This window comes from Clupea harengus, chromosome 6 (assembly GCF_900700415.2).
Source record: "Clupea harengus chromosome 6, Ch_v2.0.2, whole genome shotgun sequence".
Lineage (NCBI taxonomy): Eukaryota > Metazoa > Chordata > Actinopteri > Clupeiformes > Clupeidae > Clupea > Clupea harengus.
The window spans coordinates 29,137,345-29,198,292 of record NC_045157.1 but is presented as its reverse complement, the minus strand read 5'-3'; the positions used below and the strand labels follow the sequence as shown (position 1 = coordinate 29,198,292).

The 60,948-nt window shown below is 40.9% G+C and overlaps 6 protein-coding genes across 10 annotated transcripts; 3 read left to right on the top strand and 3 right to left on the bottom strand.

Annotated features, from left to right (window-relative positions):
- Window positions 1-1,917: 1,917 nt before the first annotated feature.
- Window positions 1,918-11,900, bottom strand: LOC105889072 (low-density lipoprotein receptor class A domain-containing protein 3-like). The gene is made up of 6 exons (XM_012814831.3): window positions 10,329-11,900; window positions 8,572-8,721; window positions 7,339-7,464; window positions 6,800-6,937; window positions 3,391-3,727; window positions 1,918-3,085 (listed from the first exon to the last, which is right to left on the bottom strand). Exons 1-6 carry the CDS (start codon window positions 10,378-10,380, stop codon window positions 2,914-2,916), a joined length of 975 nt encoding a protein of 324 aa, XP_012670285.2. The 5' UTR covers window positions 10,381-11,900; the 3' UTR covers window positions 1,918-2,913.
- Window positions 11,901-16,658: 4,758 nt separating this feature from the next.
- Window positions 16,659-18,902, bottom strand: fjx1 (four-jointed box kinase 1). Its single transcript, XM_031569685.1, has one exon. The coding sequence runs from the start codon at window positions 18,108-18,110 to the stop codon at window positions 16,923-16,925; it is 1,188 nt and encodes a 395-aa protein (XP_031425545.1). The 5' UTR covers window positions 18,111-18,902; the 3' UTR covers window positions 16,659-16,922.
- Window positions 17,966-27,579, top strand: pamr1a (peptidase domain containing associated with muscle regeneration 1a). 3 transcript variants are annotated; one of them, XM_012814781.3, is made up of 12 exons: window positions 17,966-18,051; window positions 21,595-21,757; window positions 22,082-22,207; window positions 22,561-22,675; window positions 23,105-23,322; window positions 23,659-23,766; window positions 24,000-24,197; window positions 24,364-24,549; window positions 24,648-24,714; window positions 24,905-25,137; window positions 25,479-25,825; window positions 26,227-27,579. In XM_012814781.3, exons 2-12 carry the CDS (start codon window positions 21,628-21,630, stop codon window positions 26,806-26,808), a joined length of 2,310 nt encoding a protein of 769 aa, XP_012670235.2. In that variant the 5' UTR covers window positions 17,966-18,051; window positions 21,595-21,627; the 3' UTR covers window positions 26,809-27,579. The 3 variants fall into 3 exon arrangements, with proteins under 3 accessions (XP_012670235.2, XP_031425544.1, XP_031425543.1); XM_031569684.2 differs by having other exon boundaries at window positions 17,968-18,051; window positions 21,581-21,757; XM_031569683.2 differs by lacking the exon at window positions 17,966-18,051 and adding an exon at window positions 20,331-20,544 and having other exon boundaries at window positions 21,581-21,757.
- A 4,349-nt stretch (window positions 27,580-31,928) lies between these two features.
- On the top strand, window positions 31,929-45,988 carry slc1a2a (solute carrier family 1 member 2a). Of its 2 annotated transcripts, none has more exons than XM_012814810.3 (11): window positions 31,929-32,292; window positions 34,662-34,801; window positions 37,830-37,982; window positions 38,140-38,390; window positions 39,393-39,525; window positions 39,781-39,907; window positions 40,199-40,432; window positions 41,031-41,225; window positions 41,402-41,536; window positions 41,921-42,140; window positions 43,276-45,988. In XM_012814810.3, the coding sequence occupies exons 2-11, from the start codon at window positions 34,672-34,674 to the stop codon at window positions 43,339-43,341; spliced, it is 1,644 nt and encodes a 547-aa protein (XP_012670264.1). In that variant the 5' UTR covers window positions 31,929-32,292; window positions 34,662-34,671; the 3' UTR covers window positions 43,342-45,988. The 2 variants fall into 2 exon arrangements, with proteins under 2 accessions (XP_012670264.1, XP_031425541.1); XM_031569681.2 differs by having other exon boundaries at window positions 42,558-45,988.
- Window positions 45,989-47,158: 1,170 nt separating this feature from the next.
- Window positions 47,159-51,642, bottom strand: cd44a (CD44 molecule (Indian blood group) a). Of its 2 annotated transcripts, none has more exons than XM_031569679.2 (8): window positions 51,421-51,642; window positions 50,108-50,273; window positions 49,802-49,941; window positions 49,612-49,704; window positions 48,313-49,080; window positions 47,802-47,894; window positions 47,560-47,638; window positions 47,159-47,453 (listed from the first exon to the last, which is right to left on the bottom strand). In XM_031569679.2, the coding sequence occupies exons 1-8, from the start codon at window positions 51,485-51,487 to the stop codon at window positions 47,246-47,248; spliced, it is 1,614 nt and encodes a 537-aa protein (XP_031425539.1). In that variant the 5' UTR covers window positions 51,488-51,642; the 3' UTR covers window positions 47,159-47,245. The 2 variants fall into 2 exon arrangements, with proteins under 2 accessions (XP_031425539.1, XP_031425540.1); XM_031569680.2 differs by having other exon boundaries at window positions 47,560-47,578.
- A 2,649-nt stretch (window positions 51,643-54,291) lies between these two features.
- On the top strand, window positions 54,292-58,331 carry LOC105889170 (APAF1 interacting protein). Its single transcript, XM_012814968.3, has 7 exons — window positions 54,292-54,532; window positions 54,648-54,748; window positions 54,977-55,025; window positions 55,186-55,303; window positions 56,305-56,440; window positions 56,630-56,797; window positions 57,956-58,331. Exons 1-7 carry the CDS (start codon window positions 54,461-54,463, stop codon window positions 58,044-58,046), a joined length of 735 nt encoding a protein of 244 aa, XP_012670422.1. The 5' UTR covers window positions 54,292-54,460; the 3' UTR covers window positions 58,047-58,331.
- The last annotated feature ends 2,617 nt before the right edge of the window (window positions 58,332-60,948 follow it).

Here is a 60,948-nt window from a genome sequence, read left to right as displayed (position 1 = left end):
TTAAGACAACTATATCAAAATAAGATGGGCTTGGATTATGTAAACACAAACAAATTGATATGTTGCCAATGATATGAATAGATAAACACTACTACTGCTAATACTAATACCAGGCCTACTACTTATCTTTAAAATGTGGGTCTAAAGCCATGAAGTAAAAAGAAGTACATGGAGAGGGTAAAAATACAAAGAATAATAATAAACAAGACAATCTAGTATTCTCATCCCCAATTCAGCTGAACCGAAAACAAACAAACACATGAATATAGTGTTGTCTTTGGCCCCAGGAGGGTGGAGACAGATGAAAGCCCGCACAAAGTGAGGCAGACTATGTTTCATTGTACACACCCATTTGTTTGCTTCTATTTTTAGTGTGTGGATGTAGTTCTGTGCCCGCACCTGCCCTCTACCCCATGCTGAAGAACAGTGTTTGCATTCCTCCATGCTTGCACCTTGCTTGACAGAATGTCCTCAGGGACAGTGGCGCTGGTTATCATTCATCCTTTTGTCTAATGTCCACCTTGCACAGAGGAATGTCCTCAACAGCTCCTACACAAAGGCCCCACAGAAGGACAGACAGTATGTTTGCTCTTCCTTCCACTATAAATATTCCCTGTATCCTTCCTCAGCACAGCCTGCTGCATGTGTGCAGATAGATACTCATCGAGATTTTCATTATATCCATTGAATTACATAATTGCATAATTAGCTGATGCATAGACAGATAACGGAACATTTATCAAAATGAATGCGTAATGGGGCGTTGCGAGATTGAATGAGATAATCTGCTCATTGCCTAATAAAGGAGCGGGCCTGCGGCCTTGTCCTCGGCACAGAAGTCAATGAAGAAAACACACAGGCATGCATGCTAATGGGAGCTCCTTTTTTTTTTTGCCCCGGGTCCCATTACTTTTGTTTCCTCGCCTCCCTTGGCCACTGTTTGAGCCACGGAGGAGCATGCCTCTCCCCAAGAATGGACCCTGGCAAAGACTGACTGCTGGGGGATCCTCCAGGGCTGACGGTCAACAGAGAGGGATGCCACTATCCTGCCACTGAGTTTGACAGGCCGGTGATTAGCATTTCTCCCTTGTTCCCCCTTTTGTGTGCAGGCAGAGGGAATAGGTGTGTTTGCTGTTTGGCAGAGTGAAAGTAAGACACACACTGTCTGTTCCTCCATAGGGGACGCTCCCGTCAACAATGGCGCCTGGCTGCTTTGATGGACTCTGCTGCTGATAAAATGCAGTGGCACATATTTGTCTTTGTGAGGGCCGGGAAAGGCAATTGATTTGTGTCAGTAGGCTTTCCAGGGTATTAATTTGGGGGGTGGGGTCATATCACTTCCTCTTAATGAGAGAAAGTGAAAGAAGAAGATTTAAGGGAAGGCGGAGAGGGGCAGATATAACTATATCAGCAATGAATGCAAAAAAAAGCAGGGGTAAAATAGAGGCGTCTATGCATTCCTCTGATTGCAAAATAACAATTGGTTCTTCATTCACACTGGCCCTGCTGTTTTAGCTCTTTAGCCTGTCTCCCTGATCTATTTATTGTTCCCAGATCACTGATATGTGTGCAAATGAGTAATAAGTAACACACACACACACACACACACCATTTGATAATTTGATATTTCATCCCTGTTTCTTTCGAAAGCCTCTTCCAGCCCTGCTACTCTCACAATGCAAGGGTGTCCACAGATCAGAATGATTTCCATGAGAACATAGCGTCTTAACATAGTTATCTTAACCAGCGCAGGAACCCAAACTAAAGAGCTGAAGTGTCCGATATTGTGTTTGAGGATGTTGTGTGTGGACATCTAACATTTCACACAGAATGATCCTTGCAGAAGTTTAGCAAAGTTCTTTAAGCTTCTCAAGACAAGGCTTCACGTTTGAAACACACAGCTCAAGTAAACTGGAGTGGAGGGTGACTTCATATGGTCTTTATAAATGAAAAGGACAACAGCAGCATTTTGAAATGTAAGGAGCGCCACCTAGTGGGTTCTACATGTTAACACTTCAACATTGTCAATGATCACAAACACAGTAATGTGGGCATCTCAAAACATTATTCTTCATAAATAATTTGTATCTGACAAAAAATCAGTTGGTCTATATTGAATTTCCTTCTATCATTCATCCATTCTTTTGTTTGTTTTTTACAAAAATATTTCTCTAAATACGAAATGACAAGGAACGTAAAGACAGAAATGTGAGGAATACAGTGAACTTTGAAAATGTACAGTCCCCACGGTGTAAGTGTTTAACAAATATCTGTGACTTCTCTTACTCTGTTATTTAACAGAATGTCCTTTTCACACAAGTTCCCAAAACCTCGTTTCTGTTCCCTCTCAAAACTGGTGCAATACCAGAACGTACACCAGGGAGCAGTATAACCATTCAGATAAAGTCCTTGCCACATTTACGTATTCCAGTTTCCAGAACCATACTTTACATCACTTCATTATTTACTCCATACAGTCTCTTCTGTTGATTGTGGCCGTCAAATAGTGTTGTTGATATGGCAACAACCAGCACGTCATTTAGATTAGGTAATGGAACCGGGTGCCCATTCTTCATCATCTCAGAAGAAAGAAAGAAAGAGGGGGGAAAAAGCATTTGGTGTGTGAATCACACAGTCATTTTCATTCTATGTCCTTCATTCTTTCTCAGGGTGGTCTGCACTACAACCATTCTCTGCATATTCTGAATTACATTTCAGATAGCAATCCAATTTTTGAAGATTTTAGTGACAGTGAGTGGGAAAGAATTGTGTGACTTCAAAAAGGCATTTTCACGACATGCCTCAAATAACATGTTTAAAGGACAGATGCTATGTAGTTTATTATGTGAGTGCTAGTCAGCATGGGTCCGCTCCTGTACGTGCTGGACAGTGCTGTGAGTTGCTGTTGAAGTGCTAAACCCTGAGTGGGCTCGCATGCGGAGGGCTGTGTGCAAGGCTGTCATGAGGAGTCGTTTCTGGATGCTCCACGCAGGCTTCATATGGGGGCAGATCTGGGGCAGTCTGGGGCGAGCCGTCTGCATCGGGTAGATATGGTGGAGGTGGAAGGTCAAACCAGGAGGGATAACTGTGGGAGCAAAAGGCACAACAAGAAAGCTGACTTACAGACTGCCATTCAGTGAAGCTCCCCCAAGAGCATGGAGCAGATTTAAAAAATCTATACGAACATACGCGTCAGCCATGCATACTAGACAGTTGGATTGTATATTCGATATGAAAGCTCAATTGTAGCTTTGTTGTAAAGCACCATTTGAAATTGGGAAAATATTTAAGTCAACTTTTCTGTAAAAGAATGAAGCTAGATGCACAATCTCCATCCACGTGCCACGCAGAAAGGCACCCTCATCACTCTTGCTCAACGTTCAAACCAACCTGGCATCCAGCGCTGCCTCGGAGTATGGCGGCGGAGAACCAGCCGGGGGCGGCCGAGACTGCGGACTGCAGGAGAAAGGGCTGGGACTCGAGGGTGCGGTCGAGGGAGGGGACAGGCGTGGGTAGCCCGGGTCCAGGATGACGAAGTGAGACAGCAGCAGCGGCTGATGGTGCCTGGCCTGAGTGCTGTGGTCGGTCAGGATGCCGCGCTTCCTCTGGTGGTGCAGGACCAGGCCAAACAGAGCAGAGAGCAGGCCAATGAAGAGAGCGCAGCACGTCACCACCCCAGTCATGCCAGAGTAGTCCAGGGGAGAAGGGTCTCGATGGGGGGACGCAGCTGAGGGGGGGAGGGGTACAGAGACACCTAGTGAGCTCATCCTGCTGACGATGCAGTACTTATAAACATCACACTCTAATGCCTTCCTGCCAACAGAAGATCAACTGTCCATAGAACTCGATTCATCAGGCAATTCATTGGTGACACTTGCCATAGTTTTTAAGAAGACCATGTATATATACTTTTAACACAATTAACACATTCAGTTCACTGGTTAGGAAAATCTATTGCCAACTCCAACTGAAGTCTTGGAGGGGACACAGGTTCTGTTGTGTGGAACACAGGAGAATGAGGGAGGATTCTGCAGGTTTACAGGAAATTCGGAAACAAAGTTGAGTTTTTTCCCCTCCTCAGGCTGCATTAACATTGGGAATTAATGGATGATTTCATCCGCTTGCGCTGAGTGGAGAGAGAGCAGGAAGCGGTGTCTGGGGTCTGGCAGTCAGGCCTGAAAGGGTCGCTTCTCTCTCCACTCTTACTCCACATACGCTGGAAGCGCTCGGGAGGACCGGGGGAGTCTGAGGCCTCTTTCTCTGTGGGGTTTTGTTGTTTACTTTTATGCCTCCTTTGTGCACTTTGTGTGGAGGGTAAATAGGGTCTTCAGTGAGGGCCATAGAAAAGGAAGTTGGAGTGGGAATGCTTCAGCTTTGGCATCTTCCCGCCATGGCAACCCTTTGCGTGAGGTGGGAGGGAGAGTCTTTTTTATTCTTATCAACAGCACTGAATGACAGCAGAGAACACTTGGGGTGTGTTTTCATAATGTGTATCTTATCAGGACGGCTTTTAAAAAAAATCTATTTCCTTAATTACTATTTATAATTTCGTAGTGTTTTTATGTCTACCGACAGCAGTTACCAGAGTAAACATTGTCCCTCCTACATGCGTGAGTGTACCGTCTTCCATACAAAACACTCCCTGGAAACACCACTTTTGACTGTGTTCCTTGAATAATATTCTCATATCACCACTGACTTGACAATGTGCTCATGAAGCAGAACACCACAGAACACTTTGAATCTTTCATTAGTTCTAAGAATTTTGCAATGTTCCGCATCAGTGCCGCCAGAAAATGGTGCGCCTTTTCAGAGGCAGACGGAGGTAAATTCTTCTCATGCTTCCTGGATGCACCTGAAATGAACTTCCACTGCATGACTTAGTGAAATTTACATTTTGATTACAAGCTCCAAAAAAAACCTTCAAAACTCCCCAGCACTAAGAAGTTAATACATCTGCAAGTCAGAGAACCTGTCTCTGCTGACAGAAGAGAAACAACCAAGCACATGAAGTGAGGAGGGCAGAGATTCTTCTTATTGAACCACAGAAGGCTGTTGCTTTTATGAGGCAGAGAAAAAGACCCTGTAGCATTACAAAGGAGGGAAGTGGGGGGGGGGTAGGCGTGAGTGATATAAATTAGATGTGTTCCTCCCTGAGCAAATATGATCGATTGGCTTCTCTCGGTAATGTCCCCTTCAGGGCTGAGACGGGGGCTCGGGGAGATATTGGTGTGTGGAGTTTGTGCCTCCGTGAGATGAGCCTCCGTGCAGATGAGCGACAGTGAGTAATGAACACTAATGAATCAGGTCAGCGCCGCAGCCCCTACAGGTACACCCCCACTGTCTTTTTCATTTCCTCTGTCCACGCCAAGCCTCCCTTTCTCTCTCTACCCTGCAAGGCCTTTTTAGTTCAGCCCCCACTTCATCAATACAACTCCCAGTCTCTTCCTTCTTCATCTAGTGTGTTTCTTCTGGTACGGTGGAATTGTTCTGTCCTGCTACATTCATTTTGGTTTTTGGTGCATAAGTGTGTACATTCTTGATTTCATGCATCTTGCAAAAGTAGAAGACATTTCTTCTAAAGCAGCTGAAACAACCTAATGCCTATGATTTTATCTACTAGTAATATTTTGTGTTGGAAAACTACATATGGGTAAGTGGAATCAAAAACGTATTGCCTCAATATGTCTCTGTAAATTGTCACTATAAGATGGGGTGATTCCTCAGACTCAGGAGGTAGTAGCAGTCAATGTATTCCCAATGAGTGAACAAAATGCAATTTTGCAATCTCTGTACACACTGACAGTACACTTCCCTCTCTAGTCTTGGCAGGAGAAAAGTTTCACTCACAACTTCACAACCAACTCTGTTAAAACAATCCATTACCAGGCCGTGAAAGGTCTGTGAAACCATTCCCAGTTATATTCCTCTTCACTGATTTCGCCCACTATGGTGCTCGTTGATACCGCTCCAGAGGTGATGGATGGTGCCGCAGTCCGATTCGGAGAGAGCGCGACTTCTCACACGGCCAGGCTGCTATATTGACTTGTCATTTTAAGATATGGTGCCCATTGAGTTCCATAAACATTGGCTGAGATTGGCGAAGCGAAATCTTGTCATGTACAGCCTCTATCAGCTATTCGTTTTTCACATGTGAAAGGAAATGGCTGTATGCATTCCCCATACTTCAAACCCTTGCTTTCGGGAACGGTGGGTGCCCTAACTGCAGCTCGCCAAAACATTGTGAGCCTTGATAGACAAGGCTGTTGGCTTTCATATTGAATAATATACCCACAGTGCAAAAAAGCATTGTGCTATTTTAATATTGTAAATGTAGATGTTTATTTAGCATATCTCAGAGGACATAGTTTGCTCAGTTGTTGTCTGTGCCTCGGGACTCAAGGCTTTCTGTTTTGGGTTCGGTTATTCTGTTTCTTTCCATTACTTCATTAAAGAAGGCAGTCAAAATGACCCAAAAACAGTAGAAGATGAGACGGTTGAGATGCACGCTTTCAAAATTGGTTGGGACGGGCACAATTCCAACTCCATCAAACATGTTTTGACACTAAGTCAAACACTATTAATTGATAATGTAGTTCAACCTAAATAAGTAAAAAGCCACCACGTTCACATGGCAAGAACACATTTTTCTATGTAAATAAACTATCAGTGGTAACTTATTATCACTTCTCTCATAGACTCATACTAGACAGAAGAGCAGAGGTTTATGTAACGCTAATGTAAGATGCTTCAGAATGTTGCTCTTGTACACATGTGTTCAGCAGCTGCCTGTGAGTACCTGTCGTGATCAAGCAGTACTCTTCATCACTGTTGTCCCTGCAGTTGTCTTCACCGTTACACAGGAAACTGCGGTGAACGCAGCGGCCGTTTTTGCAGTGGAACCTGCTGGCACTTGCGCAGAGGTCGGGATTCTCTACTGTAGGTCACAAGAACAAGAGTGTAACTGGTACTGACTGCAGGTCAGTGGCACCATGTGTTAAGCTGTTACAGATAAGGACACACGTATCATAAACCATTTGCAGCACGGGGAGGGTATGCATTTTATCAGTGTGTAAGTGCACCCTGCGATTCAAACCTCGTGCTCTACTCGTTGGGCTACAGGAAGAGACAGACGGACGGACGGACGGACCGTCTTAATAGGTCATTAAAGTTAATGAACAAAAGTAGGTCATCCTCTCATGCTGAAATGATGACAATGTTCGATGTGGGGGAGAGAAAGAGGCAACATTTGGCCAGATTATTCGTGTACTTGTTCTGGCCAGGTTGGATGCCTGACAGGGCTCAGTGTGTAGCAGACAGTTCCGACGGGACACTCACCGCAGTCATGTTCATCGCTGCCATCTGGACAGTCCGGAAAGCCGTTGCAGTGGAACCGCCCGATGATGCAGTGGCCACCATTGGAACATGGAAAGAAAGTAGGGGAGCACTTGGACCTCACCCTGGCTGTACGGACAGAGAATAAGAGAAAGCAATGTCTGAAAACTTGGGGACTGGTTCTTTGAGTGTGTGATGACTGCATGCATGGCAACCTCTCAGTGAATTTTATCGCCATGTTGTTTTAGCAACCTATACGCAGAGGAGTGCACTTGCTGTGCAGCAAACTCTGAAAGTAGCCTAAAGCCCCGTGTAAACAAATGGAAATCCCGTCCCCTCATTTCACCAGGGTTTCAACATAACACTGCTTATTGGAATTTATATATAGGCTCTGGCAGTGAAAGATGATATTGTTACACAGGGTCGTTTGATTTGTGACGTTAGTTTGTTTTTCTGTCAACAAAGTCATTTTTAGCAACAGAAACAATGGCTTTAAAAGATTTGCTTCAAGAATAATTCAAGACCTCAGACAGCAATCACTTTCCAAAGCTAGTGGATATATGTACATAAAAATCTAATCCTAACTGTGAATCACTTGTTCTGAAGGCAACATCTATCTCAGAGAGACTATGAGTAATGTTATATTCTTGCCAGGTCATATGCCTCCAGTGTTGTCTCCTGTTTTACCAAGGAATACTTTTTTTTTTTAGAATCACAGCAAAATAGAAAAACACAATCTCAAGAAAACAAGCAAGCAGCGAAGACGGTTCACTCAGAAACAAGGTGACCTACACAAAGCCCTTTGCTGTGACAGACACAGAAGAGATCACAGTGAGGATCCACATTCCCCAGCCTAACCATGTCTATCCTGATGGACCAAAAAAAAAATCAATTTGTGTACAAGTCTGACTTAAGTTCTTTTGGATGGACTCTAAATGGAAGGGTCTATGACAGGCGAGATACGTTTATCCAGGTGGGATTAACCTCCTGTCAAACATTGTGAGTGGAGCCAACTAAATCCCAAATAACCTCTCTCTCTCTATTGATCTATCCATCAGTCTACAAGTACTCAAGGATAGACTTTTTAGGATCTGCCCCAATAATACACACACACACTGTGTGAGTGCACAACAATTTCATCATAAACCGAGCCTGAGGCAGCAGGGGGAAGAAAACAGAACAATACTGTTCAAAAATGCATAAAGGTCACTTGTGTGAATCTCCAGTTTGACTCACCGCAGCCCCTCTCATCACTTTTGTCGAAGCAGTCAGGCTGTCCATCACAGCGCACAGCTCCAGGGACACACTGTCCATCTTCACACGTGAAGTTGCCTGGGATGCTGCAGGTAGCGGCGGCGGTGGTGTTTCCTGGGGGAGGCTGGCTGCCTGGAGGTGGAATATATAAGTAGGACAACACAAAGCGGAAGATAGATTATGCTATAAAGGAGAACACAAGCGGAACAGGCCACAATACATCCAAAATATTAGAAACTCACAACCTCTCTGTCTTACTCTCTCTCTCTCTCTCTCACACACACACACACACACACACACACACACACACACACACACACACACACACACACACACACACAGATATTTACTTTGCTTCTGTGCAGGTGTACACACCCTGGGGAGCACAGAATTAGCCAACAATAGTTAGTGAATCTTTAGTAAAAATCTGCAAGATGTAATTTTACTGAGAACAAAACTATAACAATTACAAATATCTATTTCATGTAGAATTCTTGAGTATGCAAATGTGTAGAATTTAGGCTATAGTGTTGTTTTACATGGTCGCTAATGTTAATCATACCTTTGCAGATGTGCAACTGTATGACTATCTTATATCTAAAGCATGAACATTTTGGCAGAAATTAATGCAAGAGCATATTCAACAATTTATTTGCCTGTATGTTTAAAAGCTGACATATCACCAAGTACAGTAACTGAGAAAACTACAAATGAAAACCTTGTAGTTCCTGTTTATCATCATTTTCAATCTTTCAGTTTTTTATCTTGGGTTACAATGTATAAAGTATCTTGGCTGACATTTACTGAGTGAAGTCATAAAGGTGTACCACGTTTGGTCAAAAATAAACATGCTTCTAGACAGTAATTCTGAAGGCATGTTTCCAAATATTCCCTGGCATTAACAAATGCAAACAAATGCCTAAAGCATCTGAAACAAGCAAGACAAACATCAAATGCACACAAATATTGGAAGACATTTCTTTTTGAGGGCCTGTAACACACTATACATCTTTAGTGAGACCATGAGATAACATATTAGGAGTAGCAGTACTGTAGCCAACCTATCAGAAGGGGAGTCTTCCCCAAGACACTCGACTAGGCCTGAGAAATTGCATTCTAAAGGAAGGATGCTATCACTTGCTGACTTCCACCAGCCACAGCAGGCTGCCATCCCTTTAATGCACAAGCAAAGCATCTGCCATGGGATGCCGGTCTCTTTTATACCTAAAGCACTGTAACAAATTTACAGAAGGCAAAACTGATTAAGGCTGTTTATAATCGTTTTAATCATAGGCATTCAGCCGAAATTATCTGAATTTTCTGCTTTTCCCATGACAACTCAAATATCACATCATAAATCAAATCTAATACTAAGTGTCAAAGAGTCTTTGGCTCTGCTCTGGGAACACATTGTTCAGCGGACTTTTAACGATGCGAAGGACTTGTATTGGTTATCTGCCTCAGCATAGCACTTATGCAATATGCTGATTGTCCTTCCCAATCCCTGCACAGCCTTCCAGGCGTTTTATTTACCCAAAATTCTGAATCTGTGCTTTCACCTCAGCCCGCCCCTCCGCCCTGTCCAGTCCGCCTCCATCTAAACACAGTCTGCCGAGCTCTCGTGCTAACGGAATGACAAGCCCATGAAAACGCTGTTATTGTAGCATTGCAAAACATCACCATAACTCACTTAAAAGTGTTTTTGCTCTATATGTGGCCTGTTGTTTTTTCTAACTCACCAGCCAAGTTAGGTCCTGACCCAGAAGTTAGCAAAATATACCAAATCCACATCCTTTGCTTTCCTACCCAGCTTGGAGAAGTAGCCTACTACATAGCCTCAGGCCTGCATGACGGATTTCTACATCCCACGACCAAGCATAGATTCCGCCTCTCGTGGAGATCTTTTCTCATTACAAACGGTCTGTAAACAAAATACATCAGCGATTGCAAGCGAATATCTTTATATTGAGAAGTACGCTATGGACAGGACGAACAAATATTAAAGGGAAATTCGAATTGGGGTCGAGTCTCGTCGAATCCTCCCGTTAGCAGAGGCGGAGACTGATGAGCGTTTTGCTACGGCTGCCCACAGTGCCTATCAGTGGGCAGACCAGGAAGTGGCAGTGGGAAGGAAGTCCAGTTTTAATTGCAATCCTACATCACACGCACGAATAACAAAATGAAGTAGGCGATCAAAGACAATCTCCCCGTGAGTATCTCACCTTGACTACATTTAGCCTACAAAGTGACTATGCTGTAGGCCTGTCTGTAGTAGCCTAATAGTATATTACATATATGCAAATTTGATCCTTTTTTTCTTTCTTTCTTATTATCATTTTAACTTTTTGCTGTCCATGTTTAGTTTTTTTTTATATTTGTTTTGCATTTATCTAATATCATATCTTTAAGTCTTTTATTGTGTTATTTATGGTGAGAGCTCAACGCACTGCAATTTAAGAAAACACATGCAAATACACAATCAAATTAAGAAAACCTAATCAGTTTGAGCTCAACGCACTGCAACCTCCATAGAAGAAGAAGAAGAAGGAGGGAGAGGAAGTGGAGGAGGAAATAAAGAAAGGCTTGTCAGCTGTTGTGTGGAGTGTTGTCTGAATTTGCAGAGTTTTATCTAAATGCTGCGCAAGTGATGTCAAATTGACTTTTTTTCTTGTTTTCTGTTATGTTTTCTTAATGTGCAGTGCTATGAGCTCTCAGGGCCACAGTATATTGAGCTATTTTTATTTGATTTAATTCTGTTTTGTCCTTGCACACAGGACACTCTTTGGAATACAGATGTGGTTCTCAATCAGGGAATCTATAAGCCTGGTACAACCAGACATACATTAATTTCATGAAAAACAACAGCATAATGCCAGCGAAAACTGAGCTGAGAGCAGTCTAGCAACGCTCTATCAGCATCAACCTCACAACCTCAGGCATGGGAGGCAGGCGTGCTAGTAAAGAGGCTCAAACCCATTGATACTAGCACGTCTCTTAGGGTGTCAGGGACTGAGGTTTACTCACTGCACAGCACTGTACGTGCTAGCTACCATGACACTCACCGCCCTAAACCTCATTCACAAACCGGGTCATCGCACCAATGTAACCTGTGTTGTGTAGACAAGCACAGTCCCATGGTATGGGAGGCGGGTGTGCTAGCAAGGAGGATAAAACCCATTGGTGCTAGTGTCAGTCGCTAGTACGTCTCTTAAGGTGTCGGGGGATGGGTTTTACTAACTGCACTGCACTGCAAAAACTGTTAATAAATGACTAATAAGAAACTAATATCTAATATCAGCAGCTAAAACCCATCTTTTGCATTTCATTTCAGTTTCTTTTTCTCTCATGCGAAAGATGTTTTGTGGACTATTGTGCATTGTCCTAGCAGTTGATTGATGCAAATACAATATGTGATACAATATGTATCTTTCTATGGGTATATATCTCAAAATATCTTTATCAGAGAAAAAAAGGATCAGATTAAACAAAGAAAAGAAAACAATTGTAAAAGAAAGTAAAATACAGCCCAGCAGGCTTGAGATGAATGGCTTTATAATATTAATTATATCAGATATAATATTAATTACAATCAGAACCACTCATGTCAAGTAACTATTTACAATGTATTTAAAGTATTGAGAAGCACACAACAGTTAAAGTGGAATGGCTTAGTTCACAAGTGGTTGCTTCTGCTCATCATACTGACCACATACTTGACAATGATTGTAAGTCAGAAATGTGTCAGTTAAATGCAGAAAAGGATTCTGTACAATCAATGACAAATATCCTCAACTTCCTAAAACCCTTAAATGAATGAAGAGATGCATGGAGGTAGCTACTGAAGACTGCTTTCACTGCATTTTATGCATAGAGGTAAAAGATCATTACTATATTTTGCCAACCATCCAGGTAATCAGCCAATGCTGGCAATTATAAAAAAGATTGAGTTGACACAGTCAACAGAACTTCTGGTTAGATGCTAACTGCATTTCGTTGCCTCAGTACCTGTACTCTGTGCAATGACAATAAAGTTGAATCTAATCTAATCTAATACGAAATCCTCAATCCTAAAAAACAGGCTGATAGCATTGAAGGCATCGTGATATTTTGTGATGGGCCCTGAAGACTTACATTATCTTAAATCTGGTGCTGGTGATGCATAACTGCAGCGTTCTTGTTTTTAGCTTTGGGGCTGAGATTTATGGGGAAAGTGTGAAATCTTCTCCTCTCCACAAAGTAGTCAAATAAAGGAACATTCTCAGAGTTCTGAGGAATACACGGAGGTGGTTTATCAAAGAGTAGTCTGGGAATAATAGTTTCAGTCTTACAGTAACCAGAATATATTTTAGGGGACAGTGATTTCCTCTTTAACTTAGTTTTGAGTTGAGTTGAGTGTCATGTTGAGAGAGGCAATGAGGCAATACATGTATGCAACAAATACATTAAAATAATGAAACTCATCAAGACCAAGGGCCCTAATTTCATAGGGCAACGAGCATCGCAAACGGTCTTCGGGCATCAGCAATCGCGCAGAGAGAATGGGCGGGGATACCTATATTTGTTGACACAGAGCAGGGCACAATCAAGCATAAATGGGTCGAGTAATGAGTAGATGTGGCAATGAAGTCATTCTTTATCAGCCAATCAAAATGATTACACAGAGCTCAGTAATTGTTCAACAATAGAGCAATCAACAAATTTCCGGTCATGAACGGAGTGGTTTACGCCAGAGGAGACAGAGGTTCTTGTGCGAGAGGTCTGTCCGACATGAAATCATTTAGAAGTTGCATGGAAAAGACACCCCAGCATTACACTGACCCACCTATGGATGCGTTTCAGACTCTTGTTCATGTTCTGAAATCAGCTAAATGATTTTGCCAAGTTATTAAATTAGCTTTAGGTCATGAGTGGCGGACATTGCGTGTTGCCAGCCACATTGCCCTTCAATGTAATTAGGGTCCCAAGTGTCTATCTGTCTATCTGTGATTTGTGTTATTGTTACTGTAACTAAGTAAATATATATAATCTAGTTGGCTGGGAAGATCATCCTCTACATTTGAATACAAACTTGGGCTCACTGCAGAGATTGGGTTACTGACATTACCCAACATTTCTTTAGTTTGTTGGCTATAGCCAAGGGTACATATTATGCCACCAGATGACTAGCCTCGGATCAGGCCTTCCTTCAAGGTACTCCTTCTCAATACAGCCTATTGTATGCAGTAGGAGATCTGAGGGTCATGAGTTAAATTCCCTTTTATGATCTTAAGGCTTGTTTCATTTACAACTGGAACTCAACTGAAGGGTTGAAAAAAAGAGATCAAAGAAAAAAATCTGTCCACAGCATTATTGTGCAATTTCATGCCTCATCAAGGAGTGTTAGTGTGGAGGAGATCATTCTTTCATGTGGTGTTTTTGGTAATACGCTCACATCTTTCCAGCAGCAGTGTCCAAAGAAATAGTGTTTTCATAAGTAGCCTGTCAAGAAACTAGAAATGAAGGTGAAAAAACAATCCCACCCCCTGAGGAAAAACCAACTGGAAAACCGGTGACAGAAGCATGCCAAATGTCATATGACAAGGAGCATGAGCCATGCATGGAGTAGTGGGCAAAGAAGGCACCTGAGGCAGGTAGAAAGAGATCAAGAAAGAAAGGAATTGGACACGTGAATGCAAAGGGGTGAAATAACATTTAATTACATGTACAATGTATTCTTTTTGTGACATTGATATGGAAGTAATATGCAGCCTGGATGTACAGTACCTTCACTAAATTCACATTCACAGAGGCATATCTCTTCCTGTAGTTATGAATCATTAATAAGCTATTTAGTTTGAACAATTGTTTTCAAACCTGGACAGAAACAAGGACAGAATAAGGACAAATCAAGGCTAAATGTACAGAACACCACAGCACAAATATAAGGGCAACATAAGGAGGGCTACATGATTATCCAACACAAACTAAATGCTAGATCTCTGCAGAAAACACAACACAGACACGTTTTTGTACAGCAGGCTAGGCTATCCCATGACAACTCAGCTACACAAACGGTTTATAACTAGATGAGAGAAAAAGTGAAATCAGTGTCCTCTTTTGAACTTATCGGCAGATAGTTACAATCCAAGTTAGGAGTAGCCTACTTTTAATTAAACAGGGGCTGGTCGTCTAAAGATAGATAGAGCCTTGGTGATCTTCAGAGCTGTCATTAGGCATCATCTCTGCTCTCTTCAGGACTGCTAGCAGGGTTGGTTGATGCACATTGCTGCCGGTGGCTTTCATAAGGTCTGCATACTTGTTACCATGACGCTTAAGATTAAGATGTTTAAAGGTGTAGTATGGAGGATTTAGGGTGACATATTAGCAGAAATGGAATATAGTATTCACATAGGGAACGGGTCGTCTTCCACAGAAGCTGCCATGTTGCACCGCCATGTTTCTGCAGAACCCTGTACGGACAAACATTAACCACTGGCACTAGAGAGGGCCTTTCACATTTGTATGGCACCTGATGGGCACTGCAGCTTCTCCTACATGCACGGAAAGGGAGAGATATTCAGTTGGTTGCAATCTGCAGCCTCACCACTTGATGCCACTAAGTTCTACATACTGCACCTTTAAGTTGCCAGTATTAAAACGTGGTGCCTCTTCTAAATAAACTCACGCTCTCTGGCTGCAAAACCTGATTTCTTTTTTGTAAATAATCTGCCAAATCTGACAAAATACTGATATCTGTCATACATTTTTTTTCCTTTCAGATTGGCCCAAAATGTTTTGACAGCTCTGTATTTTTATTTGTCAGAAAGAACATTGGACATCGTTGAAATCACATTTTTTTAATTTGTACTTTTATTTGTGTCATGGTAGGCTAGTGGTTAGTTTTCACGATACCAAGTACGAGTACAGAGACATGGTATGGGCTGAGTACGCTTCCCAATACCAGTACTGGTAGCCTACTTCTAGAACCCATGAACACGAATGAGATAAAAATGTAGTCCGAACCGATGTAGGCCTACTTCCTCTGTCAACCATCCTGCAGGCCCTTGGGTTAAACCCCCCTTAGCCCCATTGTTAATCCGGCCCTGCCTATAATCAGATGCTGCAGGCGCCAGCAAAAGCTCAGTCTGATGGCACTGTCACTGTGAAAGCCATTGTTTGGAGCTATAGGTGTATATGTCTGGCAGGCTTTGGGCTCAGAATCAGCCTTTGCTAAAGACTGCAGTATGCTAACTAACTATATCCGATGCTAACCAGGAGTTAAAGCATGGGAAGCATGGGGTTTAGGCAGCAAAATGTAAAATTCCCTTCCAGCTAAAAATGGATAGCTGTCAATACACTTGGCATGTTTAAAACTGCATCGATATGTTTGCTAAACACTGAATTCCACTGGATTTGAACAACTAGCAATTTGCAAAGTCCCACCAATCATGGTTTTAAAAAATGCAAACATATCAAAGGAAACTCAACCACATATCCTCCTCCAAAACTACATTTTTTCCCAGAGGTAAGATGTTTACACCATATCTGTATTCAAGTGATACCAAATTAAATCTGACTACAGTTCACTGAGGGTGTCAGTCACATGCTGATGACAAGGCCTGTGGAAAATATACATAAGCAAACAAACAATCACATAGCCTTTGAAATCCTTGCTCACATGTAGTGTTCCTTGGATTTTGACAGCTTTATGTAGTCTAAATATATGAATCAGTGTGTAGTCTTACATAGAAAATAGACCTGAGGTTGTTTTAAACAGCAAAATATTGTACCTTTAGGGAGTTGTATTTATTAAGTCCTTACTTGAAGGAGGTCTTGTGATCTGATGCCTGGACTGGTTCATGTGTCTGATTGTGTCTGCTGTCAGATACATCTCAAAGTGTGGCTGTGGCCACAATAAGAACCGTAATGTTTCTCAAAGGTTTTTGACTGCTTTCGAGTCAAATTCCTCAAGATAAACTAGTGAAATATCTTTTCCAGTTTTCCAGATAGAAACTGGATTAAGCTAATAGCCATGGAGGTTTCACTAGGTAAGTTTCCAACAAGAGATCAAGTCAGAAAAAAACACATGATATGGACAACATGTCACAGGCTTGTCTTTTAATATGATTTCTATAGCTGTTTTGATCAGGATTTGTGTACAGCATCAATTTCTCAGTAAGAGAAAATTAAAATAATTAACTGAAATTCTCAAATGATCACAGAATGCATTAGTCCTCCTTACCTTCAAATCAGAGGTAATAATCACGTTTGTAGATATATATCTTACTTTTTTCATTTTAGAAAGCAAATATAGTATACAATGACCGTATTAATTGTTACATTGTGCTTTACTGTCAGACATGATATTCGTTTACAGGTAAATGTGAAATAGGTTCAGCGTGTCTTAGTTTGCACTGCTCTATATGGTGATACAACAGGTCAAGCCGATTTTGCAAGGTCTCCAAATGTTCTTCCGACAGAAATCCCAGCTCAAGTGCCAGTGGCTCACCTGCTTGATAGAGCGCAAGCAGTCGTGAACTAACGTTCCTTTGGTGCTTCAATTCGGCTATACGTTGAACAGTCCTCTTTCGGAAAATACAAACAGTCCCCAGAAGACTCCTGTGATACTGCTCCCACGAGTTTAAGACTCTGTAGCCGTGCACTAGTCCAGCTTCATTGTCTATGAATACCAAACCCCTTCTAGATTTGAGAAGATTGCTAGTGGCTCTCTCCATCATGCGCCCGTCCCACTGTAAATTGAATAGATTACTTGCAAGTCTGTCAAAATTTGCTATTAAATAATCAAATAATATGAGGTCGGTCCATTGCATCATCTCAATTAAAAACGTTGTAGTTTTATTTTTAAATGCGATTAAACACATATTGGTCGGATTTAAACCCTCTCCTCCTTTACGCAGAGCAGTCGGGATAAAAACGCTTGTTAGATTCGGTACCCATTCGGTCAGTGAAACGATTGCTTGTGTTGTCCAACGCAAAGACTCGATACTTTCACGAACAGGCATCCATTGTTTTTTTTCTGGATCCGGTTTGGATAAAACTAAGGGAGGCAAGTTGTAAATACCAAGCATCCTTGCCAAGTGATAAGACAATATCTCACCTTGAACCTGATCTGCATCTATACCATATCGCACACACGCTTTGGATCCATCCGCAAACGTCGCAAGCCCATTGGTGACCCTGCCGCATCCCGGTTCTAAATGCACTATTTGTTGGATATGTGCCCTCTCTCTCCAGACACCTATATGTTCATCATCAAACATTGAAGGCTCCAGAGTCTCCAGGTTTTCGCTCCATAGAAAGCCTTCCTGGAACTGCTCGAAAGCTTGACTTGTGGGATGAGACGCAACTCGGGAAGTTTTATAAAGCAAATGCCGTGATGATCCAGTAAGAAAATAGCCGTTGTCATATCCAGTAAGGATCTTTAAACCAAGCTGCAAGTCCAGTCCGAATGTAATGTAGAACGTAAGTATGATGCTGGACGAAACAAATATGAAAAGAAGAGTTACCTTTGATTTCCTCATGTTTGTTTGTCAACTCAGAAGCTAGTTTGATCAGATATTAAATCAGCAGCACCTGATTTATCAGATTACCACTCTCGAAAGATGAAGAAAGCTTCCCCACGCTCGCCCTCTGACACAAGCAGACACAAAGTAGCCGAGACAACAGTGTATGGTGTAAAACGGAGATAACTCACAAAAATGCCTAGAGCCATTTTTTTGCGTCAGGGATAGATGTGAGAATTACTCAAAGTTATTGAACGCTTATGTAGGGCTAGTCTGTGCTTCAGCACGTGGTCACTTGGACGTGGTGCCTTGCAGGAATGTGGTACTGTGAGGAATAGGGCATTATGGCTGTGCACTTGACAACAAAATACGTTTTCAACGAAATTGCAACATCACAATTATCAACAACATCACAATCCCAAAATGCCCCACAGGCAATAACACCAGGTAGTTACTAATTGCTTGGCATGTCAATGGTAATGCAAAATAGGTTAGTATTTACAGGCTTCTAATTTTTTGCACCTCATATATCCTCCTTCTCACCAGTCCCACTATTTTATCAAACGTGTCTTGGACGTTCAAAAATGATAGAAGTGAATATTTGATTTGACTGATTGGTGAAAGTTGTCATAGGTGAAATGCAAGAACTTAATTTAAGGTACTAGGTTATTTCTGATGTGATGCTGCTGTTCACAATGCAACTCATGAGGAAGTCTTGGCACAACAGGAATATGTTAAGTTTTAAAGTTTGACTTCTGAAACACCTTTATTTTAAAATAACTTTAACTTTAAAATAAGTTTGAAACGGGTAGAATGAAAGTGTATTTATTTGGTTTATTAAATGTGTGTTTATAAAAAAGACATATTTACAAAAAAAGTGATATTTGTGTTTCCTTGTATTTCATAGATGACTGCGATTGAAACTTCTATTTCAGATGTTTGATCATTTGAGAGTAGATGGCTTCCTCTAGTGGCAGGACACTGTACACACAAACACAGTGGTCCACAGTTGAATTCAGCCTTTACCCTTACAATTCTACACCTGCATAGAGTTTTTGGTGTTCATTAGACATTATGTACCAGAAACAAAGCCAGTTCCTTTCCTGAAGATAGTGATGTATTTGCTAAACTGATTCATTTGGTATAAAATGGAGATATTATTTTATCCACATAGATTCTGTTGCTCAAGATTTATGCTTCTAGGCTTTACAGAACGTGGTCTGTCAGGCAGCCTTGTCATTAGAGGACAACTTAATATCAGTTTACAGCTGAAATTATGAATGTCACCAGAAATGCTTTTGCTGTTTTTCTAAATACTGTCACAGGATAACATTGCAAGTCCTTTAGAGGTGAGTCACGCATTGTCTGTCCAACAATGTGGTATGTGTAATTTCACAGTATATGTACCTAATGCACCCAATACCATAATAGTCAGTCAGAAAAACACAATCCCTTTTTTCATTTGGATTCAAGGGCTGGAAAATGGAAACATTTAGTAGTTCATGGAAAATATGTGTCCACGGCATTGCAAAACAAACCAGGGAATGTGTTTCATCCATCTAGCCTATGGTTGTTCAGCAAGTGTATACTGAACAGAGCCTTTCTGGCATTCCCAGTTCGGAAATATATCGGAGTGGAAAAGTTATCAGAGCTGCATTCAGACCTGCTTTCATCACCAGTCAGTCAGAACATCAGTGAGAAGCAGATAGAACAATCCTTCTCTTAAATCAGTCACTGGGGGAGGAGTCCCAAAATGTTCCTTGTCAGGTGACTCATGAACTTCATTTCTGCATTCTCCATTAGTACTACTCATCTTTTCCCTACCAGTATAGACCGACCACTCAGCCAAATCTCATAGTTATGCCAACATTATTTACAATTATAGTTAAAAGCCTGTTTATAAATAAAGCATTTGGGAATGTAATTATGCAAAGTCATTCTCACAGATGTGGCTGTGTTAAGGGGTGGGGTTAAGGGTTTGTGTTCTAGTCTGTCTGTCAGCAGATGTTGCATCATTCCAACAGTGGAGTATGGTTTACAGAAGCCCAGCAGTCGTTAAGCAGTCTCTGCTCCCAGCACACAGAGGAAGACAGGGAATTGGAGCAGTTGAGGAAGCAGAGCAAGGAGGAAGAACTGTCATTGAGTGTGTTTGTGAGTGTGGTTGAGAGAGAGAAAGAGAGGTAGAGAGTGAGCGAGGAAGAACTGTCATTGAGTGTGTTTGTGAGTGTGGTTGAGAGAGAGAGAGAGAGAGAGAGAGAGAGAGGTAGAGAGTGAGCGAGGAAGGCATATTTTTACAGACCTCTCACCTTCCAAATTTCCAGAACAATGCATTCTTTGGTCAGACCAACAATTAGGGCATGGTTGAATCTTAATGGAAGTCAAAGAGCATTTTGGCCCTCTTTTCTTCTCCATGTTGTGCTGCTGAGTGTCTGTGAAACGGCCTGGCCAGATGGTAAGAGCTATCATCTCTTCTTGGATGTCATCTTGTAATTATTTTATTTCTAGCTCTATAAAGTGAATGTTTATTGAGAAATAATACTAACAGGGCTGTAAAACACAAGTCATGTTTGAAATACAATACAACTGTTAAAGAGTATGGATTGTGCTTTCATAGACTCATGAATTAGATTTAAGAGATGGTAAAGGCTGAAATAGACCTATCTCTTGTGAAGGGAAGGAAGTCTGTTTTAAATTGTTTCGTTTGTGTTGTTGCGCTAATGAGCACTGCTTAATCACTACTTTCCACCCCCTGATGAGGCAAAGGTTTACACCACAGATGTTGCAGGGCATGACTGTGTTTTGCTCTACAGGAATGACTATTTTCTGAGACATTCCCTGCGGCTGTTTCATCTGTCTAGCCAGCATGCAGAATCAGAGAGCCAGACAGGAGAAATCAAAGTGTCTACAGAAATCAATGCTCACTTTAAATCAAAAACCTGAATTACGAATTCATGCATCTTTCCTTAATATTATCCATTTCTCCTGAGGGGTTTTGGCAGTGATGTTTATGCACTGTGTTGTTTGGTGATAGATGCAAATAGATTGCATGTACACTGAAACTAAATGTCAATTTGACAGTTTAAATTGTTTGAAGTGAGTTGTTTTCTTAGCTGTTTAATCCAAATGATCTAGCCCATGGCTACAGCTAAATTGATTCGCATGAAATCAAATGCCTATGGTGAAAGATGGAGTAATGGAAGCAGGGATAAGCAATTTCTTTCATCCACCTGATTTGCATGCATAAGACAAGGCAAGTTGGCACTAGTCAATTATGTACATGGTTGAATATCATCAGTGTAAGACATATTTGTTCGAATCCCAATTATTCCATCTAATGTACGTTGTGGCAACAAGTTTATGAGCTGTTTACCACATTTCAAAACAAAGGTTTTTCATGTCTTTTACAGGTCGTTATCAGTTATCAATAAAGGCCTCATCAGGTGTCAGTGGTCTGTTCTGTGATCGTATTTCTCTGTCTGTCCGGTCAGTTTCCATGTTCCAGGATGACAAGTGTCCCAGTGCTGAGTGGAACATCATGTGTCGCTCGTGCTGTGAGTACGAGCAGATCCGCTGCAGGTGCCCGTCCCAGGCCACACAGGTGGGCTACGCTGTACCCTGCTGCCGCAACGCCCTGGACCAGTGTGACCCCTGCATTATACACCAAGGTGGGCAGACAGACACAGAAAGCCTTTGTGAAGATGTAGGTCAAACTTTCCATGGCTGTTACCTTAACAAGAGGCTTAATGAACATGTTGCAGCCTATCCCCAGTTCTGCACTCCTCCCCTGATGTCATCCTCCAGTGTAAATACATGCTTTTGTAAACAGAATTCAGTAAGACTAGACTGTCTCCAATCCCCCTAAATATAAACACTTCAGCCACTCTCTCTGTAGTCATATAGCAACCGTAACAAGAGACTCTTGCCAGTTATAGGCAAAACAAAGCAAATGTTCTACAACTTTACTTTTAATCCCTCTGTCGGTTTCATAGGTTGCAGTATTTTCGAGAACTGTAAGACTTGCAACAACGGGACATGGAAAGCTCAGGATGATTTCTATATCAGAAAGCAGTTCTGTACCGAGTGTCGTCAGGGATGGTCAGGTGGAGACTGCTTGAGTAAGTTTGGTTTCCCCCATGGGAATGTGCCTTTCTGAAACATATGTAAAGGTATTAAAGGTGTTGCACTTTTGCAATACGTTAATGCTCATAAAAATGTTATAAAGTAAATAACCTTCATTAAGTGAATTAAACACTCATCCTAACCATCATCTAATTATGGGAAATTGCTGTATATGTTGTGTAAACATTGTGTAATGGCATGGAATTATTGTACAACAAACAGAGGAAATCCGGAGCTCTATGTTGTATTTGCCTTTTTGATGACAAATATTTTTCTAGCTAATTACCATTCTCTCATAAGGAATACCCTCATTAATTGAACCTGCATTCATCACTTTTTTTCTGTCTAGCCTGTGGAGGTGTTATCAGAAGACCCCAAGGTCATGTGACTCTGGAGAGTTACCCCATCAATGCCCGATGTGACTGGACCATCCATGTGAGCAGAGGAGTGACTATGGACTTCAGGTGGTGAACACTAACAAAATCAACCTATTCTGGAATACTGCTGAAATGGTATACTGTAGGGATAATTCAGCTACAATCAAAGTAACGATGACTTTCTACTTACTTTTAAATGCTAGCATTGCTAACAACTAATGTAATTGTATTACTGACAAACGTAATGCTAAATACAAGCTTTTCATTGTACATGCTTGCCTCAGGTGTAGTCGAGCTCTTCAGTAGTGCCACATAGCCCAGCTAATGTAGTTCCGCACACCACATGACACTTGTATCTATAAAAGTGAAATAAACCCCCTCATATTGTTGAACAACTTGACCCTATAGTGGCAAGCCGGGATTAACTGTCCTTCTGTGTTCGTGCATACTTGATAGTGTAGGTTATATTACATGCTGAATAGTCAGTGAAACGACTTACTTTTCCACTTCATGCAGATTCACGATGCTCAACATGGAATTTGATCACAGTTGTCGGTATGATTATGTTGAGGTGAGAGATGGTGACAGCATGGACTCACGTGTTATTGGTCGATACTGTGGCAATGAAAGTCCTCCACCAATCCGAAGCTCAGGGGATTCCTTGCGCATTCGTTTTGTGTCGGATGGATACAACAACTTTGATGGCTTCTTCGCCACATTCCAGGAGTCCACTGGTGAGACGCTTTTTAATGAGTACAGTCTCTCTTTAACTGCACAGATATATTCTCTTAAATGGTTATTCAAGCTCCCACACTTCATCACCAGAGAAACAGTTTTTATGTGTTTTACTGTTTACTTTGGGTTTCGGATTGAGACATTTTGCTAGTTGATTTGAGGAAGAGGCCACTTTTGGTTCTCCTACACAGACACCCTGTCTGTGTGTGAAAGTGTTTACCTAGCCTCCCATTCTTTCATTCTTTGTCATAGATCATCACTGTAACCACCTAACATCACTGCACAATACCCCACTGTCTCATGGGTGTCCTCTGGCTTTTTATCTTCCCTCACAGCATGCAGTTCCTCTCCCTGTCTGCACGGGGGCACCTGCTTCTTGGACCCGGTTCAAACCTTCCGTTGTGCTTGCCCAGCTGACTACACGGGTCCGCAGTGTGAGACCTGTGAGTTGTGTTGCTACAAAATACCACCCAGTCATAACAGCTAAAACAACCGGGTATATCGGAGAAAATGCTATTTTATTTGCAGCGCGCTGTAGTCAACAGTGGGGCATTAAGGAAGGGCATTAAGGAAGGGTATGTCATGACTGTGGGCTTCATAAAAAGGTTGACTTTTTGAAGGGTCATGACCACAGAGCCACATTAGAGATAATAAATCACTTTATCTTTCCATTCAGCTGTTCCACATAAGAAAGTCTGTGGCATTCCTCCAAAGCCCCTGGATGGAGATTTGTCTTTGCTGTATGAACCATCTGGAAATGCACTCAGCATGGTTCAGTACTCATGCCAGAAATCGCACCGACTACAGGGCACATCACAGAGGATCTGCCTGTCAAATGGCACATGGAGTGGAGTGGAGCCCACATGTGTCAAAGGTACAGTTGGTCCACTGACAGACGACATCCCAGAGTGATATTATACATGTGGACATCCATAGCAATATGAAGTTCTTTTTGTGTGAATTTGTGTACGTGTGGAATGAGGTGTGCAGCGAAAGCCTTTCAGGAGTATATTACCCCTTCCCTCTATCCTCTATCTTAGACTCCAACAAGAGTAAGTGCCCTTCCTTACCTAAGCTCCAGCATGGCTATTATAAGACTGCTTCCCCAGAGACACCACACACTGTGGAGTTTCACTGCAAGAACTCCTTGGTACTGAGTGGAAATCCGCGAAGACGCTGCCTTGCTGACGGCACCTGGAGTGGCAAGCAGCCACGATGTGTGAAAGGTATTTTAATATCAACATTCCTCTGTCCCTTTAGGAAGATTCGCTGCATGTCTGTCATTTAAGAATATGCCTAACATTCCTCCTGAATATATTTACAGCTTGTCGTGAGCCTAAGGTGTCCAAACTTGTGAAGCAGAAGATTCTCCCACCTCATGTTGCACTGGGGTAAGGATCAGGCCAGTAGATGCCAGCTTTAGATGCAAAATTCTGTAGAAAAAAAACACAAATTCAGAATTATTATTGTTTTTATTTAATGTAGTACTCATTTTGATACATGATTTTAGTTTGTTTTAGATTTGAGTTTATTTAGTTTATTATTATAAGAGATGATATATTATTTCCTTAATGTCTCTAGGAGAAATACCACAAGCCACAGGCTGTACTCTTTGACTAACCTGAGGATACCGGGCACAGCTTCCCTAAGTGAGGACGTGGTCCCTCTGGAGCCCCTGCCTGACGGGTTCCACCCGCAGTACACTCAAATAGAGTACGAGTGTGCCTCCCCCCTCTACCAGCACTTTGGCAGTGCCCGCCGCACCTGCCTCAGGACAGGGAAGTGGAGCGGGAACCATGTTTCCTGTTCACCAGGTGAGGGCAGCACTGAGCTTAGCTCTCGAACCAGGATCACTGCAGAATCACTGGCAGCATGCATCACACTTCTAAGGGCTGGCTTTTCCATTACTAAATTGTTCATGATAAGTAAGGCTTGTCTTTGTCAAGACAGATGGTGTACTTCACAGGCCTCTATAAATTTGGTTTCGAAGCACAGTGTTGCCAGGTGTAAAGAAAGGACAAAAATGTAATCGACAATGACACTGACACTGTGTTTACGAGATGAAAAAGCAAATATGTTACGAAGGATAGAATAATGTGATTTTAAATGACTAACTGCAATCATCGGGGGCCTCTGTGTTCTCCCCACTCCCCAGTGTGTGGCAAACTGAGATCAGTCAGTCCCCAGACGCTGGCAGACACACAGTGGCCTTGGCACGTAGCCATCTACCGCCACATCCCTCGCAGCGACGGTGCCAATGCGGGGAGGACAGAGAGCGAGGAAGGCAGCTTTGGTGGGGGGAGTAGCGAGGGCAAGCCAGGCTGGCGCTGCCAGTTAACATGCAGCGGGACCTTGGTGAACCAATACAGTGTGGTGGTGGCAGCACATTGCGTGACAGAGCCTGGCACTGCCCAATACGCCCGCCCAGCGGATATAAAGGTTGCGATGGGCAAGCGCCATCTCAACGTACAGATAAACTCAGAGTCATCTGACCTCTTGCGGGTATGTGTGTGTGTGTCTAGGGGAGGGGGTCACAATCCATTAGCAAATCACAGACATAACTGACTTTTTTTTTTACAAAGAAAATAGTTAAAATGTAGTAGAAAGCATTGGACATTAGCATAATGGTCATTATTCTTATAAAATCTGATACTCCCTTATAAATGTTTATTGTTCACTGACGTGAGGCTTTGTAATGATCGAAATGTGAAATGACCCTACAGTAGTGGTGTCCAAGGTCTACTTGCATCTGATAAATCTCAAGGCACATGGCAGTCCATTAGCTCTGATCTTCTGCCAGGCAACCTGCTGGGCCATTTAGCCTTGAATTATGCCAGGCTGCCATTGTGCAATGCATAAGGAGTGCCTGTTCAGCTAGTCTCCTATCTGTTCACTGTTCACAGGTTGCTGCTGTCTTGATTCATCCAAATTACGACTCTGCTGGGCCAGACTCTGATCTGGCCGTGTTGAAGCTGCTGGACAAGGCCCGAATCAGTGAGCACATAATGCCCGTGTGTTTACCCCGACTGCAAGGAGGAGAAGTGACCGCCCAGCAGGGGTATGCAACCGACTGGTCCATGCCCGAAGAGACTGACCAACACGCAGTAGCTTCAGCTCGCACGGGGCTGATTGAGCTGAGGGATGTGCTGCAGTGTGAGAGACAGTACAGTCATAATAGGCTGTCTGTTACCATCACAGACAACATGCTGTGTGGCCACCAGCATCCCCTTAGCCCCTCACAGGTCTGCTACGCTGTCACTGGTGGAGTGCTTGTGGCTCAGTCCCCTCCCTCCCCTCCTTCCCCTCAGCGCCCCTCCGTATCATCTTTCTCAGGCGATGACAAGCGAGATAACGATGAAGGCGTATGGGAGTTAGTTGGTCTGGTGAGCTTTGGCTATGAGCAAAGGAAGTGTAGTCCAGAACTTTACACCATCTACACGCGCTTAAATAACTTTAAAGACTGGATCGAGAAGAACATGAAGTAAAGTCTTCTGTTGAACCACTATCAACAAATACGTCTGCTGCCTCTACTGCATGTTGGACCAACTGTTGTGTTGGAGCCTCTGGACATTTAGGGGTTTAAAGACACTGACGTTGTTTAGTAGTATGGTATTTCAAACAGCAGAGACCGTCTCAAACTTCCCATTAGTTCAGGATGAGTTCAGATATCGTTTTCCTACAGCACATTTTTGCAACTTTATTAGACATTTTCACTTGGAAATGAAATGCAGTCAGTCATGAAATATCAATATGAGATGGTTCTATTATTTTCTGTTCGTGCTGGTTATGGGGAAGAGATATTCTCAGACCAAACGCGTTCATGTGTCCTAGCATGTGTTGGTGTGGTGGAGCAATTAGCCAAACGTGCAGTCACTCATTGAGAAACACTTAAGGGGATTTGAAGGCTTTAGCTGCTTGCCTTCTTTGTAGAGCAGTTCCTGCAGTTCCTGCAAGTTCACAGAGTAACCCCCATGACATTCTGACGCAAGAGCACCTTGGAATGTGGGCCCCTTGTTGCTTCAGCACTGCTACATGCACGCTAAAGAGCAACTAAAATGCTTGCTTGTAAATTTACAAACAGACACTTAACCATTTAAGATGTGCATGTTTGCATTTTTAATATATAGTTACGGTATATCGTTATAGTCACGATTTAGCAGACACTCTTGTCCAACGTGACTTCCAAAACATTAGAAAAAAAAGGTAACACTTTATTTAGATAGTCCGCCCACAGAGACTTTACAGATGGTTTGTTGAATTTCAAGTTCAGTCTGTCTAATTGTTCACTGAACATCACTTTAACCAAACTCAACCCCTAACCCTAACCTTAACCATACATTGTAGTTAACAGTTTCAACAGATAGTTTGTTTATAATCTGAGCATCTGTAGATAGTCTGTAGGGCAAACAAAACTGGAAAAAAAAAAACACACCTCGCTTCTTTACTAACAACAAAGATGCATACATACTTTTACCAAGTCTTTAAACTTTTTTGGTTTCAACCCAGTGTCGCTTACCAGGGTACTCTACACATTCTATCCACATGTGACCTCAAAAAGAATGTTTCTCTTTTAATAGTATGTAACAATAATCATAACCATTAGTCAGATATTGTGGTTATTTAAGCAATTGTAGTTTTGTTATTTCAGTTAAGTTTTTTTGGGGGAAAAAGCCCTGATAGTCTATTCAGATAGAGTATTTTAACTGGTGGAAGATCCATGTAAATGGTGAATGTTTGGGAGTCCTGTCTAGCCTGATGATGTCATGTAGTTCTAAATAGAAAAGGTAAATACTTGCTAATCTTTCACTCCACCAGAGAGGATGACCCGTGGGTAGGCACTTGACTTCTCTCATTGCTCACATGTGTGTGTGTGTGGAAGGGTTGTGTGCTATGTGGGCTTGACTGCATGTAAGAGGAAGTGAAGCAAAGAAACGAAGAGTAACACAGATGAAAATTCTTGACTGTAATTAAAGAATATACATCAAGATAACTGTCATCATTTCATCAACTTTCCAACTAAGTGCAAGTGAGATGCAGTGTGTGGATTGCTAATTCACAGATTCTTCAAATCTACCGTGACTACTGCGGCCCTTGAAGAAAAAGGCTGTGCTGATTAAATCCCTTTGAGTATTGGACACCAAGGTTAGTACAAAGTTCACTGTGCAATTGTGTGCATTTGAATGGGTGTTGCATAAACCACCATTGTTAATTCCAATAGAAGGTTTTGTGGACATTGCTTTGAATGGCACAATAATTATATAGAGCAACCCATCTTTTCTGGGTTTTATCCATTGTTTGTACTAACAAACAACTTCACTTAGTCTGCTGGTCTGAGCCTTGAGTGTTGAAAAGCTTGCATGATGTGAACACTCTCAGTTCACTCAGTTAAAAAACTGGAGTTGGTTGCTCTGTAGTCTAAGCTGGTAAACCCTGCTGAATACATTAATGCAAAATGTGTTTTGGTAGTGCAGAGAAACCAGATAAATGTGTTTTGGTAGTGCAGAGAAACCAGATAGATGTGTTTTGGTAGTGCAGAGAAAGCAGATAGATGTGTTTTGGTAGTGCAGAGAAACCAGATAGATGTGTTTTGGTAGTGCAGAGAAAGCAGATAGATGTGTTTTGGTAGTGCAGAGAAACCAGATAAATGTGTTTTGGTAGTGCAGAGAAAGCAGATCAATGTGTTTTGGTAGTGCAGAGAAAGCAGATAAATGTGTTTTGGTAATGCAGAGAAACCAGATAGATGTGTTTTGGTAGTGTAGAGAAAGCAGATAGATGTGTTTGTTGTTTCTGGCTGTGACATCATTGCATATTCAAGACGCTCACTTTTTCACATCCATGAGCTGTAGTGGGAAGGGTTAGTGAGGAAGTGTTCCCTTGCAATTGTCGCCTTATTGTGTTATTGAGATCATTTGAATTCTTATTGGCACTATGTGTTATAACTGAATTGTATTGCATACATCAAGGATACATTGGTATGTAAACACACATGACTAATTGCAAGAAGCACATCTGCCACTAGAGGTAGATAAGTTCACTATTACTCATAAAGGCCGGGCATTACCTTTTTAAACCCTAAGCAGTTGTTATGATGTTGCACTCTGCAATGGCTCCTCCAGTCGACACCACCCCTTCTCCAAAGTAGAAGATATTAGTATTCACACTGTGTTTGCAATTTTCTCTTCTATTGATTTTTTTCACCATTGTTAGCAAATCACTATAGGTTAGTCAATTAAGGCCACAAACATCTTATGCCACAAAAAAGTTTTTGCCTGAAACAGCTGCATTTTTATTGGGATACAAACCATCATTTATGATGCCTCCACAGTGTGTGTTTTGTATCACTGGTGATGGAGGTTCAGCCAGTATCATAGCAACGACTTGTTACTTACACAAAAGGAGTGATGATCTTTTGTTCAAGTAACTGAATGACGGGTATAATGAATAAGGATGACCGTGACAAGATGATGGTGAGATGAGTAGATTGATGAATTTATATCTCTTTTTTTCAGGCACTAAAATGTTAAAGTTACGTAAATGTTAAAGCAATTATTCACTTATGTAGCATATTTGCAACTATGACATGTTCATTTCCCCCCCAAAACATACCATAAAATCGTTATAGTTAAATATATTTTTTTAACAACTGTCCCCCGTTCCACCAGTGTCAACATAATTAGCTTCAAGGCCCACAAACACTGAGTATTTTTAGCAGTGAGGGGGCAGTCCAGGTGCGGTAAACCTCTTCAACTAGAAGTGGCATTGAGACTTTGTTGATTACTGTTCCGTCTTGTCTGTTCAACACGCATCAGGCACGCATGTGAGGCTGTTACATAACCAGGGTTGATGTTATTTAACTGGAGTAAATGATCTCTGGGAATTTATTTCTTGTCAGACAAAGTTTGCAATGATATTTCTAAATCTATATTGCGAGCAGAAACTTCAGACATAGTTTTATAAAAGATCTTCATTTCCAAGATATTCCTGAATCGTCACAGTTCTGTAGTGCTAGCTGTGCCAGGGCATCCACTGTTCTGCTGTAATGTCCAGAAGATACCAAGGAGATGTATTGGTATTTATTGGATAGTTAAGAAACCAAGGTGAGCTTTTAAGACTGTGGCTCTCTCTGTGTGAGTGTGAGTGTGTGTGTGTGTGTGTGTGTGTGTGTGTGTGTGTGTGTGTGTGTGTGTGTGTGTGTGTGTGTGTGTGTGTGTGTGTGTGTGTGTGTGTGTGTGTGTGTGCATCTGTGTGTACATGTGCATGTGTGTGTGTGGGGGTGTATGTGTGTGTACATGTGCATGTGTGTGTGTGTGTGTGTGTGGGGGGGTATGTGTGTGTACATGTGCATGTGCGTGTGTGTTCATGTCTGTTTGAGTGAGTGTATGTTGGATTAGAAAAAGATCAGGACAGATTAGTTAATTATAGACCCGTGTCTGCTAAGCATGGTGTATGGTCAGGTGGATGTACGTGAGAGTTGTTGTTGATGCAGGCATGCGCTAGCAGGTAGCAACCATGTGGTCATGTGCTCCAGTACCATCTCCCCGTCACTTCCAGCAACATCCCTCACAAACCCTGCCTCTAATGCCCAGCCAGCTGAGGTCAAAGGTCTGTCTGAATCTTGCACTGGGCTATGGCCTAGGGGGTAAGAGGCTCATCTGCAGAGGAAAGTTTTTCTTTGCAAAGCATTTGTACAACAAAGTTTTACTGTTTTGTTAAAAAGTAACAATGACAGACAATAAAGGTTTCCTCAGAAGACATACATGGTTATACATTTGGATATATATACGATTGATTTGCATGCACGTTTGTTGAGTTTTGTATTTGTATTTAATTCGTTTAGTTATTTAACTTTTTCCAAGATCCAGATCAATGTTTTTAGTTAAATAATTAGTTCCGTTAAGGACATCAAATCATATCTCTCATACCAAAACTGAATCCTTGTACTCTCTTCATCTCTTTTTGGGTAAGTTGAGTCTAAAATGATTGGTCAGTGACATCCACAAAACATGTATTTGGGATTATGGAGGCAGATATGTCCACACCAAGTTAATTTAATGTATGTGTAAATATACTTGGCCAATAAAAATGATTCTGATTCTGATTCTGATGTCTACATCACTCATTAACTAACTGAAAAAGTCCCATGTGGCAAGTCTTTGATGAAAAAAAAAAGTATTGAACTCTGCACTGAACTCAGATCTAGATTTCTTTCCCAGTCCTGTCTCAGGTTCACACAGTGATGGAGGGACAGATCAAAGTACTGGCAAAGCTACTTTAGAGATGTTCATGAACATGAATGATATGCAATAGTGGTTTTACTAGACTATCAGTGATAGCTCTTTCTTGTTGCACTCACACACTGAATCTGCATTCCCCCAAGGCAGAATTGTCGGGCCCTTTGGGGGGGTCTGGGTGTGTTTAGGGCCCTTTGGGGGGTCTGGGTGTGTTGTCGGGCCCTTTGGGGGGGGGGGTCTGGGTGTGTTTAGCATCTTGTGGAAGTCATCAGGCAGTCAAAGGGGAATCGTTTCAGAGCACGCTTTTTAGAGGGATTAGATCTCCGAGGGGAGCTACGCAGAGACTCACCTGCTGCTGTACTTACACCTAATCTGAGGCACAGACTCCTCCCTCCTAGTCCAGTGGCTCACTGGGGAGCTCTCATGTTGCCATACACCATTTCACCGGCACTGTGTGGGAATCGGACTGCTTCGCTAAATGTGGACGCTGTCTGGACTCTTCCCTACAAGTGAAGTAGAATTATTTTCATCTTGATGACCAGGCTCTTGCCGTCCTACAGTAGTTCTCTATTGGTTCAGGAATACCCAGACTTTTAAGGATTCTGACTTAGTGACTAGATGGATAAACCATAACATTGACATTCTTTTTTTTTTTTTTTTTTTGCTACATCATTGTGGCTTATGGCCGCGCACTAATTCATTTCAAAGTCACTTTCCCTAAAAACAAACGACAGCAAGGTAAGATGATCAAGTTTTACACTGACAGTATTTACAGTTTCTTTTTTCAAAAAGTTGAATTCAATTAGTGTGCTTAGTCTCAGGTGCTTCAGGAATAAAGAAGAATAGATGTGGAGAATTCCTCCAATAATTGACAATGTATTGTAATGTGAGATAATCTTTAGTGTATACATTTAGCTTTGGAAATGTTAGAATTGTTTTAACTTGACTGAGTGCAGGCTCTGTAGAGATTGTGTTTGAATCGAGTATCAGCAATAATGATATGTTGTTTGACCTTTTGGATGAGCCACAGAGGTCATTCCTCACCTAAAATTAACCTCCGACAAGCTGTTAGTGTCACTTCCCAGACTTCAAATCGATGACCTCTCTGCGTCAGTCTTGCAACATCACTGATGCGTAGGATTTTGACAGCAATCCAGCCGAGACCATTGAGCAGATTGGAAATTTAATAGAATTAGCTTGAAGTTCACCCAGCATCCACTGAACACATGCACTCAATCTTACATGCATTATTGATCACATCATGGCATCAGCATCTATTCACTCGAGGCTGGAGCCTTGATCACATTGCATAGTGCGTGATGTTTAGTGATCATTGCAGCATGGGTATTTGCACTGACCATAAACAGTGTTTATGATAGCCTACGTATGTACAACCGATTGTTCACTGAGTTTCAGTGTATTTTAACATATCTTATCTATAACATATCTATAACATAGCATAATACCAGGCTGCATACTGGTTGAAGTTAGGAATGGTAACATGGAAAGCCCTGAGTTATAGTCGTAGGCTACTGCAACAGGTAACCCTTGACTTTTGCTGGGCAGTCCCCCACTCTTACACAACACACTTAGCCACTGTAGTCTTTCATTCTCTAATTTTAAACAGTTAACAAGCTTACGTCCCATTAGAGTGGGAGGAAGGTGTATCAGACAGCCTCTGATTTACTTTGCACCACTGAGCTCCTAAATCCTGTACTGCCGCGTGAAGTGTGTGGAATCTGAGGAGTGCACAAGGTGCATGTTCTCCATGGGTTTTCTTTACTTTTAAAGTGTGCTCAGAGTAAAACTAATGACTAAAACACAGACTAAAAACACTGTAATAACATTTATATTATCTTTTCTATATTGAAACATTGACTTTGAACTAAAAGCCATTGTTTTCAAACAGAATTCCCAACTGCAAACCAGAATATCAATGCAAACGCCCCCTTGACGGCAGAAGATCCAAGGGGCATTTTTGTAACCCAAACGCTGCCAAGTGTGCAGTGCATGATTCCATACCTGTGCTTAATTACTGAGGTGAATAGTTACGTAACCAGCCAAGGTTAAACTCAGTAAGGGCGGGGTGCAGTTCTAAGAGGTTTAAGGCCAGATCACAACAAAGCTGAAGGTCTCCTTGCTGTTGTGTCATGTGACAAGGTTTACCATCTCTGGTTGGGCATGGGCTGGAGGTGTCTTCGAAAGGGAATGACCTGAAAGTGAGAGGTGATCAAAGGCATGGGATTACCTGGAAGCCCATTCACTGAACTATGGGGCGGTCACAGGGTGTCCTCCAGCTTGTGCAAAGGACAGGGATCACTCAGGAACACTTAAGCACATAAAAGCTGCAGATAGAGTACTATTACACCAACCAGAACCTGCATTCAAATCAACAATATGAGATCAATCTAGATGAAAAAGCCTCTTTTCTACATATGCAGGATCTTCTGCATTGAGTTGGGAACATAAAGGTTTTTCTCTGATGACTACATGTCAGCCTCTGCTTCAGTTTAGAAAATATGTTATGTTTTAATGTTTATCGTATATGTAAGGGATAATGTATAGGCTGGCAGTCATCATCGAAAAATAAATCCTGTTTCGTCCTGCAGGGATTTATTTTTCAATAATGACCGCCGGACTATACATTATCCCGCTTTTTATTTTGCAGCGTTTAATTTAAAGAAATTACAGACCTGTGAACGTTGGGATGGCCCATTCAAATCAACAGAACTTCTTGGAACATTCTGAAGAGCCGTATAATAATAATATATAATGTATATCATAATGTAATGACAGAGTACAGTCAAATATTAGACTAAAGTTAAGTGAAGTAAAGCCATTCATATACACAACACAAATTGTGTAGCAAAGTTAACGATTTAGGGTTTGAATTGATAGCATTAGCATATTTTTAACACTTGGAGATATTTCAAGATAATTTATGTAAAATGTTTTCAGATAATCATGAGCACATTTCTGCAAATAGTCATCAGGTTACTCTATCCTGTGCATGGAGAGTAGGCATAATGTTCTTTCTTTGTTAATGTTGCATGTAAACATGCATGGATGCGTTGGAGTTGGACTAATATTTGCCCTTTTTTCTCCAGTGCAAAGACTATGGAGAAGCAAGTTGAAGTCAGGATGCACGAGAACCACCTGGAACCATCGATGGAGAAACCCGAGCCTGCGTGTTTTGGCATATGTGCTGCGCTCAAGAAGAACCTTCTTCTAACAGTAACAATCCTCGGTATGTACCTTTCAGTTGTGTGTTTTGAATGTCCTGTTTCTGTTCCTGTTCTGTTTCTGTCCTGTTTCTGTTCTGTTTCTGTCTTTGAAAGTAGCAGTAGATGTCCATCATACTTGATTCACACGTCATAGCAGCTTCCACAACAGCTGGTACATTGCTGTGCAATGAACAATGCAGTCAAGACCAAAAATACACTTCTTAAACAATTACTGCCTTGTCATTGTGCACCTGGTCGGTCTCATTTGTCTTCCACACTTTTAGTGCACTACAGCAACATGTTTCCAAAATATCCAAACTCTGCAAAGGATGTCTTACATTTCTACATGAAGTGTAGGCTACTATTTGCATTATTCAGGCCATTCATTTTATTTTCATCATATGTTTACACATGTTACTGAGTGAGTGCTCTTTTATGAGGTGTGCTTTGTGTTGTGTTTACTGACCTGTGCCAAGTGTTATTTCACTCTTTTTCTCTCTCTATTTAAGTCTTGCACTGTGGTGTTTTGCAAGATATGTAAACAAGATACATAAAGTCTTAAACAAAGATAGTTTGCCTGTGGACATTGTTAGAATCTGACATGTCAACAAAAGTCTAGAACAAAACAAGAAAGAATTCACAAGGAGATTACTGATGAAATGAAACTCTGCACAATAGCAAAACAAAAGGCACACAAAACAGTGTAACTACTTCAAACCAAGTATTTGTGGAACACTTCAACTATTCACAGTAATACACATCATCATGTAGTAACTATGTACAAATGTACATTACCGGAAAAGTTGGAGCATTTTGTAAAATGCAATAAAATCAAAGATCTGTAATTTGTTAATTCTCTTGAACCTCTGTGTAACTGACAAAAGTACAAAGAAAGGATTTCCAGTGTTTTCAAAGACCAACTTAAATGTATTTAGTAAATATCAACACATTTAGAATTTGATGCATGCAACACACTCAAAAACAGTTGGGACAGAGGCATGTTTACATGTGTTACATCACCTTATCCTTTTATAATTACACTTTTTAATAGTTAAGGAACTGAGGATACTAATCATTGCAGGTTTGCAAGTGGATTTTTTGCCCATTCTTGCTTGATGCAAGGCTTTAGCTGCTCACCAGACCATGGTTGCCTGATTCTCCTCTTCATGATACATCATACATTTTCAATAGGAGACAGATCTGGGCCCGTATTCACAAAGCATCTTAAGGCTAAAAGTAGCTCCTAACTTGCTGATTTAGGAGAAACTCCTAAAAATAATGGGCGTGTTAGTCTTAACTTTGGTACTCCTTTTTATACAGGAATGCACAAAGCCCCTTAGCACTAAAACTAGCACCTAGGAGTGCTACGAAGTAGTCGAGAGGACTCCTAACTCACCTAACTCAAGACCATCTCCCAAACAAACAGGAAATGGCAGTTTCTATCATTCCACGTTGCGATGTACTTTCATCAGTTGTTGCAAATATACTTAGTCTTAATAGACTTGATAGTCTGTGGGTAGAATACTCTGTTATTATTTCATTTGTAGCCTACAATTTATTTATCGTTCTTAGCGATAGTCAATTAAGCGCATGTTTACTCACTGGCATAGACCTGTCACTTTTACACCCAATCATGAAACCGTCACCTGTGACCAATTTCCCTGCTTATTGTGGAATATTTCAAAACGATGCAACACTGCAAGTGTGTTGCATCAAAAAATATATACAGTATATTCACAAAATACATCCAATTGTTTTTTGTCCATTCAGTAAAAGCTCAAGAAAATGTACAAATGCCAGATTTCTGTTTTTATGAAACGTGTTAGAAAATATCTTTTCCAGAAATGAAGTTTGTATTCAAAAGGATCACTGTGAACTTTGTTTTGTGGTCTATTCCAGTGTGTGTTTGGTTTTAGGTTTGTACAATTCAAGGCATATCTGAGCAGTGCTACCGTGTGCAAATACAGCCCCTATTTTATATAGACAGGAACTATTCTATGAGCTATTAATGTCCCTAAGAGGTGAGCATCAAGCTAAAAATAAACAGTGTTAATCGGATAATGGAAAAAGAGTCAGGTCTGCGCAGACTCATGTTAATATAACATCTAGTGGTGACAGACAATGTTAGTTTTGCCTTATACCATCCTGTAATGCACGCCAAATATCATTGGCTTCATGGGGAATATCAATATGGCACACGCTTCCTGGGCTTCTTGAAGATTCTGCTTCATCATGCCTTCGTGATTGCATCATGATTGCATCCGAAATTAGTTTACTCTGCTGCTGGTGTTTTTAAACAGCTCTGGAAAGTGGACAAAGTATTTCATGCTTTCTTTTTGAGATTTTAAGATATTTGTCTTGATTGATGATTTATGAAATATACGTATGGTAGTTTCCCTGAGCCAAAAGACACACAGCACACATATTTGGACAAAAAGTTGACATTTTATTTGAAACTCTGTCACAGATAAAGCTGGCTTTCTTCCTACAATCTACAAACACTAAAAGAGCCCAATTCACCAGTCTTACTCATTTTTAATCAATGTTGCTATCTTTAGCTCTAACTCCACAAGGTGATGGATTAATGCAAAAAAATGTCAATACCCAACCAAATTCAACTTTGGAATGGTTCCCATTCACATTTCAGCCAAATTCCTCAGTTGTCCATGGTTGCATCCAATATTGTGCATCTGGCCTGTGACTGAAGAATGTTGGTAACAGATTTAATTGAAACACTACATCCTAAGTAATATCTTGTTCATGCTTAATTACATCAAGAGGGGGACTAGGGGAGTACAGTCAGCCTGTCCAATCAGAACATGATCAATGGCTTTTGTTTGAAACATGGATTTTATGCATCATGTGAATCCAGTGGCTATGATGATGATACCCTGAATAAAACAATGAGCACTATTGGAGAAGCAAAGTTGCCTACTGTTACTACATTTCTATTGTCATAGGTCTATATTGGATTTTCAGGTCAGTTTCAGGCCATTCCAGGTTTTTCATGCTGTGTTGCTCAAATGTTTGTCTGGAATCCCTCTTGGTTAGGTGTGATCGTTGGGTCCGTGGTTGGAGGGCTACTGCGCTATATCTCGCCACTTCCACCTGATGTGATCATGGTTATTGGCTTCCCTGGAGAGATCCTGATGAGAATGCTGAAGATGCTGATCTTACCTCTCATCATCTCCAGTTTAATCACAGGTATGTGCACCCTCCAAAGCCATCAAGTATGACTTATCAAATCTTTTTTTCGAATTTATGTTTTTGTAACTGCTATATTTAGTACTATTTAGCTATTTAACTTTTTTTTTTTTAAAACACATTTACAAGACATTTCCATTTCTTTGTGTCAATGAAGGTCTGGCAGGACTGGATGCAAAGAACAGTGGCCGTCTAGGAACCAGAGCCATGGTGTATTACATGTCAACCACAGTCATCGCTGCTATCTTGGGGGTGGTCCTGGTGCTCGCCATTCACCCAGGCAACCCTAAGTTGAAAGCAAATCTTGGTTCAGGAAGAAAGAATGACGAGGTGTCAAGTTTAGACGCTTTCATGGACCTCATCAGGAACCTCTTTCCAGAGAATCTGGTGCAGGCTTGCTTCCAGCAGGTTGGTTTTTTATGGTGCCATTGGCCTACCCTGTTGTGGTCAAGTATTTGTCCAAATATACATGTATTTAGCCTGTTATTTATTACTCTTTCTTTGTCAACCTTGCCTCTCTTGTCAGATCACTTGTGTGTCAACATGCAAGTTTTTCTTTACTATAACATCAAAAAAGCCTTTGCCCTCTTGATAGCTTTTAAGCAGTGGCGGTTCTGAGAGTTTTAACGCTCTTAAGCGAACCCGCATTCTTGAGAGCATTCTTCTGTGCTCTAACCTCTCCTAGGAAACTGCAAGTGTCAGTTTTTGTGTATTATCAGTTACACTGTAGCCTACCACAATTTGCATTCCTGTGTATAATGCAATTGTTTGAAACTGTGCATTCTGTGGCTGTGATATGCCTCAAGTGTGTTTAGTAAGGGATAATGTATAGTCCGGCGGTCATTATCGAAAAATAAATCCCGTCTTGACGAAAAGTTGAACGTTGGGGTGGCCCATTCAAATCAACTGAACTTTTTGGGAACATTCTAAAGAGCCGTATAATAAACCCAGTAATTGCATAGTCCGTGCATTCCAAATGTCACTGTGAAATGTCAACAAAACCATGGACAATGTCAGAGATTAATTAACTCCGCCACACTCCCTGATTTTGCTACGCAGTCACACGTATGACAGCAGGGGAGACAGCAGGTAGCACACCTAGAGATGCTGTAGCAAGCATTAGCTGGAATATGGTGTTTGATGTCAATGGTTGACATGCACAAAGATGCTAAATTGCCTATGCCCTGTCCCACAACCACCACAAAACAGATCTCAATCCGTCACCATGTGGATGATTGACTGAGCATGCCAAACATATGCTTTAAAAAATGAAGGGTTTTATAATAAATGTAAAAAAACATATATGACAACATATTTAAGAACAATACTAGCAATACAACAATAGCATTCTAACTTCATCTCTCCATGTATTTTCTCTCTCCTCCATCTCCTCTCTCTTTTTCTCCATAGATATCAACTGTAACGAGTAAGATTGAAATTCCTGCCCCTACCATGATGCGGAATGGACGAAATGTTACCAGGTCACCGCCAACATATTCTATCAAAAAAACTCTGCAGTTCAGGAGTGGAATGAATGTATTAGGTAAGGCATTGCGACCAGGTGTCTGTGTGTGTTACTGTTCAGGAGTGGAATGAATGTATTAGGTAAGGCATTGCGACCAGGTGTCTGTGTGTGTTACTGGTGACTGCCATGTGAGTGTGTCATGTATTGGTGGAAATCCAATCCAATGGGTGGAATTGCACACATTGCTTCATGACTTTGAGTCTTCCATTTCAGTTTTCATGCTCATCCATTTACCCATTTTCTATTGTTTTCCCCGGATTTGTCTGGAAACAGGCATCATTGGCTTCTTTGTTGCGTTTGGGATCATCATGGGAAAGATGGGAGAGAAAGCCAAGTTGATGCTGGACTTCTTCAACTGCCTGAATGAGATCGTCATGAGACTCGTTGGCGCGATCATGTGGTCAGTCTCTCATGTCACATCAGTCATCTTTCTATTGACCACTCTGTTACTCTGTTCCTCTCATACTTTTCTTTATTTTGGAGTAGTTTTGATACTAATTGGGCATTTGTAAGTTATTGACTAACCTCTCAGTTCTCTGACTTGTTGCTTACTGATCAGACCAGACCTGTCTAGTAAAATGTATCCGCTCCTCAGGGACTTGGGGCTGTGAATGTAACAAACACTTTTTAAATGACTCAGTAAAGAGCCCCAGTTGACTCTTTCTGCCACACTTGCTTTACAATCTTGTAGGTACTCTCCTGTTGGTATTGCCTGTCTCATCTGTGGGAAGATCATCTCCATTGCTGACCTGGAGGTGGTGGCACGTCAGCTGGGGTTGTACATGGTCACAGTCATCGTGGGTCTCATCATCCATGGTGCTATATTCCTGCCGTTGATTTACTTCGTCATAGTTAGAGAAAATCCCTACACGTTCTTCATGGGAATATTCCAAGCCTGGGTCACTGCTTTGGGCACAGCATCCAGGTAAAATATGCTTCATAGTGTTTTAATGCAAGTCAATGTTTTGGTTTACCTGTGCTCTGCAGCCTGCCCATGTTTATGAACCTTTCAAGGCTCTGCCTTTTCAACTCTCAACTAGCCCTTTTGCCAGAAATGGGTAATTTTTGTGAGAAATGTTGTGCTAAACTTCTTTGGGTGTTCTGAAGTTTAAGTGTTACAAAAGAGTTCTACAAAGAGGCTTTCTGTAAAGGATTGTGGGTAGAGCCAAAAGGAGTTTCTAGAGGACCCCTTTTTATTGAGATTCAATGGCATTATTTTTCATTACTGTCTACTTAAATTCACGTTGAAGAAAGAATAACTACAAAATCTGAAGGATAACTACAAACTGAAGACAAACAACCACAAAATCGAATAAACAAACAAAATCTATTTCACATATCATCTAACACGATATGTGAAATGTGTTTTAAAAGAAGGGTTCTAGGGCATGCATTCCTGTAATGCTTTTATGACATGTATTAAATGAACGATACAAGTGTGGAGGTGTTTGATCTGTACACTGACACACTGAGTTCATTTTTGGTTCACAATGTGTTTTTTTCCCATGCGTTTCCCCCCACAGTGCTGGCACACTACCAGTCACATTCCGATGCCTTGAGGAGAATCTTGGCATTGACAAGAGAGTGACTCGCTTTGTGCTCCCTGTTGGTGCCACCATTAACATGGATGGTACCGCTCTTTATGAAGCCGTGGCAGCCATTTTCATTGCTCAGATGAACGGAATTGACCTTGATTATGGTCAGATTGTCACAGTCAGGTAGGTCCTTGGCTACAGGCTTTTGTTACAGGCTAAGCCATCTACAACATAAGACAAATGTTTATGTTAATAATTAGCACAAGCTAATAGTTTTGTCTGTCTGGGTTTTATGTTTTAATAATAGACTATCTTTGGTGTTTGCATTGACATGATCAAATCAATCTCTTTTACTATAGCTTAACAGCCACACTAGCTAGTGTGGGTGCAGCTAGTATTCCCAGTGCTGGTTTGGTGACCATGATTCTGATCCTGACTGCTGTGGGACTGCCAACCTCAGACATCAGTTTACTGGTGGCAGTCGACTGGCTCCTGTGAGTACATTAAGTCATTTGAATGGGCTTCATGCAAGGGGGAGTTTTAGGTTTACGGCCTCGTGTACCTAAAATACAGCTAAATTATTTCTATTTAGAGGGATTTACAAGGATTGATTCTATATTTTGTATTATAATTGAGTGTTTTTTTTTATTACTTCTAATTTCTGACCATAAATAAATGCTGTACATTGACTTGATGTGAGTGTTTCATAGCAGCGACATATATTCATGAACTTTTGACCTTTGAATGTTCTTGGTAAAGTTGGGTGTAGTGCAGTGCCATCCAAAGAAACAGACCTGCAGACCATTGCAATTTCAACAGACAGTTTAGTTTGAGGTCTTGTGGAACATGTCTTTGTCTGTCTCGCCCAAAAAAAACAGGGATCGGTTCCGAACTTCTGTGAACGTTGTCGGTGATTCCTACGGTGCTGGAATTGTTTACCACCTTTCCAAAGACGAGTTGGACCTTTTTGATGCACAGCAGTCTAAGCTGGAGGAAATGGAGATGTCAAAAACGCAGTCCTTTTATGAAAACAATACCAACCAGCACGTATATGCCCACCGCCACTCCTGCCCACAAGTACTGATAGAGGACTGCAAGGTACAATTCACCCTCACAGATATAGAGACTTGCATGTAGAGACTCCCATGTCGTCCATCGTCACATTCATGTTTACTGTTCATGTAAAGTTGTACATCCCTATGTGAATGGATGCAGATATATTTGAACAAAAAAGAATTGATATAAGAGATGCAAATTTCTTTATTGTCAACCAATTGGATGAAATAGCAGTTTTTATGCAACCCTCTAAATGTAACACCCGCTACAAAACCTCATCAATATAAAAAAAAAAGACAATGCAGGGAGAGGACATTATACCACTTACATTTGGTGTTACCATACTTAAAAGATGTCCACTTTAAAGATCACTAGTTCAAATATGACCTATTATGTCATGAAAGTATGACAAAGTTAGATGAAGAAGGCATTTTGTTCAACAACAATTGATTTTTGCAGGACACCTATGGAGATAGATATGATGATTTGTGTTGAAAATGCCAAGCTGGCTTGGGCATTTGTCGGTGGCTTGGGAAGAACAGTGACTTAGGTAATTGTACACTAAGTGCATTTGTTCTTTTTTGCAAAAATATTTTTTTTTTTCTTTTGAGAGAATAGTGGGGACATAAAGGGTGCTATTTCATTTAATTTCAAATATATGTGCAATCTTTGGGGAGAGTTTTGTTGTGTTGTACCAACAACCATATTCCATGCTTTCTATATGTGTTTTTGATATACATCATTTTCTTACGTGCATTTTTCTATGTAACTGCGCTTCGTTCTAGTAGTGTGAACATACTATTTGTGTTTGGTGTCATGAAATCCTTTGCCTGTGGTTATGTGACAGTGAGCAAGTCCCTGTTCTTTTTTTAGAAACTCATTTTTGGGCAGAGAATCCATGCTGTACTTGACACTAGCATAATGTATTTAAAAATAAGGTGGCATAGCAGACTTTAGTCAGTCTTATTCATAACAGAGCAAATTCATGGACTGAGCTATCTGAGCATCCTCTGAAACACTGAAAATTTGCAACAAGGTTCATGTAGGATATGGATGTGACACTACGAGTATTCCCAAATGGCTTCTCTGCTCCAAATCATAGACATTTTGATAAGGAAAATGTAATATTTATTGTGCCTTGGTCCTACAGTTAGATGTTCCTGATAATTGCTTTCAGGTCACCTCAAATGGCTCCCCTGCGGAGTACTCTGTTGTTGAGGAGGAACCTTGGATACGCGAGTAATACATCACACAGATCCTGCTTCGCCTTATCCTGAGTTTCTCAAGGTTTACCCCTTCATGGTGAAAAATGAAAGAACCCAAACATCACTTTCTCAGAACTAAAACAAGTAAACAATGAACTGGACATACACATGCAACTCTGACACTCTCAACTGGAATATTCGTAGTCCAAATATATTGCAGTCAATGGCGCATGGAGCTCCTACTGCTCTGGCACGCAGAGTCAGGAGGGGCTATTAGCATATCTGATTTCATACTGGAAAGGGGGCCATAGCAGGGGGCTATACTGTGAGCCTTACCTTTTGGTGAATGGCCTCTTAGAGGGAAGACCCAAAATATGCCGAGAACAATAGCACTCCTAACTTCTTAATAAACCTCATGAGATAACAGAGGGAGCTGCACACCCCAACCAATAAAGGGGAGGTTGTGGCCATGCCTATTGCAAATATGTTGAAGGACCAAACAATCAAAACAATCTTAGAACAGAACCTCCTTTGAACTGTCATTTGTCATAAGAGTTTTAGCATGAATGTCTAAAGATATCCCCTGTAGTGTTTTTAGATGATTACTTCATCTGAATTTTGGTGAAAGAATGTCTCGAAAGCATTCTGGACCCTACTGCCTTCTGACAACAATCTTAATAGAAAGTTTGAATGTCTATGAAAGTATGTTTTTATTTCTTCCACAGCTGTCCTTGAATTTGATTTATTGCTTCTAAAAAAGTGACACAAGTGGCTATTCTTCCATCACTCTAAGTTCACAAATTAATAGTCACCTCACAGGCAAGCAATGACCCTCTTGTGCCAGCAGGGGTAGGGCGAAAGGATCAGATTGTCTCAGGGAGTAACCTTTGTCTGGTTTGGCTTAGGAGGATTAACCCCTGGGGTTGGCACACATGATCAGCCACTTAGCACATGAGTTTACCTCTGCGCTGAGAATATCCAAAAAGGTGAATCCTCCCAGTACTGCAGAGTATTTTTAGATAGCAGCCAACGCAAATGCCGCATTAGCAATTACGACCAAGACGCACCAAAGACTTATTGTAAATCCTGACCGTGAGACGTGAGCATGTTTTACTGTATTTCACAGAAAGCTGTTTGGATTACTGGATTATTTTACGTCAAAGCTTGACTAGACAAGATTAGATGGTACAGTGTCTTTGTCATTGTGAGCTTTGGGAAATGTATGCATGTCTGTGTAAATGTAAGTGTGCTTATGTCTGAAGACAGGAGTTTGCAAACATGTGCTCACCCTAAAGAGACCATAGGTTGTGCATATGTTTTGTGTGCTTTGTTAACTGTACTTATATGCTACTGTATATTTCAACCTTGCCTTGAAGATGTCAACTGCAGTGACAACAATGACAATACTGATTCCCATAATATATTTATTTTATTTTTAGCATTTTATAAAATAAAGCCCAACTTTATCACATATCCTCTGGTGGATACCTATATTCTCACTGCAGCATTAATCTTTCTATCAGATCAAATATTTACAAATCACTTGCTCCACTGTCAAAGGCAAATTCAAAATGTAGTAAGTGTTTGTTAGATGTGTGATACTGACGAAGTATCCGTAAAGAGTATAGTGCATCTGCGTGGCACACTGTACCAGTGAACTGTTACAGCTGCATTACTGATTTTTTTTTTTTGCACTGTAATCTTACATGTTCATATTAAAGTGCCTCATTGCACTTTGTGTATATATATATCATATATTAGACACAAAAAAAAAACATCTTTGGTGATCTGGTGTGTAGGCTTGATAACTTTTTGTAACTCAATGGCTAGGTCTTGCTCATGGTGTCTAAAAATAGAAAACCATATACATATATGTATATAAATATATATCCATACATTTATATGAGAAGGGTTGTTTGTAATTGATTCTGGATAGTTCATAACTGGTATTTGTAGTTTATTCTACAGTGTTCATATCCATATATTTGGTCCGTAAAAAATATTTTATGATGAATTACATTTTAGACACACCAGATTGAGAGAAAAAAAAACAAGGTTAAAAACATTATAAAAATATTTTTCACTTGTCTATGACAAAGTTGTCTTCTGTCTCAGGATTGGTGTTTTTGTCTGTTTTACTAGAATTCATGGCTCCAGGGAAAAGGTCACATGACTTTGACAGTGTTACCTGCATTGGTAATGTTTTATGTATGGCTCTTCACCGGTATATGGGGACCAATGTTTTGTTCACATATTTTATTTAACAACCAGTGTGTAACTTGCATACCAAGACCCACTTTTTAAATTTGTCTTTTTCCTCTATTTTTTTCTATGGTTATGACAAATGTAAATAAAGACAAATATTGTCTCTATTTTCTATCTCTTTTTTGATGAGAAGCACTGTTTGTGCAGAAGCATTTGCAGATATTTTCATGTCTTTTCAAGTTCACATCATCAATAGAGCCATATTCATGCCACAGGCTGGAGCGTGCGTGATCCATGTGCATGTCTTTGCATAAGTGTTGTCTTTGTGTATGCATGCGTGAATGTGTGTGTGTGTTTCAGTGTGACAGATCAAAAGCAGACTTATTTTTACTTTGCAACAACTGAACTAATGTATTCAAATGTATTTTATTGTGTTCATACTGTATACTTATGAATATTAATAAAAGTTTCTGTATGAGACACTATGTTTGTCATTAATTATTTCATTATAAATACATTGTATTTGTAAGTTATGAAAAGAAAGGACTCATTAGTTTCTATTTTACATGTCTATACTATCATTTCAAATCTCTATGCTTTTACTGAATACCTCTATGGTCATTTCATCTGTTATAACAGTGCCTCACATCACAACTTCATCTTCAGACTGTATAGTAAATAATTAGACCCAGCCACTTAGGGCACTCTGTTATGTTGGTTTCTGGAACAATGACATGTATTTCGGTCAAAGAATTCCGAAAATGACAGAGTAATGGCATTGAGTAATAATTCAGCTGAATGGCTGAAGTGATCCCATAGATTGACCAAGTCGACAAATTGTATGAAACAAACATTTACTGTAAATAATTTCTTCTGGATTTCAGTGCAGTTTATGCTGTACTATAAATTAATACACATACACATTTAGACAAATCATTTGTTAAATAGAGAAACATTATTATGGCTTTGCATATGCACATGTGTCTGAAGATTCCTGACGGCATATCTATAATCCTGATAAAACATTATATGTTACAATATGATGTCATAACCAATAATGTAGCGTTTCTCAACCCTGCGTGTGGAGTCTCCCTGCCCTCCACATCTTCTGTCTGTCAGTGCGCGTAGCACACCTGATTATGCATCATAATTATAACACTTTTCTTTAACTCTATCAGGTGTAATCAGCTAAAGAAGAATGCTACAAAGGAGGTCAGTCAGGTAGGCAGAGCAGGATTGCCCCAACAGCAGGATTGAGAACCTCTGCCATCGTGTAATTGTATACATTTAGTGACATTTTCATATAATCCCTCTGATCTTGCCTGAATCTTGAATATTAAGAGATTCTAAGATAATTCTAACATTTAATAGTTCATTGCAACATTTACTGTTATAACCATATTTTTCTGAAACAAATATAGTCATAGAACTTGACGTCATGAATACTAATATTGAAATATGCACTTGTAAGCTGAGCTGAGCTGAGCCCTGCTGTGCAATAAGGAATCGTTTTCCCAGAACTGTTATTCAGTGCACTTTCTTACAGTTACTGTCGGTTTGATGAAATGGTACGTCATTGTTCCCTTGTTGTCCTTGCTTCATTTGTGTGTGCATAGGTGTGTTTGTGAGTGGAGGGGGGGTTGGGGTTGGGGTGGGGGTGGGGGTGGGGGTGGGGGGGCACCATTATTACAGCTTCATCAAAGAGAAGAACTAAACTCGGCCTCTGTGGCTCCCCCCTCATGCCAAGAACTCTTTCTCTGGGGACTCCTCCAAAGCAATAACAGTGAACTCATCCGTCCTGCCGTTTGTCTGGACTTGACCCTTGTTCATGAGCGTCACCATTTCGTTTTGGTTCTCCACAGTCAGTGACACTGATGCTTTTTTCTCACTATCGTCACCGCTGTCCTTGGTTGTGGCGGATGTCTGACGGCTTGGTCCATACCACCTGAATGTGGAATTTCAAGAGGAAGTACAAGGTGATCAATGAACTATTGATTTCAGTGTTTGGGAATGGGAACACAAAACAAATTACTCAACAGTGTGAATCATACCTTTCCTTGGTGGCAACAGCTGCAAATACACAGAGCAAGGCACCGACAACCAAGACAAATGAGAAGATTATCAGCCAAGCTAAGGGAACAAGGAATCAGAACAAGGGTCATTACATTTCCATTAATGCAACAGTTCCGACAAGGGATATGCTTGTCACAACATGTCAAGAATGATTATTATATAAACCAAATGCTTTTGGTTGATGCTTGAAATGAAAGCATCTGTTATACAATAGACTCACCAGGTGTGCCATTCTGCTCTTGAGCTGCTGGGGTTGGTATGGCATCCGATTCAGTTTCTTTTGGTCCCATCCGACCTCTTGGAGCAGGAAGACCTGTGGGGGAAGTTGTGGACAAAGCAAGTATCTGGATTAGTTCACTGATTTTGTATGCCATGCTCAGAAAAGCCATGTTTCCGGACACAAAGGCATATAATTAATACACACACATACTTGATTATAGTCAGAGTTTCACATTTCTCTATCACAAAGGACATCCATGATTACTTAATTCCTACAGTTCTTAAAATGATAGAGGTTAAAAGGCACATTTAAGTCCTTGTTTCGGTTTTGGTCCCTCACATTACAATAATGAAAATGATGGATTTCATACAACTGTTAATTCGTTGATGGAAACTAAAACAGTATTATAATCAGATGTGGATGGTCACTGGCTACTGTTACCACAATTGCAACACCTCCTAAATGACATGAATGAAAGGAGAATGAATACAAATGTGATATGGACAAGTACCATGGCTTATGTTATTTCCATCTGGAACTTCCTCCTGTAAATCAACATCTTGGTCAGCAGGAGTCTCTGTGGTCTCTGGCACATAATCACGGGATGGTACCATTGTGTTTTCTTCCGTTCTGTCTGGATTCTCTTTCTCATCTGTAGCTTCAGAAGCTGTAAATGTGACAGTAACCGTCGTATCGCCCTCCACTGGACTGATGGTAGAGAGCCCAAGGGGTTTATCTTCAACTCCCTCTGAAGGAGATACTTCAGACGGCTCCAAAGTTCCAGCAGGTGCCATAGTGGTGGAGACATTGACTGTCTGTGTACCATTCACTTGTTGAACTGAATCATCTGCATCTTCTGCTACAGGAAGTTCAAGGTCACTGTTTGTAGTGGTCTCGTTAAAACTGGTGGTAGCAGCATTAGCATCCAAAGCCTCGTTGTCCTCTGAAGGGTTGGCCTCAGTCGTTTCCTCCTCAGCGTCTTCTTTCCCCTGCTGGGTGACTGTCATGGGGCCTCCAGTGGTTGGCTCAATGGGAACCTCAATGTCCTTAACAAACTCATCCCCATCAGTGGGGGCCATTTCTGAAGACTTTGTGGTGCCCTCCTTGCCATCCTCAGGGTCATCTGTGGGATTCTGGACCTTGGGAATTGGCTCTACTGCATCAGGGGTTATTTCCGTGTCTGTTTGAACTGTTGGGTTTTTGGTCTCCAGGCCGTCCCCTTCTAAAGAATTTTCTGTTGTGGCCTTTTTGATAACATTGTCACTAGCAGCAGGACTAGCTGAAAGGTTGAAAAGAAGTGAAATTCAATACATTTGGATTAGAGATCCCTTTGAAAATGTGTTTTCATGACAGACTTCCACTCTCTTTGGCACTGAAAGTGCGTCTTACTCTTAACTAACCAACTGTGTGCGTCACTACCTTCAGGTATTCCTTGAAGTTCACTACAAAGTATTACTGATTAAACCATTATTATGAATTAAATGTCCTTTTCATTACTTTGGAAGGTCACCGCAAACTCCTTGTTCAAATCTCTAAATTGGTTAAATGAAGGTGTGGCTTTGCCCACAGGATGACTAAGCTCCAGACTACAGGTGTGGCTGCTGTTGTTACCATGCCAACCAACCACACACCCACTTCACTATTCTACTTTCACGAGACACACCTACAGGACGACGTCACAAACAGTGCAATGACCTTCAATTCAGTCAAACACAGAATGTCAGCCAAGTGTTTTTCCACTACATCTGCACTGCACTGGCCAGATAACAGTATTTGGCTAATGGCAGGACAATAACTGGGTCACACTTACATGTTACTGCTGTAGACTCTTTTGTTGTCTGTGCGTCTGGTGGTGTAACAGATCCAGAAATCATGGTCTCGTCACAGTCCAAATCTGATGTAACTGTTCATGATACCAGGGTGAGAACCATTAGTCATTCAAATACACCTAGTACCATGAGAACTAGTACCATGACATCTTAAATCCTATTCATTTTTACCTGACGTGTCATAGCAGTAGGCATCTAAGACAGACTCTGGTGTGTCCTCAAGAAAAATCACCCCTGTTCCATTGGAGGGGCAGTCTGGCTGAACTTCATGTTGGAGCATTAAGATTCTCTGGTCGTTGATCCATCCATACCTGAGCAGATGTCAATAATTGTATGATGCCTAAAATACTCATATTGGCTCATGAAATCTATAAAATATTGATGAAAAACACATACACACACACACATGTACACGCAGGCACACACACACTTCCTTAAAAATAAAGTTCAGAGTTGTGGTCCTGTTCAATATTTTACCTGCATGTGTCCAGTCCTTTGCTATAGGCCTCTCTTATCTGTTCCTCGCTGGCAAGGCTGCTGAACAGGCTTTGACACAGCTCATCCGCAAGCTGAGAGGTCAGCGAGGAATTGGAACTGACCCGCACATGAAACACACCAGCATAGCTGCAAGAACGATACTCAACTGTCGAGAGAAATCCCCAGGCAACTTGTCAGTTATCATGGGAAAAATGACAAAAGATGCTTCCCCTGCTTAGCTGCAATGTTCAACTCACAGTGAAAATAGTGTATGTGGGGGCACAATATGTGGATATTTTCTAATTATACTATGCTACATTGTTTTCTTTCTTTTTCTTTCTTTCTTTCTTTCTTTCTAAATTTTAGGTAATTACTAAGGAAATAAGTGAGTCGACAAAACATTATTCTAAAGAGCGTAACCATATTTCAAATGACACTTGAACAGAGATCACATTTCAGATGTTGTTTGAGATGCATTTGTCACTCTCACAATGTGTAGTCCTTAGGAATCACTGACATGGGAAGGTAGCCACAGATCAGCAAGACAAGTGGGCAATTAAAACCACTGGCAAGATTGATTGTAATGGCAAGTATTCAACAAACTGGTCTGCAAAGTATAAAATACCTCTCTACTGCCACCAGCCTGTCAACTAAACCTTACATAATCAAAGATAAACCCTTACTCTTGTCACAAGAAATGAAAAACTATTCATCTTTTTCACTCAAACAGAGGGTTTGTAGACATTAAATTAAAGCGTGATCACAGAATGATATAAATACTATTAACTCTTATTCTCTTTAGCACTTGGTCATTAGCATTCTTTCAGCATCACACAACTAGGTATCCAGGCTCTGCCTTCTGCATCTTTACATTACTAGGCAGAAGTCAGGCTGTTTTCAGGTATACACAGGTGCCTATCCAAGTACAGCTCTCTAATAGTATTTACATGTGGAGGTGCTGACTGGTGCCTTCCAGAGATGGCAGTATGGATAACATTTACATTTACATTTAGTCATTTAGCAGACGCTTTTGTCCAAAGCGACGTACAAGGGAGAGGGATAAATACTCCTGAGATTGTTCTGAGGAAGGCAAAGGTATCATGAAAGCTAACATTTATGTACTCTACTAAACATAAACACCACATCCCTTTGCATTCACAACATAATCTTCACCAATAAAATCCAATCACTGAAGTTGATCTGTTGACAGTGTGCCTTAAAAACATCTGACAACACCTTACATTATATGGTATGAATTGGTCAATAATATAAATAACACACAAAGATGCAATACAGCCAAACATATCACTTACCTTTCGAGGCATCTGGACTGACAACAGCCAATAATCCAGAAGTGAGAAACCGAAGTAAATTCCACATTCTAGGTTCTGTATGGGAATGTGATTGTAAGAGAAAAAGAAACAAACCAATAAGTGTTTGTCTGTGCCAGTGCAAAGACAGGTTAATGATAACTTGCTGGCTGTTTTAACATGCACTGAAGGTTGGGGCAAATCCACCTCCCTTTTTTATACTTGATGAATGAGAGGAAAGAAAGTGTGAGAAAGCAAGAGGCAATGATGGGCGGTATCAGTGAGAACACACCCTCCCCTGGGTCTCTGTCTGTTCCTGCCCCAGGAGGCTACTTTGAACCATTGCGCCCAGCTAATGGCAGATATGGATCACACTGGATTCATTACACCGACCACATGTGTGTGAGGCTATGGGGGTCAACAGAAATGGGTGACATAATTTTGTGGTTACATAAATGCAATGTAAAAAAGTAAATGTTATGTCAGTCGTGATACTGTGTGCCTGGGAAGAGCCTCAGGCCCTCTGATGAATCAGCCATGACCTCGCTGGTGTTCAGCTGACTCATGAAATCATGCACAGCCTGTTTCACCTCCCTCTTCATTAAGCTCTACTTCCTGTTTCACCCTTACCTCTGAATACAGGGTGTGATTATTCGTCACACATCAGTAAAGATAACAAAACCATCCCATGTTCAATTTTAATTCAACATAACACCTATGTCAGTGTGCTGGGAATCTCTGGTTGGTATGATTACATTGACATTTACATTTAGTCATTAAGCTGGCGCTTTTGTCCAAAGCGACGCACGAGGGTTATGATACTGTATTTCTTTCTTTAAATAAGCACAAAAATAAAATTGTTGTGGATTAGCTGTTTGACTTACAGCCTCTATGTAACCAAACAACTCGTTTTTAAGTCAATTGATATTCCAAAATGATTCTGTTTGTGGTTGTTTGAGTAAATGATGTCTTAACTGGAATAGGGGAAAGGTGAGAGTAAGTGATGAGGAAGTAATGAGTTCAGAATGGAAGTGATAACTCTCAGTTTTTGATAGGACAGCAGCTCTCTGTGGAGCTGGCTGTTTGAATGAGTCAAACGAGGGCTGTATCATGAAGCATGAGTGGATTGGCACAAAAGCCTGGACTCACGGCAACAATAACCATGAAGGGCGCTGTTGTCTTTGAGAGGAACGGAAGAGCCACTGTTTGTCTGGATTTTGATGCATCACCCAGCCCGATCAGTCTGTGTCATAGCCTGGTTGAGGACAAAGTTTTACTGATGCAGCAGTAACACAGTGCTGGCAGCTTTCTGGGGCACATATTGAGAAGCACTTGTTGTATTTTCTCCTTTCCAAACCCTTTCTATGGAAACAATGTATGACATATTTTGTAACAACTCCTTCAATCTTCAATGCGACTGTACACGTTTCTAACATTGTTTTACCACATGTTTATTCAGCTCCCCTTTGGTATCCACTCTAACTCACTTTACCTCATCCTCATCAAGCCACACAGCGCGTAGCACACCACTTGGTGGCATGGTACCAATGGAACCTTAAAATAACCGCTGCCTAAGTAGTGACCTGACATGCCCCAACCAGCTTTTTACTCAGTTCATTAGTTTGCCCATGCCATGGCTGTCACTGCGTCTCCATCCTGCCTGATAAGGATTGAAAGATCCCCGCTGGGATGGGTTTACACTTTACCCTCTGCTTTGGCCACCCATGATTTCTCGGTGCACTCATGCTAATCAGGGTCAGACACACAGGGTCCTCACTTAACCCTTTCCATGGTTCTGCCATACTGCAAATACAAGCTCTGTTGTCCAGTGGAATTTGAACATTCATAGGAAATGCAGATTAACAACATATTTGAATGCAAATGGTTGGCTGATTTGAAATGTCATTAATCAATTATTTCTGTGAAAACAAAAAAATCATGTGATGTGATGTTTACACATTTCAATCATGTATCTGTTCCCTCTTACGACTTTAAAAATAGCCCATGTTCTTCCTGACCTGTATGTCTGTGATGTGCAATGGTTTTCTAAATGTATAATGCATTTACTGTTACTGTTACACACATTTTGTTTTACTATTATTTAGCATTCTCATTCAATTTCTATGATGTTTTATTTGGATTGTACAGTCCTTTAGTCCTACATCATTCATACACATCGTATCTTCGGCTCTCAAGACTAAAGCAGCTTTAGACAAGTCATGGCCACCGTGGAACAGGGAAGAAACTGTAATGCGTGATCAATTTCCCACTTTGACAGTAATGCAGTTGCTGCCATCTAGTGTTCTCTGCATTAAAATGCTGATACATTTCGCTTAGAATTAGGTTACGCTTATCTTCTTTCCTCTCCTTCTTTTTTACACTCTCTGTCGCCATTGTTTTTAAGCTGTTGCCTACCCTGTATAATTACCATGCCCCTAATCACAGCATAAAGGCCTACAATTCTGTGGCCTAACAAATATGACTTTGCCTTCGTACTCATGCCCCAAAAGATTATATGCGCCCCTCTACTGCCTGGTTAAACAATGCTACGAATACATTTAGTTTTGTTTTCCTTATCACGTGGATTGCATGACACATTGCATATTATAATAGAATACAATAAATAACATATTATAACATATATTATAATATGTGGTCTACAACCATGGCTAAATAAATGCAACTTAAGTGTATCAGTATGATCATGTTTACTCTCAGGTTACCCAACAATTTCCCCAGTTATCAAACCATCACTCACAATCAGAAAGATAATTATGTGCAACCTGGATAGCTTTATTAGGCATGCTGTTTCTCTACTGGGCAATACGAAAAATAGGCTGCATAGCATAAAACACCTTTTCAGGCACTTTGAGGTCGACTATTGGGTCCTTCGTGTCATGTATATGTTCTCACAGGGAAGTTCATAACATTAAGAAAACAACAAGAGCTCACTATGTTTTATATTTAATCTTTTTGTTGTCGAGTTGTAGCGTTACATGCATGCTATAATTTGAGTCCGAAGGGCTGTATCTGTGTCTGTGAAATGTCGTCCGTATGTGGGTCGGGGAACGGAGCGAACGTAAATGGCAAAAATTCAGAACTTGCTCATACTGAGGTAGGCAGTTAGCAAGCGAAAAATAATATTAGTGGGACATTTTTGGCTGCCCTGTAGTTTTTCTGCAACTGCATAGGTCAACAGTAACTTAAGTTTAGTTATTTCTGTTTTGTAGGATAAGGAACATCCACGTGTATTAATTCCCGAGCTCTGCAGACTGTTCTATCAGTTAGGATGGGTAACTGGAACTGGAGGAGGAATAAGCGTAAAGCTGGGGTAAGTGTGTGCTTTTTGCAGACTTCTTCACTGTAGCTTGTCAAGAGGCAAGGTGGGTTTGTTGTGACATGGACACAATATTACCACAGAAGTTTTGGTGCCAACTGTTAGCACTGTCGACTGATTAGTTTGAGTAGGTCTCACCGTTTATTACCAGCTGTGGTTTAATTTTCAAGCTTCATCAGACCAATATTAAGTCGGACTGATTTTTTTTCTCCTCTTGCTTAGTGACCATATCTACATTGCCCCTTCCGGAGTACAAAAAGAGAGAATTCAAGTAAGTAGGCTCACTGCCAACACCGTTTCAATACAGAAACATCCTCAAACAGAAGCTTGCAACACTTGTTATTATGCATATAAATAAATTCCCGCTGGCCATGACTGCTTGAGCAGAGTTTTACACAGCAACCAACCAGCTATCTCTATTTGCCATACAGCCTGAAGACATGTTTGTGTGTGATGTGGAGGAGAGGGACATTAGCTCCCCACCCCCGTGGAAGAGGCTGAGCAAGAGCCAGTGCACTCCTCTGTTCATGAATGCCTACACCATGCGATGTAAGTAAACACTGACAGAGGCTGTGAGTGAGTAGTCCTTACAAAGTAATAGGAGCAAGATATCTCTGTGAGTCATATTACAAGACAGGTTTATCACACAGCTGATGATTCACTTGAGCCGCCGGTGAGATGGGGTTTCTGTGATTCATACTCAAGTATGTCTGTGGGCTTTTTGAAGCTTTATGTAAAATGTTTTTGACAAACAGCACATTGTTTTTCTGAAGAAATGTGATGTTAATTAGTGCATTGAAAATCTTCACTCTCTGAAATCTTGCAAGCATCCAGCTTTCATGAAATGCTGTTTGAAAGAACCAGGATAAAGATATTACTTGGTCAGCAGTTGTTCTTGGACAGTGTTGTCTATTGTCTTGTGCTGCCATCTTAAACCTACCACACGGCCACAGGGCACTGTGCAAAGCATTCATCTTTAATTGGAAAGTAGCGTAACAGTTGTGTTGAATCTGTAAATATATGCTTATTACTGTAGTAGGTGCTATGTGTTCATGCCACCTTTTTAAACAGATTCATTTTTTAACCTTCACAAATTTCTTTTGACATTATACCTGAATTTGTGAATTCAAAAAGAAAACAGGCTGTTCTGGATATTAGACATTAGCATACTGATTACTGCAGCAGGAGCTCTTATTATGCTCATTACAGGGTGGTTTTTCATTCATAGTCATTAAAGGTGCACTACGTTGGTTTTGTTGGTGTAGGGTTATTAAAATAAGCTACAAAATATCCAGACCAGATGTTTTTGTAAAAATACATTTGATTACATTTAGCAAAGGAACCCTTATTATTTGTATTTTGTTGACATTTCTCTTACACTCTTTGCTGATGTCGACTTGTCAATGGAAACACTATTTACAGCATTTATCAGGATTCATTGTACAGATCGCAGGGAGCTTTATATAGTGTAATAGTTTAAGTTATAGTGTAATAGTACTTGTTTTTTTTGCAAGTGGACATTTTGACATTGTCATCATTTACATTTGCAGCGGCAGAAGCCGTCATTCACACTCATTCAAAAGCTGCAGTGATGGCAACACTGCTGTTTCCTGGCAAAGAATTCCGCATCACTCACCAAGAGATGATCAAGGGCATTCGCAAGGGAAACTCGGGCACAAACTACAGGTGTGTGAGAGCCTGACTGACCACTAACACACCCCTTAAAACGTGCACTCTTTAGTGGAAATCACAGGCACTGGGCAGAAATGATCTGGGGGATACCCTTCAGTTTATTGTTTTAGAGTAGCATTTTACAGGGGTTTACACATACTATTGCCAGTCATAACATCCATCACTTTGTTTTCCTGTGTGTAGGTATGACGAGTTGCTGACAGTTCCTATCATTGAGAACACACCTGAGGAACGGGACCTGAAGGAGCGTATGGCCCAGGCTATGGAAGAGTACCCAGACACCTGTGCAGTCCTGGTGCGACGGCATGGCGTCTATGTGTGGGGGGAATCTTGGGAGAAGGCTAAAACAATGTAAGCTTTAGAACGCTATACGTTTATCTTGCCAGGATGTGTACAAGGAAACTCAACTATACCAAGTGTGTTCAAATCTGAATTTTTGTGGTGCTCGTATTGTAGTGTCAAAATTGCCTATATTGTAGTATTTAAATTAGTATCTGGATGATTTTTATCATGTTTATCAATTGTGAACTGTTGAAGCATGCTGGGTTTCTTGCTTGCCACTATAAATGTACCTATTGAATAGCCTGGTTATTGAGAGCGACAGATGTGTTTATCTCCAGCACATATGATCGTGTAACTTCAAAATAAATTAGAGGATATAACTTTAGGTAGTTACAAAAACTACCTAGCTACAAAATATGTCATTACCTCAGCTACTATAGCTACCTTCAAATGGCCATAAGCTTAGTCTGGTCATCTTGACAGCGGTTTGGTCTCTAAAGTTAGCTATCTAAGCGAACTTGCTAGATAGCACTCTCAGATATCGGTACTGGTCCTCTTCGCGTCGGTTGATGTCTAGCTATGTTGACTAGCTAACCTCCAGATACAGAGTGATTTGTTAGGCTGGCCAGCTGGTCTTTTTCTTCTATTGACATTACATCGCTGTTCATTGTACTAGTGGTGACCTTAGCTTAGCATCCTACCATCCTGAGTTGTGTGGAATGCTTGTGTACACCTCAATTTGTAGCTGGGATTTGTCATCTTCTTAGTTTCAAATTCTACAGATTGTCAACAAAGACCACTTTTTCATATTTTACATTTGCATATTACGGGGCGACAGTGGTACAGTGGTAGAGAAGTCGTTTAGTAATCAGAAGGTTGCTAGTTCGATTCCCTGTCGAAGCGTCCTTGAGCAAGACACTGAACCCCTAATTGCTCCTGATGTGCAGTGTGCCATCAGTGTAAATGTAAAATGTGTATACATTGTAAGTCGCACATATGTAAGTCACTTTGGATAAAAGCGTCTGCTAAATGACTAAATGTAAATGTATATTTACCACAACCAGGTCGAATCTCTGCGCAAATTATCAGTCCAAAAAAATAAAACCTTTTGGTGCTAGTATCTGGCTTACACTCAGAATATACAACATTCCGTACTTTTTGCCTAGAGCGTACTAATAAATAACAAGTACATACTACCTAAATCAATTCTATTTGTGTGTTTTCCAGGTGTGAATGCTATGATTACCTGTTTGACATAGCTGTCCAGATGAGGCAGTATGGCCTGGACCCATCTGCCCTCCCCACCGAGCTCCATTAACCGTCTGTCTGTCTTCGCCTGTGGAACTGAAGGATTAAGGCATGAATCCTGCATGTCTGCAGTGAACATTTCTCCTCCATAATCACAGTGATCGGTCAAAAGGAATTGCTTATTGCTCCACTACCTGCACCAAAGTATCGTGGCATCTTTTTGATTTTGTATTAATATAACTCTTGTATTTCAAGACCTGTAGATCGGCCAACCAAGGCACCATTTTCTGTGATAGTCATGTTACTTTAAGGCCAAAGATTGTGACCACTTAAAATAAAGACTTTTTAACATTGATTCGAGTATTTAGGTGCAGTACATTTAGATGCTTAGGGATGTTCACAAATTTGTACATTTATGTTGTGTTTTTCACCATGAGTACACAAAGTAAAACAAAGAAATTATTGATTTATATCCTTCAGAAATGTTGTTATTCATCAACAATTTCGGGAAGTGGGACAGGGCCACAGTTTTCCCCCAGAGAACAAAATGCCTTGCCCCATTCATGTTTAAAATGATGCCATAGCATTAACAGAATAAGGCAATTGTAACACACTGCAGCCTTTATTTATTCCTATCAATCAAATGCTAATTTCTGTTTTAATAGTGTTGTAAAGTAAGAATTGTGTGGACAGAAACCGATCTACAGGCACCCACGGCTTGTTTTCTCCTAGAATCCTTTCAAAATGTGCCTATTCGTCCAAGATATATTGAATTCAGATTTGACCTGCATTGTGATATTTATGCCCATACCACACAGAAACATATCAATAACATCACCTTTTTCAAATTGCAATGATTACGGTAACATCGCTTCTAAAGCCTCTAAATACAATGCTCCATTCTCATGCACCTGGGTTAGGTCAGTGAATGCATTTTAAGATACCCATGCACAGAATAACATGCACATATTATTCTGCATATTCATTATTCCAAACAATGTGCAGGCTGAGTTGTTAACATTGTTGTTATCAAAGGAAGGGTGTGAAAGAGAGAAGAGGAGGAGGAGGTAGAGGGAAGGACGGACTTGTTGTTAAACTGAAGATGAGGAAGGGACGATGGAGCCAGCCACTTTTATTGCTCTCCATTTTTCACAGCTGCTGTTACCCCCATCTGAGTGAACATTATTCTCTGAAGTGCCATAACTCCTGGCTGACTGTAGCCTACCCTGGCTTCTCAATCAAACAGGCAGCCAATCCGCTTGCTTGCTTCCAGCTGCGTGGGCAAATCCCCTCAAGCGGTCTCTCAAAGCATTGTTTACCGTGCATTAAGACCCAATTCATGAACTGAAATTGATAAATATCCCATTTTGTCATTAAATTCATATAGGCAATGCAGCACTTTTTGCAGCAACAATAGACCTTGTGACATTGTGTTTCCTGTCTCCTTTATTATGAACAGTTGGTAGGTTTGCATTACTGCCCACATTCTCCCTCAGAACCCAAGCAACATTACAGCATTCCCTGAATGATCCAGAGGAGAAATAACCAGAGGCAAATGGTGATTTGCTGTTGACCGATGTCTCTGAGAGCCATCCATGTAATTGCGTGCTGCCTGTGTTCAAGTACGCTGGGCATAATCCTTGCACATTCATCTTGGCACATAATTTTCCTTAACAGCTGTGTGCAGAATAACTGCAGGCGTGTTGTGGTCAATCATGAAAGAAATTAAGTAAGCCCTGCATTGCTTCCATCACTTCCCCCAATCATAACAGACCTGTGTTCCTGCAAACTGAAGAGCACTGTGAGGACAATGGACGACACACATAAAGCAGTCATTTGGACATTGTCTTGAGTAAAAGACATGCCAGAGCCGTGTGCCCAGACTAAGGCTGATGGATAATTTAGAGAGCCAATGCTACGTGACAAGAATAAGAGCCGCTGGGCTGAGGGGAAAGTGCTCGACCAGTGTGCAGTGCTTGTCAAGCAGACTATTAAAAGGCAATTATTTTTTATATTGCCAACTCTTTTACGTAAAAAACTGTAGTTATATTGTCCTTGTTTCACAGGCAGTACCATGGCATGTCAGTATTTGGACTAACTTTTGGGGAAAAAATGCTTTAAAGATTCCACCCCATTCTTCCATAGGTAGGCCTTTCAAATATTTGTAGGGAAATTGTGTTTTTAGATGTCTGTAACTACACTGTCCTTATCTTTGGCCATCTCAAAGCTCTTCACTGCTTTTGCTTGTTGTGCTCACATCCTCATTTGCAGATTGATTTGGCCCTATTGACTGAGGTCCTGACTGTCAATTCTGCTCTCACATTTACAGGGACTAGTGTCTCATATCCAGCATTAGTAAAGCTCACTTCTGGGCAAAACTGAATAAATAGGGTGATTTAAAAGCAGCCATGACCTGTAAACTGAAGGCACTAATGGACAGTACAGTCAAATGGACAGCCAGTGACTCAGCCAATGCAACTGGAACCATGAGGCAAAGTGAATGTGAAGTCAAATTTGTTGAGGGAGAGGTTGTTGCACTCCCTTCATAAGCTGGTCAGTGTCCTGCTATGCATACATTAAAAACAAGGACTTTTACTCAGGCTATTTATGATAGAGACACACTTAAAATAATGGATTTCCATTTTCAGCAGGAGTTTATGTATTAATGAACTGATAGTCTGATCAAGTGGTGCATGAGGCTGGAGCCGGAGGCAGGAAATTGCTTATGTAAGACACTGTTTTGGGCTCATGCAGTGCTATCTTCAAGTGAACAGAGTGTCCATTTTCTAAGTTTTGCAGACATGTATTGATGTATTTTTGTAGCAAAAAGAAGCTGGCAATTTCTTCTTTTTTTGCTCAGACTGAGTAACCAGCGTGAGCAAAACAACTTGGCTATCAAGAGATGGAGAATTAACTTGTGATGAAATGGTGAATATGCAGTGGGCAAAGAGTACTCAAAACAATATTAACCC

Excerpts from the sequence above, each read along its gene's own strand:
- LOC105889072 (XM_012814831.3), bottom strand. The coding sequence starts at position 10,380 with ATGTGGATTTGGTATATTTTGCTAACTTCTGGGTCAGGACCTAACTTG. Across the intron at positions 7,465-8,571 it reads AAGTGATGAGAGGGGCTGCG|CCAGGGTGAGGTCCAAGTGC; the intron begins GTGAGTCAAACT and ends CTGTCCGTACAG. Across the intron at positions 6,938-7,338 it reads CAGCGATGAACATGACTGCG|TAGAGAATCCCGACCTCTGC; the intron begins GTGAGTGTCCCG and ends TGTGACCTACAG.
- slc1a2a (XM_012814810.3), top strand. The coding sequence starts at position 34,672 with ATGGAGAAGCAAGTTGAAGTCAGGATGCACGAGAACCACCTGGAACCA. Across the intron at positions 39,526-39,780 it reads GAGTGGAATGAATGTATTAG|GCATCATTGGCTTCTTTGTT; the intron begins GTAAGGCATTGC and ends GTCTGGAAACAG. Across the intron at positions 41,226-41,401 it reads GGTCAGATTGTCACAGTCAG|CTTAACAGCCACACTAGCTA; the intron begins GTAGGTCCTTGG and ends CTTTTACTATAG.
- LOC105889170 (XM_012814968.3), top strand. The coding sequence starts at position 54,461 with ATGTCGTCCGTATGTGGGTCGGGGAACGGAGCGAACGTAAATGGCAAA. Across the intron at positions 54,533-54,647 it reads CAGAACTTGCTCATACTGAG|GATAAGGAACATCCACGTGT; the intron begins GTAGGCAGTTAG and ends TCTGTTTTGTAG. Across the intron at positions 55,304-56,304 it reads GAATGCCTACACCATGCGAT|CGGCAGAAGCCGTCATTCAC; the intron begins GTAAGTAAACAC and ends TTACATTTGCAG.
- cd44a (XM_031569679.2), bottom strand. The coding sequence starts at position 51,487 with ATGTGGAATTTACTTCGGTTTCTCACTTCTGGATTATTGGCTGTTGTC. Across the intron at positions 50,274-51,420 it reads CAGTCCAGATGCCTCGAAAG|TTGAGTATCGTTCTTGCAGC; the intron begins GTAAGTGATATG and ends TTCTCTCGACAG. Across the intron at positions 47,639-47,801 it reads AGAGCAGAATGGCACACCTG|CTTGGCTGATAATCTTCTCA; the intron begins GTGAGTCTATTG and ends TTGTTCCCTTAG.
- pamr1a (XM_031569683.2), top strand. The coding sequence starts at position 20,418 with ATGCATTCTTTGGTCAGACCAACAATTAGGGCATGGTTGAATCTTAAT. Across the intron at positions 20,545-21,580 it reads TGAAACGGCCTGGCCAGATG|TTTCCATGTTCCAGGATGAC; the intron begins GTAAGAGCTATC and ends CTGTCCGGTCAG. Across the intron at positions 24,715-24,904 it reads CCACCTCATGTTGCACTGGG|GAGAAATACCACAAGCCACA; the intron begins GTAAGGATCAGG and ends TAATGTCTCTAG.
- fjx1 (XM_031569685.1), bottom strand. The coding sequence starts at position 18,110 with ATGAGGAAATCAAAGGTAACTCTTCTTTTCATATTTGTTTCGTCCAGC.